This window comes from Cupressus sempervirens, chromosome 11 (assembly GCF_028749045.1).
Source record: "Cupressus sempervirens isolate cs-2001-9-10 chromosome 11, ASM2874904v1, whole genome shotgun sequence".
Classification (NCBI taxonomy): Eukaryota; Viridiplantae; Streptophyta; class Pinopsida; order Cupressales; family Cupressaceae; genus Cupressus; species Cupressus sempervirens.
The window spans coordinates 833540907-833612995 of NC_143128.1; the positions used below are offsets into that span (position 1 = coordinate 833540907).

General features: G+C 36.5%; 1 protein-coding gene across 1 annotated transcript; it reads left to right on the top strand.

Moving 5' to 3' along the window:
* The first annotated feature begins 3732 nt into the window (after positions 1–3732).
* Positions 3733–60175, top strand: LOC149532145 (PH, RCC1 and FYVE domains-containing protein 1-like). Its single transcript, XM_089811782.1, has 5 exons — positions 3733–4272; positions 25194–27283; positions 27482–27628; positions 58358–58821; positions 59049–60175. The coding sequence occupies exons 2-5, from the start codon at positions 25373–25375 to the stop codon at positions 59203–59205; spliced, it is 2679 nt and encodes an 892-aa protein (XP_089667908.1). The 5' UTR covers positions 3733–4272; positions 25194–25372; the 3' UTR covers positions 59206–60175.
* The last annotated feature ends 11914 nt before the right edge of the window (positions 60176–72089 follow it).

Sequence of the window (72089 nt, forward strand, 5' to 3'; positions counted from 1 at the left end):
TTTCAAGAATTGATATTCGAAGTTTTTGCAAGATTTTAAGTTCATCATTTTTACCAGAATCTGTTGGCAGAAGAGTAAGGAGATTTCGTCAGCATTCTAACCAATCCAAGCAAGATCTATAAACACTCACCAATTACTGAACACGTGGGTCAGAAGGTTTGAATTTTTAAAGGAGATTGCAAGCAGCGATTTATCTCCAGCAAGCAGGATTTGGATACCTAGGTCGGGCGTCTTTCCTCAAGAGATTTTCATCATTAGAGGCCTAGCAGTTATCGCAGGATTGGAGATTTGTGGGGTTTGTTTCCCGAATTCTGACTCAGTATTTCTACACACAGAGGACATGAATAATATAAATGGCAGGTAACAGCGATAAGGCGTTTTCTTTCATTGTTTGAGGATCCGTGAAATTCGCAGGAAAAGGGAAGTCGTGGGTGTAGGTATTGAAGGGGAAATAACCTCCGCTGCAGCTCTAAAGACCTGTGCAACTTCAAGCCCCCGCTCCAGTATTAGTAAATCCATCAGTAATCAACCACTGTCTCAGCGATATAAATTGCATTGTCTTTGACCGCGAGGCAAATCCGAATCTGACTCCATTTGTTAGCTCTCACAAGCCGAAGGCATAATAATCTGCATACGGGTTAATCACTCCCACCACAGGAGGAACCCATTCGCATCAAACCGAGGTTGAAGACTGTTAAGCAAGCGAGGCCGACGGTATTATGAATGGATGAGGGAGTTTAAGGAGTCTACAGCAGTACTCCGTATGGAGTTAGCAGGCCCAAATTATCCCCATTGGAAGTGGTGTGCCAGCGGGAACAAAACCTCAGACATGCAGAGATTGTAAAGGATCTGGAACGATTAGAAGGCAACGGGATACATTTCGGTTGGAATCTACGTCCTCAACATGCAGGAGAAGTGGTTTGATTGTGAAGGAATTTTGCAAGACTTGCCGTGGAGATAGAGTTGTAAAAGCACGGAAGAAGATTACTTTGAATGTAATGGAAGGGATCGATAATGGAGAGATGTTGTGAGGAACAGATTTCGAAAGTGGTCAGTCAGGGGATCTTCTTATTCGTGATGATCCTATATTTCGTAGAGAAGATGTTGACATTCATGTGGATGAAAACATAAGCTTCACCCAGGCCAACTCAGGTTTTCTTTCTTTTACAAGTTCAGGTTTTTAAACAATGACACATATTATTGTAATAAGAAGTTCTCCCTGAACATTGAAGGTATGAATATATATATATATATTGCATTTGATACGTCTATTGGTGAATTATGTATTCATGATTAATTACATAGGGTACAACTCTGACTACCAGAATAGAATTTGACATCAGTTCATCTCTGGTTCGTAACAACCTTGATTGCTAACTGTTTGACGAAATGTCAAACTCTTGAAGTTTAAGTTTTGGGTGTTAAAAGGAAGCAATCATCCTGATGGGGTTATTACAGATCCTCATGAGAGTCATTGACAAGCTTCCAAATGTATCTTAAAGTATATTAGAGGTACAACATGTTATTGCATTCACTACACATTAGGGGATCCTCACATTGTTGGTTACATAGATTTAGATTGGGCTGGTGATATTGATGATCACAAGTCTACTTCTAGTTTTGTATTCTATCTTGGTTATGGTCCTATCACATGGTCTTACAAGAAGCAACATGCTCATGCATTATCATCTATAGAGGCAGAATACAGAGTAGCTGTATTGGCTAGTCAAGAGGTTTTGTGGCTTCAACAGTTGATGACAGAGTTAGGATTTTCTCCTAATAGTCCCACCTATCTATGGTGTGACAATTAGAGTGCTATACACATTTCATGCAACTCGGTTGAGCATCAATGAACCAAGCACATTGAGCTTCACATGCACTTCATCAAGCATCTCATTGAAGATGGCACCTTGACCTTGGAGTACATTCCTACTGCTTAGCAGGTTGCAGACATCTTCACTAAACCTTTTGCATCCTTGCGGTATCTTCAACTAGGCTCTATGCTTGGGGTGACGGAAGTTGTCCTTGGAGGGTCTTAGTGATGAGTTCTTCCTTCTTTTTCATGCTATCTCTTTTTGGAGTAGAGTTTTTTCCACTAGGTTTTCTCTATTTCTTCATTTTATAGAGATTTAGTTGTGATTGGGTACCTCATTAGGCCTTGTTGCTAGAACCCAAGTTTGCTTTCAGCATTGCATTGTAGTTTCCTTGCTCTTTTTGCATTGTTTGTAGCTGCATTGTTGCTCATCTTAAGGGGGGTGTTAGAGTAAAGCGTTAATTTAATTTAATTTATTAAATTCGCTTTATTCCCTTCTTAAGGTTTCACTGTATGCACCTTTTGCATGCACATTTAATAATTATTTAGTAATTATTAAATAACATTTACCTTTTAGGTTACCCTTTTCGGATTTCAATCTCCTACTATAAGGATATATCATTTGTAATAATCTTACATATTATTCATTTTTGAGAATGCAATTTGCATATTTTCAGACCAAAACCCTTGCCTCCTCGTCTTTTTCTTCTGTGACAGGTTTTTCTTACATGTAGGTATTCGAGGGCTTTGTGGATTTGTATTGATCAAATCTTTCAAAAATTACTCCAACCTTCGCTTAGTTTTGAGAGGGATTTGGTTTTAGTGCATAGGGGCTCACCAAGATAATAAGCTCGTGACAAAGCTAATGTTGGTGCCTCTACTTCCGCCTACAACGTCCGCTAGTTCCGCTCTGCTACGACAACTTCCAAAATGCACCCATGTTTGTTGCTTCTAGAAATGAATAGAAAGTTCCCTTATTTTTTAAAAATATTTTTTTGAGTTAGCAATTTTTTTAACCCCAAGGAAAATTGTCATTATCCATTTAGAAAAATTGAATTTATAATTAAAAAAACCACCCTATACCTTAATCTTATATTTTTGAGTTCCAAAAAAATTAAATGCACATAAGAAATTGGGAACATTAGTTCCTTTCCTTATAAATAAAGTAGGAACTAAAAATAACATATAAGTAAAAAAAAATTATTTAAAGAAACAAAGTTATCACATAAAACATATTGCATTAATAATAACACACTTCTTTTTAAACATAAAAAGATGCATGATTTTATATACACACACACACATATGTATGTATATATGCATATACACACACACATATGTATGTATATATGTATGTTATATGTGTGTGTGTGTGTGTGTGTGTACATACATATATATACATATACACATATACACACATACATATACACATACATATATACATATATACATATATATATACATACGTATATACATACATACATATACAAATATATATATATATATGTGTGTGTGTGTGTGTGTGTGTGTGTGTGTGTGTGTGTGTGTGTACATAGATACATATATATAAACACATATACATACATACATATATATGCACACATACATATATATACAGATGAATCTATATATATATGTATGTATATATGTACGTGTATGTATGTGTATATGTATATATATACATACATACATACACACACGTCTTTAGATGCCTTCTCCATAACAATCTCTCGCCATCCAATGATCTCAAAATCTTTATATAATACAATTTCCTTGTGTATTTAATTTATATGTATTAAAAATATGCATCTATACTAGAATATTTTGCAAGATGCATGTTAATATCCCTCGGCCCGAAATAAAGGGAAAAAATAGGGAGAGAGGACATGAAAAGATGGAGCATCCAAAGGATGAACTTTGTGTGTGTCAAAGTGAGGCCCACATTGTGCCCTCGTAGAGAGTCAAAATCAGGAGGGACAAACTGCAATCTACGGATAATCCCCACCTTTGTGCAATATTCTCTCGTCAATACATCTTCATTCAACATCAAATGCAAAATTTAATGGCCGCAAGGTTGTACACGAGATTTACAGAGTTATAGGAATAATAGAACATATGCGCCATAAAACCTTTGGTCATAGATAATTTCAACCAACCCAACGTTCTGACCCAAGAATGCGTCTCCTCTTGCGTTTTATTTGACTTCTTTTGCTTGCGGACGTGAAAAACGAATGAAACCGCGTTAAGTTTATTTATAACATTTGTTTTACATGTCGTTTCCCTGCCCTTCGCAATATTTGTCTCCCCCTTCCGTCAAGCCATTGCACTTCTATTCAATTCATGTACAGATTCTAACGTTTTTGAGTCGAAACGTCTTTACGAACTCTCAGTCGTCAGGACCTGATCGCGAGCATCTTAACGCATCCAAAAACGGCCCAATTTGGTGTAAATTGAAAGCGGTGAGCTCGTTTTCGTTTTCTCATGCCGAATTGTATTTACTCACTAAATCTTTTACAGAGGACAATTTTTTTGTGTTATTGCTGATTCTTTTTCGATTATGCGCCTAGAACTTTCATTTTTATTTTGGAAAAAGAAGAGCAGTAAATTATGATTCAAAATCGCAGAAATAAAAGGGTTTGCAAATTCAATTCTACTACACAATTTGAAAAATATATACATTTTCATTACTGAACAATGTTTACAATTTATTTCAAAGCAACTGGGATCTCGTCCGCGATTTGAAGAATTGTTGCTTTGCACTGGTCCAAACGAGGGCAGCCGCAGGGGTCCTGAAATTACACGAACTGTACTTATTTGGTTTTTTTAATATCAGCTTTTGGACCGGTAGAATCGATCAATATGCTTTTGTTAGAGTATATAGGGTTTGGTGTCATTTTTAAGGTATTCAAAATCGTGTCTTTTGGAAATTATTGACGAATTTTTGTGAAAATTGTTTGTGTTATTGTACGGAAACCGGTGTCTGATTTGACATTGTTGATACTCGGGATGGATGCTTTATATGGGGTACATAGCCTGTTTCTTCCCGTAGAGATCCCGCTGCTTTGTGGGTCCAGAATTATTGCGACATTATTAAAATTTATCTCAAATTGCGCGAGTTATGCTGCCTATTTATAACTTTTTAACGATTGAATCTGAATGGTATGTATTGGTTGATCTATTGGGCGATATTGTAGCTATTTCATGTTGACGCATTTCTATTTTAATCCTTTGACATTTTGAAATTACGTAAATTGTGGATTTTAATTTTTTTTAATAGAATTGATTTAGTTACTATAGAGATTGAACGAACTTGATGGTATGGCTAGTGTAGCAGGTTCTATAATCTGTAAGGATTCAAATGTCTTTGGCAGATGTTTGATGCATCCTTAGTAAGGCAAAACCCACTTCTTCAATTGTCAGCAAAACTTGTGTGCATTGTTAACAAATTCTGGTAACGGAGGAATGAAGAATGTACGATTGAATAAGAACTGTTTTAATATCTTGTATTCATCTCCTTCGTTTTCTTCTATAATGTAAAACTACGTTTGACATAACCAATTTGTAAGCGACTTTACATTCAAAATCCAAAAAGTTGTGAATCATATATTCTTATTTGCCCTTTCATTATTGTGCTTATGCTGTTTTTATTTATGATTTAATCAATTATTTTTACTACCATTACTGCATTGCCATGTGCACTCATTACAGAGTGCTTAAATACAAGCCATCATTCTTGGTAAAGCTTTTAATTTAATAGAATCTTGTTTAATTTCTGATAGCTGCCATAAAACTTGGCATTTTCTAGAGTTTCAATTAATATTCTCATGTTGTGGATGGGATTAAATAGAATGCTGCTCTAGCATGTACGTGTATGCACACACATGTGGACAAGGTCACACACAGATGCATCTATATTCATCTTTCTTTATCTCTGGACTATCACACACACATATGATCGAGATTGTATTAGTGACTCATACAATACTAAGCTATTGAAATCAAACTTTGGTTTGTCATTGACATCAATAGAACTAAAGGTTCTGCATTGGATTCATTATGAGATTTCTTTGCATCTGTTGGACAATCATCTTCCTCACTTTTGAGGTTCACAAACAGTGAAGTGGGTTACATAGAAATCAAGTTTTAGATTTTTGCATGATCATTGATTTGGATGTCTGGTTTCAGTAGTTGTTTTTTGAGTCTCTAAGATATCATGCTTCACATTTTTGAAAAAAGAATGTTTGTTGTTCATGGTCAATATGCACTTCATCTTGTGATTCATTTAACTAATTCTTCCCAAATACTTTAAGAGCCTTTGATTTGAAGATATACAATAATGTTGGACCTAATGCATAGATTATAATTTAATCTTACAAGAAGATAATAATTCTATCTTTAGTTCTTCTCTGTGCTTTGCCCAATTATGGGAATGAAATAATGCTGTTATAGGGATGTTTAAGGATGGCTGGAGAGGAATGCTAAGTTTCTAGAACTATATGAGGGGTGTGGGACTCGAGAAAATAATGATTAAGCAGTGGGTTTGCCATAGAGCTTGCAATTGCAGAACTTGAATTGCATAAGGGTTATTTACTCCACTTATGGGTTGAGTTCTCTTTACTAAATAAAAAATAATAATGGCATATAATGGTTCACTCTGACTTAGAGTTCAAATGAGCTATATATTTTTAAAAGTTACATCTCTAGTGTACCCAAAAACATCGAAATGTGAATGAGTATCCAGTTCGATTTTGCAAAACTAATTTAAAAAATATGTTCGAGAATTGGTTAGGATTAAAGCTTCATTATTTGCAAGCTAGACAAGTTAGGTAAGGGCCTTAGAAAAAAATCGTTTCATGTCCTTGTGTCTGGAACTTAAGTCCCACCCTGTTGTGAAGAACTAAAGCATTTTGTATGTGAGTCTTCTGAGATGAACGTTTCTATTTTAACTATTTTGAGGCTTACGTGTTTTCCCTTAGATCAAACTTGTTTGGTATCATTCTGTAGAAATTTTCTTTCAGCTAATTGTTTGGTAACATCAAACTTGTATCAATGTGGAACTCATCAGATTTGAGTAGTGTTGTTCTTTTGGAAACCACAGTCAATAATACAGGCCTTTTTTTTGTCGCTCATATAATTCTAAGTGGAGTATGTTTCACTTGCATTGCATCTATTTTTATCCCTGATTAAAAATTGTTAATGTTGATGCGGATGTGGATGGCAAGTGCGATATTTAGAAAAGGCTATCTGCATGAATATGAGTTTCAAATTGCTTTAGCATGCCTGGCTGTTTTTGGTTGTAACAAGATGTCTCAGTCTGCCTTCACAGGGACTTCTTGGAACAAACCAAACAGTGTTACAAGACTTTTGGTTCTCGTGAATAATAACAGGCATACAGAAAACTCTATATTTCTAATAGGGGTTCATTGATAACAAAATAAGAATCTTTAAATGCACCAATTATCTTTTAGTGAAAAAATTGGCAAACCAAAAGTATAAGATTATTTTGAGAAAATAAGGGAAAAAAAATGGATTTTTGAAAATTGTACGAAAAGTGATAAAAACTTTTTTTTGAATTTAAGGTCATTCCATAGCATAGAGATATAGAGAGCAAATAAAATAGAGTTCAACCCATGCATTCTAGGAAATGTATTCTTCTTGTTCTATATTCATATTGCCCGTTACATAGGCAACTGTTCAGTTAATGTTTTAAGAGGGCACTCACCAAATAATTGTCTAAATCTGAGATTAAATATTAACCAAGTCAATGAAGTGACTGAGATCAACATGTATGAGACTTTGTAAGAGGGTATTCACCAAACAGTTTTCTAAGTCTAAGATCAAATGTTAGGTGCCTATGAAGTAACTGAGATCAACATTTATCAGACTTTTTAAGAGGGCAATGACCAGATAGTTGTCTAAGTCTGAGATCAAATATTAGCTAAGTTTATGATCTAAATTTATTTGATAGTGATCTAGCTACTGTCAGGAATTTAGTAAAAGTGGAAGCCATTTTTTTTTTAGTGATCCAAGACTGACATTGTGATTGAGGCAAGGGGTTTTGTAGGGGTAGTTCAATATTTGAGAAATCTTATGTGATTGTATTCCACAATTGCAATGCTCTATATTCCATAATGGCAAGCGTTAAATCAGAAACCTTTATATGGAGTAGAATTCAAAAAAGGCGCTTGTTTAGTTGAAGTAGAAGACTAGCATGCCACTGCTTTTGGCAATGCCTAGCTTGCAACTACTATTTTAGGTGGAGACAAATGTTAGTAATAAAATTAAATATTATAATTATAAATTGAAAGCCTAATATACTAATTATATATATTAAATACTAAATATATACATTGTAAATTATCATATCTCTAATTTATAATCTATTATATAACTACTAATATATATTAATAGTCAACAATAATCTAAAAATTGAAAACTACATAATATTAAATATGAAGTATAGGGGTTTGCTCTGTAAAGTTTCTGCATATTCTTTGGACTGAATATAGATTTATTTCTACCTTCTCTATCTTCTTATAACTTGCTGTGAGTAAGTTTAGATTATTGCCTTTAACTGGATTAGAAATATAAATCAGAATTCTGTCTTTTACTTCTGCAATTTGTATGAGGGCAGTAATGACTAAGGAGCAGACTTGTATTGATCTTGTATGCTCTTAGATTTCATCCTTACCCTCTATAAGTATAGGGATTAAGAGACATGTCCTTATGTCTCTTCCAAAAAAAAACATTTGCTTAACCTCTAGAAGTCAGTGACTTTCTAGGAATAATTAGATATTAATCACAAACTAAACAATGGTGTTAGATTAGTATTAAACTAAACCTCTAAGGATAGACGCTGATCTTGCAAAGGAAATAATGCAAAGACTTAAACCTTTACTTATCATGTTATATCAGATCTGATCGATCTGTTGTCAAATCAGTATGTTTTAACAAGTTACAGATTTAACACTCCCTCTTAACTTGATAATCATACTGAGAGATATCATATCTAGCAACATCAATAAAGATGACCAAGCAAGAATTGATACTCTATATCTATCTGAATCTCCTTAGCATGTGGTATCATAGAACGCATGATACAATGTCATATTACTAAACCTATAGTATGACAAATCACTGCTACAAGTGATAACAGTATTGCAACGAATACAATGTATAAGATAAATCTGAAGAGTAATTTAATTTCTTCATTTATCCAAGTTGTGACTCATAGATAGTGGTATTTCTATATCACAACATGATCCTAAGTTTAAAACCTTCCAGAATACAGGATAATTCGGAGAATACCAAATTCTTCCTTTATCCAAATTGTGACTCGTAGACATAGCAATGTCTACATCACAATATGATCTTGAACTCATCTAGAGCTTACAGTAGAACTCTACTATTTAGCACATTATCTAAGAGATCATCATCTCTCATAATGTCTTTTATACAAGTGTTCATTATCTCAGAGATCGTCACCTCTTAAATAATGAATACAAATGGTGGAGCCCATAACAGTCAATAGCCTAACAAATAAAATTATTTTATTAATAATTTGAAGAGTACAAATGGATTAAAATTCAACCATACGAAGTCTTCTCCTGGAGTGGTCTATCTTTACTCTAGATAGAGGTTTGGTGAGAATGTTTGCTGTCTGATTTGCAATGCAAATGTATTCTAATTTTATAGAATTCCTATCTACCTATCTCTTACATAATGGTAAGGAATTTCAATATGCTTGGACCTGTCATGAAAAACTAGATTCACTGAAAGCTTGATGGAACTCTGATTATCACAATGAATAACCGTAGGATTCATGGCTTGTCCAAATAATTCCATAAGTAACTTCCTTAGCTAGACTGCTTCTCAAGAGGCCATTGCGGCTGCAACGTATTCGGCTTCTGTGGAGCTTTGAGCTACTGAAGACTGCTTTCTGCATATCCAAGATATCATTGTTGATCCTAAACTAAAACAACATCTTGAAGTACTTTTCCTGTCTTTAACACTTCCACTCCAATCTAAGTTAGTGAATCTATTTAAATCTAAGCCAACCTTCTCGTATTTGAGTCCAAAATTAAGAGTGCCTTGTAAGTATCTCATAATGTGTTTAACTGCAACTAGGTGAATCTTCTTTGGCTCACACATAAACTGGCTTATGGCATTAACAACATAGCAAATATCAGGTCTTGTATTTACTAAGTACATAAGGGACCCAGTCATTTGTTTGTAGAGAATAGAATCTATGGAAGGTGATTCTGCAACTGCTTCTTTAAGTTTATGTAAAATAGTCTCCATTGGAGAAGACATAGATTTGCAATTCCACATTCCAAATCTCTTCAAAATGTCTGATGTATACTTCTCTTGATTAAGTATGATATTGTCAGAATTCTGCCGTAGTTCCAACCCTAGGAAGTAATGAAGGAGTCCCAAGTCTTTCATCTTGAATTCTCTAATTAGATCTTTCTTGCATTGATCTATAAGATGATCATCACCTGTTATTAATAAATCATCAGCATGCATTATCATAATTACCATATCATCTTTATCTCTTTTATAATATAAATTTGGATTGGCTTCATTCTTGGAGAATCCTAAGTCGGTGAGATACTTATCAATTCTTTTATACCAAGCCCTTGGAGCCAGTTTAAGCCCATAGAGAGCTTTCTTGAGCCTGCAAATAAAACGTTAGGATCATGAGTTTCAAATCCTTCAGGTTGCTCCAGATCTACTTCCTCTGTAATCTTTCCATTTAGGAATGCTTTTTTTACATCCATCTGATGTACTTTCCATCCTTTCGATGTTGCAATTGCTAAGACTGTTTTTACGGAGGTATATCTGGCAACAGGAGCAAAGGTTTCTTCATAATCAATCCCTTCTTTTTGAAAAAAATACTTTGGCTACAAATCTAGCTTTATACTTCTCAATGCTAATGTCAGTAGTATGCTTTATTTTAAATATCCACTTGGAAGAAACAACAGATTTTCCTTTAGATCTTGGAACAATTTCTCAAACATCATTCTTCCTAATAGATTGATATTCTTCTTTCATAGCTTCTTTCCAAGCTATATGTTTAATAGCATCAGAAGGATTGGTTGGTTTTGTTTTGGATAAATCACTCATGTTTGCTGTATAACTAGAGAATCTTTTAGGTCTTTTGCTTTTTCTGACTGTTCCGAAAGGTGCAACAAAGTATTGAGCTGCTTGGACTGTTTTAATGGCCCAAAGTGGTCTTTTCTTTGAATTTTGAGTTTCGTCAAGATTCAGAGTTTGAATTTCATCTTCAATTTCTTTTAAGTTTTCCCTCTGGGACCCAGACTCACTATTTCTTTCAGAACTAGATAAATGAGAAGGTTCTTTAGAACTTAGGGCTCTTTTGAATGCTAGATCTTCTTCTAAAATTACATCCCTACTAAGTTCAATACTTTTCTGTTCAATACTTTTCTGTCCAGGTATGAAAATCCTATATGCCTTAGATGTTTCGTTATACCCTACAAAAATACCTTTCCTCCTAGAGGGTTTCAACTTGGTTATCTTTTCTTTTGGAACATGGATATATACGGGGCACCCAAAAATCCTAAGAGGACTTATATTGGGTTTAGCATTAGTAAATACTTCTTCAGGAGTATTATCTCTAAGGTAAGAGTGAGGGCTTCTGTTTTGAATATAGACAGCAGTACAAGAGGCTTCTGCTCAAAGATAATATTCTAGATTTTGATCAGAAATCATAGCTCTAGCGGCTTCTATAATTGTTCTATTGTTTCTTTTTGCAACCCCGTTTTGTTCTGGATTATAAGGAACGATGTACTCCCTCTTAATCCTTGATTCTTTACAAAACCTATTAAACAAGTTTGAGGTATATTCCCCTCTGTTATCAATTCTGAGGGTTTTAATTTTATGTCTTGAAAAGTTTTCAGTTAATGTTTTAAATTCTTTAAATCTCTTTAGGATTTCTTCTAATTCTTTGCATTTTAAGAAGTAAATCCATGTTTTCCTAGAGAAATCATCTATAAACAAAATATAATACCAAAATTCTAAGAGAAGAAACAGACACAGGTCAACATAAATCTGAATGAATTAATTCTAAAACATTATCTGTTTTTCTAGTGCTATCATGAAATGGACTTCTGGTGTTCTTACCTAGAGCGCACCCTTTGCATATGCTTGAGCGGTTTTTATTTAGTTCAGGTAACCCAGTAACCATCATCTCCATAGTTGATAAGGTTTTGAAATTTAGATGCCCTAATCTTCTGTGCCATATTTCATTTATGTGTGCAGCTTCATGAATTAAGGCTTGAATAGGTCGACTAGATTCTATATTCAATTCATACAAATATCCTTTTCTCTGACCAGTCCACTTTGCTTTCTTGATTGAGGAGTTCTTTGCCCAAGTTAATACTTTGCCGTCCACGTATGCAACAATATGCCCATCATCTTCAAGTGTTGTAATTGAGATTAGATTTCTTTTAATTCCTGGTACATAGAGTACACCTTTGAGAAGAAGAGAATTTCCTGATTTTAGTTTCAATGTGCAATTTTCAATACCGTCAACGGAATGTGCTGAATTATCACCAATGGTAACTTCACCGTTAACCTTTTTTGATAAAGAGTCTAGTGTTTCTTTGTGTCCCGTTATATCTCTAAAAGATCCACTATCAATTACCCATGCTTTACTTGAAATTTTATTTGATAGTGAAAAGTACAATATTCTTAGGATCATAGGTATCTTCTTCCCTAGTAACATTTGTACAGTTTGCTTGTTGTTTAGAATTTTCAGGACAATTAGATCTGTAGTGTCCAAACTTTTCACATTTGAAACACTTTATTTTCGATAGATCTTTCTTGGGTTTTCCATTCTTTTGATTTCCCCTTTTCTTCTTGCCCTTATAAGAGTTTGTATTAAGAACATGAAGTTCTTCATCTTTTGTTTTCAGTTTCCCTCCTTTTTTCAATTTTCTGGATTCTTTTTGAAGATAATCATTCTTAAGTCTGTTGAAGTCAGGAAGCTTATCTCTGGCACTTATTCTTTGTGAAAAAGTCTCCCATGAATCTGGTAATCCATCTATAGCCATTAGTGTTAATTCTATGTCACTAATAATGGTTCCTATACTTGATAGTTCATCTCTAATGCTTGCAACCCTTAGGAAGTAAGAATTTATTTATTCTCCTTTCTTTATCTGAATATGATATAGTTTCCTTTTCAGTGCGAGAACCCTAGTTGCATTGTTGACCTCATATGCATTTCGTAATGCATTCATCATATCAAATATAGTTTGATGTTTTGTAAGCATGGTTACGATATCATTTTTTACTCCATCTAATATGATTTGAATGACTTTTCTATTTCCTCTGCTCCAGATAGATTTATGAGGTTGAACTGGAGGTTGTTTGGATGCTCTATCAACAAATTGTTTTACAACATTCTCTTCAAAAGTCATCATGATTCTGAATTTCCAGGCATCAAAGTGTTCTTTCCCATCAAACCTGTCCTCGGGTCTGATTGTGTATGCCATTGAAGATAGGAGATAGTTGCTAGATATATATAAAGTCTAATTACTGAATTTTGCAAAGCCTAGGTTCGACTACTAGAGCTCTGATACCATGTAAAGTTTCTGCATATTCTTTGGACTGAATATAGATTTATTTCTACCTTCTCTATCTTCTCATAACTTGCTGTGAGTAACTTTAGGTTATTGCCTTTAACTGGATTAGAAATGTAAATCAGAATTCTGTCTTTTACTTCTGCAATTTGTATGAGGGCAGTAATGACTAAGGAGCAGACTTGTATTGATCTTGTGTGCTCTTAGACTTCATCCTTACCCTCTATAAGTATAGGGATTAAGAGACATGTCCTTACATGTCTCTTCCAAAAAAATCATTTGCTTAACCTCTAGAAGTCAGCGACTTTCTAGGAATAATTAGATATTAATCACAAACGAAACAATGGTGTTAGATTAGTATTAAACTAAACCTCTAAGGATAGACGCCAATCTTGCAAAGGAAATAATGCAAAGACTTAAACCTTTACTTATGCAATATCTGATCTGATCGATCTGTTATCAAATCAGTATGTTTTAACAAGTTATAGATTTAACATGCTCTTTCCCCATCAAAGTGCTGTCTATAATAGTGCAAAATAGTTTTATTTTTAAAATCAGTGTCTAATGCTAATTATATACTTGCTTGCATCAAAATTCAAGAGCTGGGGAATGCAGAGAGCTCGGGTCATATCGAAGCCATGATTTCGGCTGCTTCAACACGATCTCACATGCCCCCTCCTGATTTAGGACAATGAGGCCCTTTCAAATCTGGTTGATGATGGCCATTGCTCCTCTCGCTTCGTTGTTTAGGGTTTTTGAGAGGTTGGAAAGAAAACTAAGTGGTAAAATAACAAATTCTTGCCACACTGGTTCCACACTGACTTTTTTCCATCCTAGAATTGACTCCATGTCTGAGTGATTCTGCAAATTTTGAGTTTTTTTAGGGTTTTGCAACAAAATTTTCACCTTTTTGCTATTTTTATGGGTTTTAACATGATTTTAACTCAATTTAAATACAAAACTATGGAAAAATGGGTCAAAAAGTTTTTCATGCATTAGTTGGGTTTTTTTTCACAGGTTTTTGCTTCTCTGGTTCGAGTATCAAAATAAAACAGAAAAAATGCTAAGTTACCAATTCATCCTGACATATGGTAGATGTGGAAGCTGGTGCGTGCAGATGTTGGATGAGACTGGAAGTCCTGTGGATGCATCCCGGAGGCCATCCGCAGGCTTCAAATTTCTGTGCAAATTTTTTCAAAATGTAATCTGCTGAAGTCAGTAATTCCCAGACAGCAATATGCAGATGAAGTTGCCTGTTTGCCATACATAGGCATAGCCCAGTTTGCTAATCCAAACGCTAATTTGATAGTTATTAAATACAACTTGATGGAGTTCTTGAACCCTTGATGATGTAGTGTCAATCGCAGAAGACCAGGGCATTAGAATGTTGTCCAAACTAGGCGCCAAAACAAGCCCAAGCACTGGGAAGTCAGGTGTCTAAAACTATATCGCTCAATCACATAATACGGGTGTATCAATTGCAGGAGAAGATGGTGTACCAGATAATTATACACTACTTTGTCACAGGAAGATTGATGCCTAGGGCAAGATTCTGGGTGCCCAACTCAGAGCCAAATCACACAATTTGAACAAACAATTCGGTGCCTAAATTTGCAGGTTGAATATTCACAGTATTGCAGATAAAAATGTGTCTAGCTGCAAATAATCTTGGTGCTCACAGACAGGATTCACAACATCAAATGCTGTAATAAGTCGCACACAGTAACAATCAATACCGTTTTCCCTTCACAATCTGAATCTTTCCAGTACCACAGGTTGTATGCCAGCCGGAAGTGTAAATAACATTCCAAATTCAGAGATGGAAGTCAACAATTTCCTTACACACACACACACACACACATGTACACATCGTCCACATTTCCCCCAAAAAAAATCCTGTACCCACTTCCCGCATCCGCATCCAAATCAGGAACTAAGAAAAAAGTGTTAAATTTTCCGTGTAGTATGAAATCATGAATCTTTAAGAAGCTAACAATTTGAGCAACTTATATCCTATGTGCTAGGTAGTAGTTTGTGATATTTGGATACACACACACACACACCCCCAAAAAAATCGCGCACTTGCTTCCTGCATCTGCTTCCGGATCCGCATTCGAATTGCTAACTTAGAAAAAAGTGTAAAATTTCTTGTGTAGTTTGAAAGTATGAATCTTTAAGAAGCTGACAATTTGAGCAATCTATATCCTATTTGCTAGGTAGTAGTTTGTGATATTTGGGTATCAGATGTGAAGGGTACACATGCAAGCACGGGGGAGGGAGCAACTACAAAATATCATTTACGTAGTTTCAATTTTATGGCATGAAACTGTGCATTTAAGAAAAGAAACAAGAGGGTACCCTTCTCTCTTTGCCATCTCTTTTTTTGAAAAGTTCGAAGGCCCACTTTAGATTTGTTTTGCTCTATGGACTTTTCTAATGTTACAACAGATTTTGTTGAAATAGGGAGCTTTCACTTTTATGTGCATGTGCCGCTAAGCCGTCAGATGTCTTTTTTTGTATTCCTACAAGTGTATGTCATAATCTTCTGTAGTGGTTGTTCAACCTACTATTTGGTTGAAATCTTGTTGAAGTTTCATCGCAGTATTATGCCTTGCTTTATTAAAAATATGGGTAGAGACAATCACAAACAACAATAATTAAAAGGACGATGATATGTGCTTCTTATCTCATTCAATATAGGTTACATATTTATAGGATTTCCATATAATATTTTACTAGAAGCAAATCTCTCTCTGTATATTAGTTGTTTTAACAACTTAAAAGTTAAAACAACTCGTAATACTATCCCAACTAATTACTTTTAAATCTAAAATAGCCAAGTAAGTTTTTATTATAACTCACATTAATTTTATCATTCAATTATTCAAATGATGCAATATTCCTAACAACCTCCATATTGCATCATTCTTTAAATGGGGACAAGTAGACCATTAATACTTGAACACATTGAGTAGTTCATGCTAGGGTATGAGTAGGGATATTCACTTTTTAGTCATGATAAATAGTAGTGGAATTAGTCTCATTATGCTCACTATACATTCATCCAAGGATAGGGACAAACACAGATATCCGATGGAATTGAGGATAGGGACTAACACATTGATCCACTTGATATTACATCATGTTTGGATAGGGAGAAACACATCTGTTCAAAATCAAGGTCATGAACATGAACATGAACACACTGCTTACATCAATTATCATTGGGGATATACAATTGTGATCACCAACTCTAGTGATTGAGGACAAACACTTTTAATCTCTTACACCATCTTGTGAATTGGGACATACACATCTAACAACAATTACAAAGTTTGAGAACACCAAGCCCTCGTCGTTGTGTATGCAACCACCATTATAACCATTCCCACTTTTATCATGGATGATATGAAATGGTTGGTGCTGCCACCTGGTCGCTGATCCTGGCTTTAGTCATTTTGGCACAAATTATTTTGTCACTAATGAAATTGCAAGGCCCCATTGCTACTGATTGGCAAGAGGTCGCTAAATGTCCTCTTGCCTCTTGTGCCATTTTGTCCTCTAGTGGATTTGCTACTTATTTAACACATTTGTCTTTTGAAGCATATTCCACGAGTTGTGAGGAATGAATATATCCTCCCCAGTCCCTACTTGATTTTAACTCTTTATAAAGAGTGTACCAACTATGCTCGTTATACAATTGAGACATTTTTCTGACACTATTGATTTTTGTCATACGTAAATAATAATAATTAATAATGACAATCTATATTCTTCAACATCATTATCAATGTAGCCAATAATGGTGATTATACCTTTTCAATTATGAAATTACTAAAAAGCTATATCTTAATCGGAAATCTATATTCTTCAACATCATTATCAATGTAGCCAATAATGGTGATTATACCTTTTCAAATAGGTTGAGTTGGTTCAGTGGCCCTTTTTAAGGACGACCTTAGGTGCTAAAAAGAAGATAGAGTCCCATAGGTAATATGGAGCAAGCCATCCACCAAAACTACTCAAACATTGTGAAGAACTTAAGTTTGTTGGTGTCATCAAGTAGCAAATTCTCAAGCTTGAGATCTTGGTGATAGATGCCACGACTATGAAGCAATCTAGCACACTAATCTATGCCACTCTATTGAAGATGATAAAATTCCTTTCATAGGTCCATTATCTTTGCTTAACTCTTGATCACAAATGTTGCTTGACGATGGCAGTAGAACGAACCCAGGTATGACAAAATAATGTGCAGAAAAAGATATATATTTTTGCCTCCATGCATTATCAACACAGTTATCACGGATCTTCATAAACCTTGAGACTTGACACTCAATGCATGGTCAGAGAATGTGATGATTGAAAGAATGACACAAAGATGCCACCAAATTGTGGCTCATGATTTCAATGCTTAGAAGAGAGAACCATAAAAAACCGATGCTGATTCCTTTGTTCTCATGTCCCTCAATCATAGCAACAAAATAATCTTCAGTGGTGTGCAATCATAGAAGTACAAGTTTCTGCACCAATGCCAATCTCAAAAGTGCGCTTTGACAATCCCATGAGAAGGATGGAGAGTGTGGAGCAGCCAAGCATAAAGAGGTTGTTTGTAAATAAAGAGTATGCTTGAGAGGTGTATCTTGAGATTTTGAGTGTGGAGGAGGTTACAAAATGCATTTGGTAGAGGGCACCAAACTTAGGTTGGTTAAATCATAGAAAGAAAAGAATAGGAATTTTAAATGTTGAAATGAGGAGGGATGCTGACTGGAGTGACATTTGGAGGAGTTTCGATTATAGTGGAATAAATTCGACATTGAGGAAGAGGGTTGTAGACTAGACATTGTGGAGGATGTTGTGTTCTGGTGGGGCTATTATCATAATGCCGACTGAAGCAACATTTAGAGGAGGTCGGGTTACAATAGAACAAGTTCCACATTAAGGAAGAGGGTTGCAAACTAGACATGATGGAGGAGGTTGGGTTATCGTGGAGCTAATATCACATCAAGGAAGACAAGAGAAGTGCAGAGTTGTCGGAGAAGGAGGATGCTTGTTCTTGTTGGGCGTTGAAGGAGGAGAAAGAAGAACTAGTTAGAAGTTCCTAGTTTGTTGAAGATTGTTGGCAATTGGAAAGGGTGGCTCTACTGTCAACCTCCATTTTGTGAGACTACGTACATCATTCTCCTAGCCCAAATGTTTGATGCAGGAGGATCTAGGGGTGTAGGGAAGTTCTGCATCTCCCAAAAACATTGTTAGTTCAATTTGCTATTATGCTTAGGTGGGTAAAAGATAAATGTGAGCATATCTAGGTCTCTATCTATTTGGGAAAGTGCCCCAGAAGACATAGGAGGTTGGAATTTTGCAATAGTTGTGGTCTATGCTGAATTCAAATTGTAATTTTCAAGGAGGGACGTCGTTTTCTATCCTTTATAATGTTAAAATCATAAGACTAGTAATACCCTTCTTTATTTAGGAGCAAGTGGAAGAGTCATGTACTCTTATTTACTTAATGGTTACATAATAAATGGGAAAAGAACACCTTTATAGGCACCCATTTTGGAAAATTAAAAAGAGACCTTTGTGGAGCCCTCTTGGGGAAGTTGAAAGGTTGTCTATTGGCTATGCATTGCTTTTCTTTATGACTATGCATTGTTTATCAAGAGAGGGAGTGAGATTCCGAAGAGGCACAATAATGCTATAATAAGGAGGCTTGGGCTAGTTGTTTCGTCATTTAGAGTTGAGTGGATAATTGAGAGTTGATCCAAGGTTGATTGGATCATCATTTAGAGTTGAGTGGATAATTGAGAGTTGATCCAAGGTTGATTGGATCGTCTAGATTGGTGTGGATATTTTAAAGTGGAGTGATAGTTTGAAGTCTAGGAGAGTTGTCATTCATTTGAGAGTTGAGTTATAGTTTTGCTTGCAAGATTAGTGAAGCCCATGAGGCTAAGCATTGCAATTTCTGAAAATTAGTGTTTCTTTATATTGAAGTAATTAGAAATTAGTTATTTCTATTATTGCAATTTCTATGAATTTTTGTTATGCTATGCATGAATCATGGGTGGAGTAACCCTCATAAAATGTAATAAATCATGTGTTTTGGGTGTGTTAGCGAGGTCCCTTGCATCGCAGTCATAATGTTTGCACTCATTTATCATCACCAAGCATGAAGAATGTGAAAACATTAACTAATAGTGAGGCATAGACTAATATAAATTATGATTGGTTAAACACTTAACAGGGGAATTTCCCAGAAGGATACGTACATGCCCCTCATCTCCACTATGTAACATTCAGTTACAGCCAACTACAATAAAGAATGGTCGCTGTGCATCCTACATATTTCCTCAACAAGTAGCAAGAGCTTGAACGAAATTCAATCAATTATTTTATTCTAAAAGCTTTGCTTTAGTTTCACAATGTTGTGGAAATCATTTGCTGCAAGATGTACATAAGGTTGACCCTTGCACAACACTCCAACTTGATGGATATGGCCGCCTTCATATTTCTCGGGAGTTTGGGTACATAAGACCAATTCTTGAAAAGTGAAATGAACAAGAAATACCTTTCAAATTTTAAGAGTCATCTACCCAGTGACTTGTTTACCAATTTTGCAAATGGGTGGACACAAGTTCACTAGGTGTCTGCCATGTTAACGTGATGTTTTTGTAATCCACAGTTTGTTTGCGAAATCTAAAATTTGAGCTTAGAAATATCACTTTCTAGATTCTATTTGACACAAACTTTAGCATGACATATCATTAGTATTGGTGAACAAAGTAATGTTTTAGAATTAAAGAAAAAGTTAAAAGGACGAATACTGATTGATGCCATTTTTGAAAACCTGTGTCTAGTTGAACAACTTTCTAGAAGCACTCTAGACTCCGAATCATAGTCACTTTGAATTATTTCATCTTGGTTCTCATGGTTTGCAAATAGCACCGTGAAATATTTCTAGTCATCCAACATACATCTAGAAATCATGTGCATGGATTTCTAGTCATGCCAAGTTGTAAGCCACTGGACCTTTGTATTAGCTTCTGGAATGTCTTCAACTTTTTGAGTACAAACATTCATCAATTTGCTGAATGTGCTATTATTCACTAAATTTTGCTAGTCTCAGTTCATGAATCTAGCTAGCTGTTATCTTCACCATTCCTCCCCTCATATAAGCATTACTTAGAATTAGGTGTAATTTAGTAAACCGAAAGTGAAATATCCATGAACATTGTGAAAAACACACTGTTTTTGTTACCTAAAGCAAGGTTGCTAGAATATCCACATTGGTATTGATACTGGTGCAGGAGATATATTGGTTCAAGTACCAGTATGGTTATGTTGTAAAAAATGGGAGATTGAGGTATGGTATTAGTGAGTTTATGACCCATGATCTCCATTTCCACTATTGCAGGAGTCTTTCCTATCCCAATTGTGAACATTGGATTTGGAGGTGGGGGGTCCGTTTGTGGAGTAAGTCCTCTTCTGGTTTCTCATTCCGTGCCTTTGTCTTTCTTTGTATTGTTATCATTCTCCTCCATGTTGGAGATTGCTACCCTTAATTGTGGTAATGTTCCAGTAAGTCTACTACCCTTACTAATAGAGTGGCTTGCAACATGTGTTTTATGATGTTGGTCTTTGGTGCAGATCATACTTGGATTTTTGTTGCATCATGAGTTTGTCGTTGCTCTTCCATTGCCATCTATGTCTCTTTTCTTGCTTCTTTTACTCTCTCCTTTTCTGCCCCGGGGTTCGTGTATGTGGCTTTTGTTGCTTGGAGTCTGGTAATTAGCATCATTCCCCCCTTCAGTTTCGTGACTCCAACATGTTCACACCCTTCTCTTTTGGGCGGTCAACAATTTAATGGTTCCCAGACTCACAACCTTCACCACATACTCCCTCCACTTGGCTCACTTTGACATTCTCATGCGAAGTGACCCCATTAACTGCATCTCTTGCACTACATCATCAGGTGCACTTTCACATCATACTAGATGCGGCTCTGTGGCTTGTTGTGTTGTTATTATTGCTTCCACATCTATCATTTCGATAGCCTCTTGGGGAGGCATTGGTAGTCATGGTTCTTGGCAGTGTGGTGGTCCGAGTTGCATGTTTGGTTGTTAGGAGTACTTCTTACCTCTAGATTGTAGAGACATCTTTCAAAAAGTGACAGATGTTGCATAATGTTTTCAATGGACAATTAGCTCTTGTATGTCTTTTGTTTTTTCGTTTGTGCACCATAGTTCTTTGTTTTCCTTTAGTTCTTTCTCCCCTTCATTTCCTTATCATTCGCATCATGTCTTTGCGCAATTCTTGGACTGTAGGGATTCTACATTGCTGTCCTCATTGCTATTGTCATCACTATCTTTTTATTTCTTGACATTTTCCTCACTTTCAATATCCATTACCCTATCACAGGCCTCCATTTACGTAGAGGGAGACACCACCTTCATTTTCTTTCCAATGAAAGTGGTGAGGCCTTCTATGAACCACATTTTTTAATCTATCAGTTGGTTTATTCTCCAGTATGAGCTCCTTTAGCCTGCAATGGGAGGCTCGAATAGTCTCACTCTTCCCTTGGCTTGTGTTGTATATTTCGGCTACTACCTCGTCCTCACCTGGTAACAACCTAAACCCTACTTCAAAAGCTTTCTTTAGATTGTTCCAAGGTGTCTTCTGGGTGGCTAGAAGGTTAGTGTACCAGTTAATGGCTATACCTCGCAGGGTGGCCGAAAAGGCCTTCACCTAATAATATTCATCCTCTTGTCCGGTTGTTTCCCAAATGGTCCCACATGTCTTGCAATGTTGTGCTTGATCTTTTGAACCACCACCATTAAACTAGGGGAGTTTTTGTTTGTCTAGAGTGTTTGAAATTTTTCTCCCTTGAATGGTGTCCCTTGTGTTTCGAAAATTAGGTGGGTTAGTTGTTCCTTCGTGCCTCCTTGTGACTTCTCCCATACCGTCAGGCTATGAGTTTTCCCTTCTCCCATTCTCTCCATATATACCTTGGTGGTACTGACACTCCTCCTTGGGATCTTCAACTCTGTTTACCCTATTCTTTGTCGGAGATGGCCAACTCTTTTCTTCGGCATACTGTACTCTCGAATAAGTCATTTGAGTCTCCTTCCAATCCTCTTTCTTTGTCATTGGCTTCTGTCGAGTGCACATATGACTCTATTCCACTTGACTCACTTCCCCAACTATCTGTGTCTACCTCGTTTGGGGCAGTACCAAGTAGCAACTCCCCGTTGGTAGTATTAACAAGTGGCGACCCCTTTGAATGGTTCTTACTGGTTTTGTGAGGGTCGAGGGATCCTTTTGACAAGGCATTGCAACCTTCATTGTCTCTTAGATCGTGTCACTCTAGCTTTGTTTTCCTTAGTTTGTGTCTTTTTATGGCTCCTCTTGTCCTTATGCAACATTTTGGGCATTAATTGTTGGGATTCTTGGATGTATGAGACCTGTTTGTGTCACAAGGTTCCTCCTCCTTGTTCCTTTCTTGGTACTATTGTGGTATTTGTTGTCTTCATTGTTCTCTTTTGATAGCCTCTCGTTCTCGTACTTCCTCCAACCTAAGTGTCAGTAACCTCAGAAGGCTCCCTAGGAGATCATACACCACTCCGTTCATCATAAGTTCGGCTTGTACCGTACCAGTGGGAAGAGCCCTCTCCTCTGCCTCCTGTTGTACGTACTGGTCTACTGCTTTATCCCATGCTTGAATGAGGTCCTATCAGTTGATTCTACTAGTCACTTCCTCCTCCTTGATGTCACTGTCTGTTATTAATATTTAAAATAACGACCCATTAGATCTCCATCTTTTCACTTGTCACCTTGAGACCTCTTGGTTTGTACTAGGCAACGATGCCAGAAATATTATATGGAAGTGATGTTGTTACATTTCAAATATGGAAGCAGTATGATCACCGTGACCATGTATTAATGTCATACAACAAGTTCTATGATTAATAGAGGAACAGTATAAATAACAATACCATAGAAAACACACAACAATGGCAGAATATTACTTTTATTGATTGTACAAAAGTATTACATTACCAACAATACCAACATGTCTTCATTGTTCTGAACAATCCTTACATATAGCACTAGGGTTGGTTAGAATTTTCAACTGTTGCGACTCTTTGCTACATCTTATTTCTTAACAAGTCTACTGATTATTTACTAATTACTTATTAGTTATTACTACCCTGCAAATACAATAAGAACAATAAAACTAGAAAGTAAAAAAAACTCAGGATATAGAATAAGAGAGTAGCAAGGGTAAAACAAATAAGAGTATGAAGGCCATTAGAACTTTAAAATGTAAAATAGAATCCACACAAAAGAAGACTGGGACTGCTGGTGATGATAAGTGAGAGCCAGCAATAACTGCTGTCTATGTCTCAGAAAATTATGATTGTCATAACTGCCCAACTACTCTGAAGCTGGTCTCTGGCTTGGCTTTTAATTGATTTTCTCTGGAGAGGAAGATCATATAGTTGCCTGCAATATTTTCACTTTTCCACATAACATCTAAAGATGAATTACTATAAAAAAGAAAGAATAAAAAGATGAATTACTATAGAATAAACATCATGTATTATCTCCATAGGCAGTGAAGTCTTTGTGAGGGTAACATCATCTGAGGCTGTTCAACTTTGTAAATTATATTTATGCTTCATTTTCTAAGCAGTATTGTTGGATGGTTAGCAGTATGACATTGTCAAACAATAATTGTGTAGCCCACTGTCTATGTTCTTTGTCTAGTTCTAATATATTTAGGGGAAGCCAATTGAATTATCTCTTTGTGTGACAAGTGCATTTTACTAAAGTAAACTCAAATGTGTAAGATTTTGTTCAGTAAATTTCTGCATATTATAATTTTTATGCTCAGCATCTTTACCTAATAATGAATCACTTCCAATTTTTATATTTTCTCAGTCAGCATATATCACCTATCAGTCTTATCTTGTGAGTCTTGGACCAGGAGACATAATTATGCATCAAAGTTCAAACTGTAGTTGAGCTGTGATAAATATATCAAAGTTAATTATGAAAGTCTTATTTCTTTGGCATCATCAGTTGTGAAAGCACTTATGAATTTTATATACCTTATGTTATTTTTAGATGGTCTTAATTTTGGCACCATGCCTTTTGCAACTTCTGTTTTTTGTGCTCCTTATAATCTAATCTATTAATATGGTTTTGTGCAAACACTTTTGAATTTTATATAGCTTATGTTATTTTTGTACGGTCTTAATGGTTACACTCTTGCAGCTTCTTTTTTTTTGAGCTGTGATAAATATATCAAAAATAATTATGAAAATCTTATTTCTTTGGCATCATCAGTTGTGAAAACACTTATGAATTTTATATACCTTATGTTATTTTTAGACGGTCTTAATTTTGGCACTATGCCTTTCACAACTTCTGTTTTTTGTGCTCCTTATAATCTAATCTATTAATATGGTTTTGTCCAAACACTTCTGAATTTTATATAGCTTATGTTATTTTTATACGGTCTTAGTGGTTACACTCTTGCAGCTTTTTTTTTTTTGTGCTTCTTATGATCTAATCTTTTATTTTCTTATTCTTTTTAAATTATATTGTCTTTTGTTTGTTTGGCTCTTCAGTTTGGAGCAAAACTTAAGTCACATTATTTTAAAATGCATGACATAGATTCCTTTTCAAGTCTGATTTTGAATATTTTCATCAAATACTATGATATTATATATTCACTTTTGCAACTAATACTGATGCCCTTTATGTTAAACATCCAGGAAAAAGGAAATTATAAGAATTGGAAATTGGGTGGGAGTTCTTGAGTCTTTGTTACTTACCAGAGAAAGATTCTAATATAAATACGTCAGAGAGTTTGCATCTGAGGAATGCATCTCTCATCTCTTTTTAAAGAATTTTTGATCTGATGAGCTCAGATGCAGGTTCAGACTGTTAAAATATGCAACCGAAAGGATTTTCTTCAGAAGCTTTTAGAGTGAGCGTTTCAAGTGCCCCTAGTTCTTCAAGTCAAGGTTCTGCCCAAGATGATGCTGATGCCTTAGGGGATCTTTATGTGTGGGGAGAAGGTATTTGGGATGGGTTCCTAGGAGGTGGAACTGAAAAAGGTGTGAGTGCTCCAGGTGCAAACACTGACGCACTTCTACCAAAACCTTTAGAGTCAGCTTTTGTTTTAGATGTTCACCATATTGCTTGTGGCATTAGACATGCTGCTCTTGTTACAAGACATGGAGAAGTATTTACTTGGGGGGAGGAGTCTGGAGGCCGTCTTGGTCATGGAGTGGCTTCAGATGTTTGGCAACCACGGCTTGTTGAAGCTTTGGCCAATAATTGTGTTGATTTTGTTGCTTGTGGTGAATATCACACATGTGCAGTTACAATGACAGGTGAGTTGTTTACATGGGGTGATGGTAGCCACAATGTTGGTCTTCTAGGACATGGTAATGATGTGAGTCATTGGATACCAAAGAAGATATTTGGTACTCTAGATGGAATCCATGTCTCTTCTGTTTCTTGTGGTCCTTGGCATACAGCATTGGTAACCTCTACAGGGCAGCTCTTTACATTTGGTGATGGAACATTTGGAATCTTGGGTCACGGGGATTGCAAGAGTGTGTCATATCCAAGAGAAGTGGAATCTCTAAAGGATTTAAGAACTGTCGGAGTTGCTTGTGGTGTGTGGCACACTGCTGCAGTGGTAGAGGTCATTGTTGGACATTCCAGTGCAAGCTCCTCAGGAAAATTGTTCACATGGGGTGATGGAGATAAAGGTCGACTTGGTCATGGGGATAAAGAGACAAAGCTTGTACCGACATGTGTGCCGGCACTTATAGATTATAACTTTCGACAACTTGCATGTGGTCATAGTCTTACTGTAGGCTTGACAACTTCTGGTCAAGTTTTTACAATGGGAAGTACTGTTTATGGTCAGCTTGGGAATCCCCAATCGGATGGCAAGTTGCCTTGTTCTGTAGAAGGGAAACTGGCAGATGAGACAGTTGAGGAGATATCTTGTGGAGCATACCATGTTGCAGCTTTGACATCAAAAAATGAGGTTTTTACTTGGGGGAAAGGAGCTAATGGAAGATTGGGCCATGGGGATGTAGAAGATCGCAAAATACCCACACTAGTTGAGGCTTTAAAAGATAAACATGTCAAGAACATTGCTTGTGGCTCCAATTTCACTGCAGCAATATGCCTTCACAAGTGGGTTTCAGGGGCAGATCAACCAGTATGTTCAGGATGCAGGCAATCTTTTGGATTTACAAGAAAGCGTCACCATTGCTATAATTGTGGTTTAGTTCACTGTCATTCATGTAGTTCTAGAAAGGCCATGAAGGCTGCTCTGGCACCAAATCCAAATAAACCACACCGTGTATGTGATTCTTGTTTTGTCAAATTGAAGAAAGCATCAGAACTGGCAATAGTATCTTATAATAACAAACGAAACATGCTCCCTAGGCATTTGAATGATATAAGAGATAAACCAGAAAAATCAGAAAGAAAAGGTTCAAAGACACAATTTCCCACTCTGGAAGTAAAGACCCAAGGTAACAGGCGTGGTAAGAAGCTGGAATCATCATCCCAAGTATCTGCTTTGCTACAGCTAAAGGATATTACTATCTCAAACTTACTTGATTCACAACAACCACTATCAAAAGCAGTTATTTCAATTCCACAGTCAAAAAACAACTCACGATCAATATCACCCTTCACAAGGAGATCTAGTCCACCTCGTTCTGCAACACCGACTCCAACAATGGGAGGCCTTGCTTCTTCCAGAGGTCTGGTTGAAGACCTTAAGAAGACAAATCAAGTCTTGAGTGAAGAAGTCTTGAAATTGCGAGAGCAGGTATTTCAATAAATCTTGCTTTTTCATTATATAAAAAGAAGTCTCTGTTCCACAACATTCTGTAATTGAAAATGGGGCCTCAAACATTGGCTTCATTTTGTTATTAGTGCCTAGTAAAGCCATGCAGCTTCAAGATCTTAAAAATTGGCATGCTTTTCCACTGGTGAGATTTCTTATTGTTGTATCTTTCTTGTTAAGGTTGAGATCTTGAGACAGAGATGCAAACAACAAGAATCAGATCTGGAACAGGCAGCAAAGAATGCACAAGAAGCCATATCTTTTGCTGCAGCAGAATCTCGTAAATGCAAAGCTGCAAAGGAAGCAATCAAATCCTTGAGTGCACAGGTAGCTTCATCTAAAATTCAAGCTTTCATACATTCTGTAAAGCTGGTTTTCGCACTGATTTGTTTTAAGAAAATGGGTATGCCTGTTGTTTTAGTTGAATGATTCATGCTAAGATATTTTGTTATTTATCACTTGAACTCATTATACCCCTTTCTTAGAAGAAGCCACAACGGAGAAAATAAATTTTCTGATAGCATGCTTTTTATTACAATAGTTTCTAGATGTTGGACTTGGGATGTTAAGTGGCAAGCCCCTAGTTGCAATATGAACATTCTTCATGATTAAAACTACGAGTTCTATGCCAAACTATCATTTGTGCACTCTAGCGATTCTATTTATACCAGGTGGCATAGATGTTACTTTGTTGCTATTGTGTCATAATAGTTGAAATATTTGAAGATTTGAATTTTTGGTATACTTGAAGGGGGAGAGCAAATTTAGTGATTATTCCATTGTATGATTCAACACCACAGATTTCTTTAAGACTTATGTGAGCATTGATTAAGCTTCTTATGGCTTTTGTGAACAAGTGCTATTCTTGTAATCAGCTGTATGTATCATTCTTATGCTTTCTTAAGTCCTTGTGGTGATGGAGAAGTGGCATGGCGTGGAAGCAAGCAAGCAAATGAATCAGAGTACACATAGGAGAGATACAATAGGGATTATCCTAGAGAAACAAAAATTAGGGAAAACTATGGAGAGGAGTGAAGGTATGCTTTCTTATCGCCACTATAATCTTTCAAGTTTCTACATGCACTGTAATCTTTGCTTACACTCTACAGTGTTCTATCACATTTCTCATTATGGGTTATTTGTTAGTTCAACTTGCTTGACAGCTGTTCTCTGCTGTTGCAATCGTGTTCCAACTCAAAAACTCCTTGGATCACTCTTGGCTATGCTTCAATCACTTCTTTTCCTTGGAGCTCTCTTCGAGTTCATTTCCATTAATTTCTGAGGGTTTATTTATGATAACTGAATAGCAACGTGCTTTCAGTTTGACATGGGTGAAGCTGCCACTTAGGGCGAGACCATCATGACACATGCAACCACTATGACACCGCAAAAACTGCTATGTTATGTGCATTATTGCCATTTCATGTGCAACCACCTTGAATACAAATAAAACTGCTATGCCAATAATGCAATTGCCACTCTGCTTCATCTGGCACTTTTGTTCTGTGAAAATATTCTTTGATCTTGGTAATAAAAACAAAGTATATTGTAACTCATTGTCTTGGTTTTTCTGCCTTTTTATCTTTTCTTGCATATGGTTACGTCTGCTTGTAGCACATTTCCATCTTGATGAAGTCAAAAGCATGTCTTGAGTTATTCTTTAGTCTTCATGAATTTTCAAGTGAATATGACTAATTCAATTGACCGACTTATAATGATTTTTAAGCAATAGTTAGATCACAAATAAATTTGGATAGTGCAAAGATAATCATCACATTAGAATTTTATGCAGAATGATAATGAAATAAAAATATTTAAGCAAGATATTATCTGATCATGCTTTTGATTTCATAAAGATGAAATTGTCCTAGGTGAAGATGCAGCCATATGCAAGAACAGAATAGAGGCAGAAATTCGGAACTGATTAATAACATTATCATTTCTTCTTTAGTCTCCATGAGTTAAGAGTACAAATGATCAATTCAATCAACTTGCTCTTAAAGGTTTTTATTCTACAACTCAGAGTACATGGAAATTTGCATAGCACAAAGAGTAATCGTGGCATTAGAATTTTTGCAGCAAGATAGTGAAATAAAAATATTTAAGTGAGAGATATTATCTATTACTTTACATAGCTGTATCTGCTTAATTTTGTTTGTTTTCTGCTTTCTCACTATACTGTAACAGTGGTAGCCTGGTTTACTGCCCCAATATTCATTTCATATGTTTTTATGTTGAAAATGACGGATTGAAATTGCTCATTGAGATATGATTTGTTGCGAATTGGTTCAGCCAAGATTTGCAGCTATGCTAATTATTTTGCAATAAATGGATATTTTAAAAACTATTGAATTTCATCAACGAAAACCACATTTTTTGTTACATGAAGCCTTCAGTGCTGTGACAATTTAAATAGCATGATTGTTCACTTCTTTTAGTGTTGAGTGGACCTACACGTGCTCATGCTACATCCCAAGGACAGGAGGAAGATCTGATCATAAGACTTTATCTTTCACCTGCTTTGCCTGATTCTTATTTTGTGGTTGAACCCTAATATTAGGATGGCTTGCTCTTCTTTTGTATATGACAGGTGTCAGTACAAACCATTGACATTTTTAGACTATTACATTTTTATCATTAAAGAATTTCAAAAGATAACAATATTTGTTAGAGTGCTGACAGTAGAAAACAAGCTCACTGGGGTAGCACAGATTATGAAAACAAGCTCACTGGGGTAGCACAGATTATTAACAGGGAAAGATAGATGCCAGAAGAGGTCTTCTAGGTGTTGGTGGTGAAGACTTTAGTGGAATCTGGAAGTGCACTTAGTATCCATGTCATTAAATTTGAATCTAAGTGTGGATATACTCAAGTGTAGTGGCAATTACATTGGACAGGGAGTACGTGCTCATGCAAAGTACAGGTGAAGCCTTACTCACTGAAGGAGGGTATTAACAGGGAAAGATAGATGCCAGAAGAGGTCTTCTAGGTGTTGTGTACAATCAAATTAGTGTTCATGGCAATATGTGGTGAAGACTTTAGTGGAATCTGGAAGTGCACTTAGTATCCATGTCATTAAATTTGAATTTAATTGTGGATATACTTTTAAGTGTAGTGGCAGTTACATTGGACAGGGATTACACGCTCATGCCAAGTACAGGTGAAGCATTGCTCACTGAAGAAGGGTAATCTACTAAGAAGAGATAATTGCTAAATTGTGTAGTGCTGAAACATGCATATCATCAATAAGTGAGAAGCAATTTTCTAATCTCCAGGATTTAAAAAGTTAAAAGTGCTCATAGAGAGCATTGAATGGATGAAAGTATGATATTATTTCCTTATTATTCAATTATAGATAACTGTCACAGCTTCGTTTGTCTGCACCTCTTGCGTTGTCAAGTTTATGCATTCATAATGAACGCTTGGTGCCATTAGTTAATGATTGAAGTTTACTGGCTACATTTATTATTCCGGCATAACATTTACAAGGCTTTAAATATTGATGAAAAGTACCTCTTGAGAATGCTTATAGTTATTTTCAAAGATAATATTATGAATCTTTGCTGCTTGTGGTAAATATATGGACGCTGTTCTGTGCCATTTTGTGGTTTCTCATTTTGGATCTAACAATAACAAAGGAGGGACAGCTGTAAAGTTGGTAAAAGAGTGGTTAGGTCGCATGCAAAAATTGAATAGAGGCTTGAAATGTAACCTTAAAAGAGAGTCCTATGTTAGGATGTAAACAAGTATAATGAACTATCAAGAATACCTCTGGAAATGATTGCATAAATTTTTTTTACCATCAACATTTTGAACCATACTGATTCATACATCTTCAGGAATTCATTTTCATCCTTGTATTCTTCTATCCTGATGATGGATCATTGAGTATGATCTGAAATGTTGATGGTAAGATCCTAATAAACAATCATTTCAAGAAGCATTCTTGATAGATTAACATGGATTGTATAAATCTTCTATCATTAATCTATACCCTTCTCTTGGGGGGAGCTTTTGAAAAATGTAAACAGTTTGGTCATGAATTAGAGCATACATAAAACAACAGACGTGCTTGGTATTTAAAATACCAAATACATGGTTATAGTTTGTTCTATTACTATTTAGTTGATGTTGAGGCCATCCAAAGTAGGATCAAATAAAGTAGTAAAAGAGTTACAAAACCTTGAGCATGAAATAATATTCAATGATAAATGGAAGCTTTTTTTTTTCAACAAAATAGAAAATACAATGCCTTCTAATTTCTCCATTCTTCATCATGTGCACCTCAAAAAAATTAAGATGGGTTTTTTTGTCTAGTTTTGATCCTATCAAGTCTTGGATTGACACATTCTGCCTTCTTTGCCTTTCTTTCATGCCTTATCACATTGTAATTTGCTTTATATTCCCTACCCAAGCTAGCTTGCATTGATCTATGGGATCATTGCTTTCTCTTCCCTCTAGTTTAACAAAATTAGCCACTAAGCATGTGAAGTGCATGAGTGGAGGAACTTAAATGTATGTTCTGCCAGGTTTTCAGGATGGAGATGTCAGGGCATGTGGGGACATGATTTTGCGATGAATTCTTTTGAGGCCATTTCAGGGATGACAAGGGATGGCAAAGGGATAGCTATATAAATAATATGGAAAATATTAAAATTACAAGGAAATTGAAAGTATTCATATGATAATGTTGATAAGACATTCATGATATACATTATGGATCCTTGTTCCACAACATTGGAGTAGAATTGAGAATCTAAACAAGAGTTGAACAAATTCGATCAAGATTCATTCACCCCCCTTCTCTCTTTTATATCTTTTATATCTTCAATTTGAGTAAGGTACAAGCATTTTGAAATTGATTTGATTATATTGCACGATATGCAGCCAATGCCTGACATTGTAGAATATGAGTCTTGTTCTGAACCTCCACTTACACAGATAGTTCTTAAGCTATTTCTTTGGAAAATTGTTTTGTTACTTCAGGCTTTGTCCAGGCATTTTTCATGTCCTTTGCGCTGGCAAGGTCCAAAATCAATGAATCATTACCAGAAGAACCAAATACCAGAGCCTGAGCATCCCATTCAAAATGCAGTTTAGTTGAAATCAAAAGCCACAGATGAATTTCATGTTGACCAGATTTCATCCTCAGGTACTAATGTGATCCTGCAGCCCTGCTTCAGGGACAGCAGTAAAGTGACTGTTAGATTGAGATGAATTTCTCAAAAGGACCTCAATTGGTATCTGTCAAGTCAAAAACAGTTGACAAAAAATTAAAGAGTTGTGTAGTTTATATTTAATCACATTTCTATACTAAGAGCTTGTTAACCATCGTTCCTCCAGTGTTAAATTTCTTACTCTTTTTTTTTTCAGCAACAGAGATATGAAGTTTTAAGTCCAGCAGCACCCCTAAATTGCAAGCTAGAAGCCGTACGAGATTTAAAGGGATGCCATAAATTTTGCTTTAAAGTTATACTGAATTTGCTACAACAGTAACCGTTACCAGTAAAGTCTTGAAATGGTAACTGTATATTGATATTGAAAATGAAGATTGCATGTATAGGAAATTACACTACGTTGTTTCCAAATGAAACAAATGTAACTAAAGACTCAAATAGAAACTAATTTAATAAGCAAAATATTTGTAAATGACAATTAATTAACAAAATATTACTTTAATGCTCCCTTAATGGTCATTCTATCAACTACTCCAAGTCGCCCCCTAAATTTTACAAATTTGTCCGGGCTCAGAAACTTGACTTGGGGAGGATGTTTGTAGTCTGATCTTCAGTTGGAACATACCGCAACTGTACAGATCCATCTTATACAAGCGTGTAGATTAAATGGCAGTAGAGTTCAGCATGTTTGGTATGTGTGTGGAAGACTAGATTCTCGACAAGTTTTAGCACCCCTTGATTGTCACAGTACAAGGGTGAAGGAATTGCTTGAGACATTTGTATGTTGGAAAGCATCGTTTGAAGCCAAATTGTCTCACATGCTGCTTTTATAGTTCTCCAATATTTCTCTTCTGTTAAGGAATAAGCAACTGTCTACTGCTTCTTTCTGGCCCATATGACTGCACTTGCCGAGACTGGAGACATATGCCCCAAAGTAGACTTCCTGGCATCGATTGTGTTAAATTTGAACCAGAAAATATGCAAGACAAATTTTTTATCTTGGGAAGAACCCTCTCACCAGAGGGAAACAACCCAGCCCACACAAATGAACACTTTATTCATATAAATAAGAATTACAATCCTCTGATCCTGAAGTTTATCATGTAATCAGATATAAATTTAATAAATGGATGACTAATGATATCTTTCTTCAGGATTTCAGAGTACATGAAACTGATGGCACTGGAGCATAACCAAAAACTTCTAAGTTACACACTACATGAAAATATATAGCAAGAGAGATTTATCTTTTAAGCTATGCAACACAGATAGCGAATACAACTTCAACGATATGCAGACAAATAAAACTATTGAAGGAACCTGATATCAGATGCATATGTCTTTTAAATACAAGGCATTTGAAACTACATGAGAATAAAATGCTCTTTTCATGAGATTTATTATATTAAAAGAGCCGGTTTAATCAGTGATGCTGGAAAATTCGCTTTAAAGTTGTACCGAATTTGCTATAACAGTAACCAATACCACTTAAGTCTTAAAATGGTAACTGTATATTGATAATGACAATGAAGATTGCATGTATAGGCAATTACACTACAATGTTTCCAAATGAAACGAATGTAACTTAAGTGTAAGTTTTCTGCAAATTCTGAAGATATAATACTGATGGAGAATTAATACCTTGCTGCAAATCAATCTACTAAAATTCTGGACTGAATGTTATTGTTCTGGAAGTCTGCAATAAATTCTGGAAATTATATTTTATTTCTGTACTAAATCGCTAAGGAGCAGATTGCTAGAAGAGCAGACTTAAGATTGTATTGTATGTTTTCTATCCAAGGGTCTTGTCTTTTCATAAGACACAACCCCTTCTGGGTCGGCCCTCCATGAAACAACTTACTCCTCTACAAATCGGCGCCCTTGCCCATTAACTAATAGATAATTATCAATTAACTACAATAGTCATATACAAGGCATATAAATATGCCTACCAAATCGTCGATCTGTTCTAGGGAGATGTATTTATCATGAGGCCATATATAAAGGAATTTACATGCGTTTTAGATCTGTCTAATCTGAAAAATCAGAACATTAATATGATCAAGTTATCAGGATTTATCATAAAGACTAAAATAGAAACTAACTTAATAAATTTTTTTTTTATAAATGACAATTAACTAAAAAATATTACTTCAATGCTCCCTTTATGGTCATTCTATCAACTACTCCAAGTTGCCCCTAAATTTTACAAACTTGTCTGGGATCAGAGACTTCACTTGGGGAGGATGTCTCTAGTCTGATCTTCAGTTGGAACATACTAAAACTGTATGGATCCATCTTCTACAAGCGTGTAGATTAAATGACAGTAGAGTTCAACATGTTTGGTACGCTTGTGGAAGACTGGATTCTTGACAAGTTTTAGCACCCCTTGATTGTCACAGTACAAGGGCGAAGGACTTGCTTGATACATTTGTATGTTGGAAAGTATCTTTTGAAGTCAAACTGCCTCACATGCTGCATTTATAGTTCTCCAATATTTTGCTTCTGTCAAGGAAAGAGCGACCGTCTACTCCTTTCTGGCCCATGTGAGTGCACTTGTGCCAAGACTGAAAACATGCCCTAAAGTGGATTTCCTGTCATCAATTGTGTTAAATTTGAACCAGAAAATATGAAAGACAAAAATTTTGTCCTGGGGAAAACCCTCTCATCAGAGGGGAACAACCCAGTCCACACAATTTATTCATATAAATAAGAATTACAATCATCTGATACTGAAGTTTATCATGTTATCAGATGTCAATACAATAAATGGATGACTAATATATCTTTCTTTAGGATTTCAGAGTACATGAAACTGATGGCACTGAGCATGACCAAGAATTCCTAAGTTACACACTACATGAAAATATACGGCAAGAGAGAATTATCTTTTAAGCTATACAACACAGGTAGCGAATACAACTTCAACGACTTCATTGATATGCCAGACAAATAAAACTTTTGAATGAACCTGATATCAGACGCATATGTCTTTTAAATACAAGGCATCAAAACTAATAAGAACAAAACATTCTTTTCAGATTTATCATAATAAAAGAACTGTCTTTTTCTTTTGCCCAAAAAAGACAAAAGTGAAGGATTAAGAAACAACATATTGTGCTGCTGTTTCTAACTGATGATATTCCTAAGCGACCAATTGAGCCGGTTGGCATTTCCCATCCTCAGAATTAATGTGCCAATAAGAGTTGCAGTGGAGCAGTTACCATACTGACTGTCTTTGTAGTTAATAACGATACAGATGGATGTACCTGTGATGTGGATACAAGGAGTGCCATATGGAATTCTTATTCCAATGACGGTCAAATGAAATGTACTTCCAGCCGATGTGGCATAAGAGAAGACATGTTATCATAAAACTTCCTGTTGCGTATGACATAATCATACAGCACAAAAAAAAAAATGTATAAGTGCATATATAATAAAACTTAGCTCGATGACCTGGAGATTTTAACCAGAGAGCATATAAAAAATTAATTTATGCACACGATTTAATTTCATATGAAGCTATAGCTTTAACAAATTGAACCTGCCCAAACTGAGTCTATAAAACCAATCAGCTGAGGATCTTTGCTTCTATACACCATGCCAAAGTCTGGTGTCCTTTTCACAAATCTTAGCACATGCTTTGTTTCAACTCAATGTTTTGACTTGGAGGATGTCAAATAGATTAGGCTGCCCACTGTTGCTTGAATGTGGATTCATTAACCATAGGTGAATGTGATTTGGCTGATAGTTTCAACCCTCCCTCCATAGGTGTAGAAGAAGGCTTGCAATTAGTCCTCGTGAAAATATCTAGCAAATTCCTGTCATACTTCGATTGAGAGATAAAAATAATGCCAACAGTCTGCCACTGAGACAATAATGCAGAAGTCCCAAATTTGTCATATCAAATGATTGACATAAATTCTGTTTGAACTGTTCAATCAAATGTGTTGCACTATTGGTAACGATTAGATCATTAAAATTGATGACAAGAAGAAGGATTTCATTACTGGTGTTGTTGATGGTCAGATTAGGATTGGGACTCTTCTAGAAGTCTTGTTCAACTAAGTATTTGTCAAATTTGATATGCCATGCTTGAGGAACCTGTTTGAGGCCATAGAGAGCCTTCACTAGTTTGCATACCTGGTGTTCTTTAGCAACAACCTTGAAACCTTGAGATTGCATCATATAAACCTCTTCCTTCAAATCACCATTGAGGAAGGCACTCTTGACGTCCATTTGATGGACTGTCCAACCAAATGTGTTGCAATGGCTAGAAGCAACCAGATGGTCCTCATCTTTGCTGTATCAGCAAAGCTTTCATCATAATTGATGCTCTCTTTCTGCGAGAATCTTTTACCCACCAATCAAGCCTTGTAACTATCAAGAGTTTCTTCAGTCTTATACTTCATAGACCCATTTGTAGCCAGTGGGTTTCTTCCTTGGTGGAAGATTTGATAGAACCCAAGTTTTTTTCTTCTGAAGGCTATGATACTCAACTTCTATGACCTTCTCCCATTCATTTATTCCTTTGGCGTCTGAATAAGTTTGAGGCTCATGGACACACTAAATGTTTGCCGTAAGACCAAAATCTACTCTGTTCTTTTTGCTCTTGCCTATAGAACATTGTTAGGAACTAATCTTTACTTTGGTTAATTTACTCTCTTTGTCTCTTGTAGGAATATTCTAAGGTATTCCCACAAGATGTTTGTCCTTTTATGAGTTCTCACAACTCAGTTTATTTATTTCCACATATATTTGGAAAATTGGATTTGGATATCCTCCTTATGAGGTGACACATTAGGATACTAGATGACATGCTTAAACTTGGGAGTTATAATTCCTCTATATATATTGAGAATCCTGTTTTTTCTTCAATGGAAGCATTTTTGTGCTAGGCTCAATCGATCTGATTTATTTAGGCTTTATGCCATCCACATAATCATAGTTTTTTTTTTTGTTTTTTGTTTTCCCTCACAAATCTTGTATCTCCTCCATGGATCTTGGTATACATGTTCTTGGTTTTAGTTTTTCATCTTTTATCGTAAATTGGTAATACTCTACCTTCAAACAGTTGCCCTTTGATAGGCTCTTTTCTGGTACTTTATGCTATTTTTCATTTCAAATATCTACCCTCAATTGGTTCATCATCTTGAACATCACCAATGGTCTTTTCCCACCACCTAGGGTAGAGAGTAGAAGCACCTGTGTCCAGATTAGGACGATCAACATGACTATGATTGCCTTCAATAAAGTCATCAGGATGCTGGTCCAGGTTATCGTGAAGAAATTTTGATGGAGCAAGGTCATGCTGAGGAGATAAATTCCTCCCTTCAGGTGGAGAGAAGAGTTGAACACCCAAGTCATTAGCCTTCAAAGGCTGAACTTTAGGACTCAAAACAAGAGAAGTAGGTTGACAAGGCCCACCTTAATCACATATAACATTCTGATTGAAAATGAGACGATCAGTGTCCACATCCTAAGGAAAAAAGGTATGAATTTGAATTGAAATTTAGATTTGGCAACAAAAATATTTGGTGAAGTTTGGCAAGCTCAATGAAGTGCTCATAGGATTGTGGCAAACTCTTCAACGTAATGAATACCATGTCCTCTTCTTCTATGTTGTGACCAATATTCTTTAGTTGGTTGTGAATATCCTCCGTCTTCATCTTATGCTCCTCTACGGACATTTTTTTCATCCATTATGATTGAAAATAGCACGCTCTTGAGGAAGAACATTCTGCTTTTATCTAAGGTTTCATGGAGATCCTTAAAGTGTTTCCAAATCTTTGTAGTTATTTTGCTAGACGACACTTGTGGCTACTGATCATGTTGACCATAAGTTGATGAGCATCACCGCTTCATGATTGCGCTTATCATTTTTGTTCTGGTCTTTTCTTGCCATCGCGCGCCAAGATATAGTACCTAGAACATCCTGATGACACTAATACTTAAATATCATAAGTATTTTCCGTTTTCATGTGTTGTAACTACAGTCATTGAACTTGTGACTGCTCTCTAGCATGATGTTCGTCAAAGACACCTTCCCTCAAGCTTTTCGATGCACAAAATACGTGGTAAGGATTGATGAAAGGCTGATATTGTGACTTTTACTAAAAAATCAACGTGCTGCTGTCAAAATTTTTGCACAGATCTGAAAGCTCAGACCAGAAAATAATACCCAGGCTGTGCAGTTCAGCTAGAAAAGGAATGAACTTAGGGTGTAGAAACCACAATAACCAAACACAAAGAGCTGTACGAACTGCGGAAACCCTAATTGTGGGTAGCCAAATTGCAGGAAAAAAAGAACAGAAAGCTAGAATAAAAAATTTCACAAACCACAAACCCTAGCCGCTGGATTGCAACACCTCAAGTTGCATGCGCAGATTTTCACAGCCAAAGACCTACACAGAAATTTCAGTAGCCATTGCATTGGATTGAAGAAACTATGTGTGCAGGTTTTGGGTGCCGCTGTGCACAAGAAACAGTGGTAGCAGGTCGTGTGGGAAGGAAAAATGCTGATGTGATTTCGCAATTAAGAAAAAAGGGAAAAAACTGTAGGTGTGGGCACATGATAATAAACCCTTCCATCGGTGAAAATGACTCTGTAGAAAACTATACAGGTTGCAAGCTGAAAGGAATGTGAAAGAAAAAGGTTGTGGAGCTTTGAAAAGGTGCAGAAACCTAAAATGTGCAGCAGCTGACATATTAATCGCAACCAGAGATATTGCTGAGCTGATTTTTTTTTTTTTCAGGTAGTGTGTTTTAAAAAAAACCTTCAAATTTTGTTTTAAAAAAATTGATAAAAAAATCCAAATTGTCAAAAAAAATGAAGATTACATTTATAGGTAGTAACACTGATGTTTCTAAACGAAACAAATGCAAAGTTAGAACTAAAGACTGAATCATAAACTAAATATTTTTAGAAGACCATTAAGTAATTTATTTTATCTCACCAAAGCTATCCCAGCCCAACACCCAACCCACCTTGCCTTGGTCTTATTTGCTGCTAGGTTGGGGTTGGGAGAGATGAGCTGGGGTGAGACTAGTCCTCTAGGGATGTACCAAGCTGCTTGCAAGCCAGGTGCATCGGGTGAGTCTAGGCTTTGGAGAAAGCTTGAGACCTCTGCGGGTCGGGGGGTGGGCGGGGGACAAACACAACGCTCAAGTTGAGGAGGGGGCAAACCCAAGGCTCAAACCAACTTTGGAGCCCATGCGGTCTGTTAATTAATAAAATATTACTGTAAAAGGTCTATGGTTTGAGAACTTGACATCAACACTTCCATGAAGAAAATCTGTTAGAGGTTTCTCACTTGCAGATAAAACTCAAATTTAAAAACGTGGAGATTAAGCAATTTTAACTCAAATTTAAGGACTACTTATTCATCCTTAAAGCTCTGTTGTCACTAAATTCTATATTGTAGCCGATGGGTAGAATTGTATCCGGAAGGGCGCGTGACGGTTGAGTCACCCCTTCGGGGAAGTATATGTACATCGTCCGAGAGGGACTTTGGATCATCACCATAATCATTGGAATGATCAGAATCATTGTAATGAGCATAATCATATTGTAAGCATTGGAATGCATATTGCGTATATGAATAAAGTATTTGTTTTATGTTATATCTTATTGTATTACATGCGATAAGTATCCTTTTACCTTGTACGGTAAACATTTGGCGTCGTTGCCAGTTGAACCTGGAACGAAGGAAGTGTTATGAAGATTAATGCCGAATTCGCTTAACAAGTATAGGAATAAGATAAAAGATAAGGATGAAATACGCACAACACAGGAAGTTTTAATTTTAGCACAGCAGGCGGAGCGCAGACAAAAGCTTCAGTAGATTACCAACGGACACCAAGGGGGTGAAGGAGCACAGACGGAGGGAGTGCATTCACCTAGCAGATCGAGGAGTGGCAAGGAATTGCTAGAAGAGACTTAACAACGATTGAATTTGGTGGAAGAGACAAGGGAGGAGTTTCTTAACTTGTATACGCCAAGGGTAGAGCGTTCGAATGGAAGGGAAGCAACTCGCACGGCTTGAAGTGCCGAAGGAGCAGGGGCGTGGAATGAACTCTTTGTTCCCGATACACCCTACAAACAGATACAGGTAGAGAACTGAACAACTTCGCTTGAGGAAGATCTTTCACTAGGTAACGTGGTTGTTGGAAGTAGGGCGGTTGTCTGAAGCAGCGCGGTTGTGCAGAACAATGCGGGTGCTCAGAACAACGTGGGTGCTTAGAACAACGCAGGTACTTAGAACAACATAGGTTCTCAAAACAACGTGGGTACACAACAAGTACCACAGAATCAAAAGAAAGTAGCAATGTTAGGACCAAAGGAGAAATTGCCGAAGTTTAATGGTGACAGGACAACAGATCCGATCAAGCATTGCAAGACATGTGAAACAATATGGACAGCTAATTGTGTAACACACGAGGATGATTAGGTTCGGTAGTTTCCAGCGACCCTACGGGGTGTAGCAATTGATTGGTTTGTGGATGTCGATCCTTAGAAATTAACTACATGGGCAGACGTTAGGAAGGAGTTCATAGCAAAGTTCCGATTGCTAAGGGACGATAACAAAATTGTAGCAAAAATATATAGTACAAAGTAGGGAAAGAATGAAGCAATCCGTGGCTATGCAAGAAGGCTTTAAGAGTTTGTGGGGAAGATGGAGAGCCAACCAGTTGACGGATTAAAAAAATGGTGGTTTGTTGAGGGGCTATGATCGGCTTTGAAAAAGAAAATGAAGATTGTACCTCTAGCATCGTACGCAGATGCGTATAATCGAGCGATGGACTTGGAGAGTGAGCAAAAAACAAGCAAGAAGAAGAACAAGCACAAATCGTCAGACTCAGACGATTCATCATCTAAAAGTAGTAGTAGCGATGAAGAATCAAGCAAGAAAATTCGAGCGTTGTAGAAAGATATGCTACGGAGGATGAAAGAATTTAAAAACCTAAAAAAAATGCTGACTCAGTGAAGGGGAAATTGTGGTGTATGGATTGTAAAGAGGAAGGCCACACAAAGGGCTCGTGCCCTAAAAAACAATTTTGTGATGTCTGCCAGATTGCGGGACATTCCATAAAGGAATGCCTGTTTAATATAAAGTCAAAGGGACACCAACAAGTTTTACTGATGCAGGAAGTGTCCACTGGACAAACACGAACAACAATGCAACCTCAGGAGGATATCGCAACAATAACCGATGCGGAAGGGGTGGTAATAATAATAATAACAACAATGGAGGCCGCAGTTGGATACAGTACGACTCGAGTGGACGGCCGATGATACAATGTCGTGCGTGCAACCTTTGGGGGTACTTCGCCAGAGATTGTACCACGAAGGAGATGCCGTTGTTGTTATACAGATGGTGTGCTTCGGGAGACCATGAAGATTTGAAATGCCCGAAGCAGGGGCGAATTTGTTAAGCATCGAAACATGCGATGAGGAAACACTAGCCATTACGCGTGAGCAAGCTAAGAAGGCAAAGTACCTTGATGCAGAAGAAGAGAAGAAGAGGTTGCAGCAAGCATGAACGGAGTTGAAAAAATAGATGGAAATGGGAAAGTTACAAGTAAAAGACACTGTTGACACCTTGAAGAGGAACCTGGTTGAACAAAACATGATAAGGCAGGTAATGCAAATGGAAATTCCTATAAAATTAAATGACCTTCTTACAATGCCTTAGTTGTGGACGGCGATACTGAACATGACACCACTTCCGAAAGCAATGGAGGAAACAGGAAAGGACTGTAGTTGAACGACTGCAGCAAACCCAATGCTACTAGCACTCACGACGGGAAGGCATCCGACAATAGTTGAGATGGGTATACTAGGAACAGTACTTACAGACACAATTGTGGACGGAGGGTCAGGCGTGAACGTGTTACCAGAGGATATATGGAAAAAGTTGGGACAACCAACGTTGTGGCCACCTACATTTTAGTTACTCACGACAGATCAACACAGAATCAAACTGTTGGGAACCCGATGGCACGACTGGTAACTATTGGAATACAACCATTTTTATTAGATTTTGTGGCCATTCCACTAAAAAGAAAAGGTTATAATGCTATCCTTGGACGGAGTTGGTTGGTGCAAGCAAAAGTGAAACATGACTGGAAACGAAATACTCTATCCATGGAACATGGAGACTGAAGATTTATAATTGACCTGCACACACAGATGGTAGGTGAGGAGGCAGCGTTGTCAGATTCCGAAGGTGAAGGTGAAGGTGACAATGAAGGAAAGAAGAGAATGAAACTGAACGAAGGAGGAGTGTTGAGATTAGGAGGGTTGAATAATGATGACCTAGACTTAGTGAACAGCCTACTCCACTGGTAGATGGAGGATTACGAGCTCTTTCCGAGCTCTAATATGTTAAGGGTCGACGAAGATAAGAAAGGAGAGGAAAATGAATGTTCGAAGGAATACAAAGAAGTGAAAGAAGGAAAGGCGGTTACAGCTGAAGCTGAAGGAAAGAACATACTGTATGACCAGTATAAGAGGAAGAACATACTGTATGAACCTAAAAAAGGGAAAGATTCCACTATACAGTACACGATGAATGGACTGTGCGGAAAGGAAAGGTTAGACTGCATCATGGATTTAGTAGAAAGGTGCCAACAACGAGGAAAACACATTGTACGGTTTGCACAGGAAACAAAGAGGAAGGGCTTAATAAAAATTGTAGCAGTACGAAGTGAAGGTTCTAGAATCAAGAATATAGTTATTGACGACAAAGAGTGGTAGTTGGCGAAATTCATGGTACCAAGTTTAAGGATCACGATTGAGAACAAACTGGGAGATATGGAAAGCCTGAGGGGAAGATTGTACAATTTAAATAAACTTGACGAGCGACGACCGTAGGCACAATGGGGCATACTGTACGGTTACATGGAAGCATAAAAGAAGAGATATCATCGTACGGCCTGGGAGAACATACCATTTTTGTGATTTTCCTCCAATCCCATACTCTTTCTGCCAACCGCTTATGTTGTCTTCACTACTTGTTTATGTCTTTCCCTTCGGCACCATACGTTATTCATTATGAACTATTTTGATTTGTCGAGTTTTTTTTTTTTTTTTTTTTTGAAAGAACCTCCTATCACCCTTTTTCTGTGTCCATACGGTGGTCTATTCAATCTACTTTCCCTGCTTGCATTTGATTTCTACTAGACCGTACAATGGTGTTTTATAGCCTTCCCACCCTTGCCTTTCTTACCGTATGGTCCTCTCTATTCTCTGTCTGTAATGCTTGATCTGGACTTCTCTGTGGATTTGAGGGTGCCAATTTGGTCTTGGTGATGGGGGCGTTGCCCCTCGACCCCGCCCTGTACTGCGACAAGGAGCACGGCTGAGGCTTTGCCCTAGAACCCTGCGGGGGCAGCTTGTTGCCTAGACCCCTAGTCAGTTCAGTTATCAGTGTTTGGAAGTGTGACTAGTTGATGAGATGTGGAGCTGTTGCAGGCATGGAGTGTCTGTATGCCAGAGGTGGAGAGAGCATTGGAGCAAGCCTTTCAAGAGGGGTGCTATGCTTTGAGGCACTCAGAGTAGGTGTTGGACGTGAGTCTGTCTTGGTGGATGCATAGAGAGTTCGAGAGTAGCTGACCATCTAGTTTGGAGGCAGTAGAGCGACACTTGGCTCAGCGTACCCAGTCGTTAGAAGCAGAGAAGGCGGCACGGGTGGCTATTAAGGTCAGATTGGCTAAGGAGACAGTATTGTGTTAGCAGAGGCTACAGATGCAACATGTTTTGGAGACCAATTTGCTGTAGGCACGGGAGGAATGTGAATGTGATGTGACAGAAAAAGACCTGTTCTATTTTATTAATCTGTCTCAGATATTTTTTGTTGTCTAGAGATGACTTTAGTTTTTTGGGGGGGGGGAGATGATGTTGTCGGTAAATTCTATATTGTAGCCGATGGTATAATTGTATCCGGAACGGTGCGTGACGGTTGAGTCACTCCTTTGGGAAGTATATGTACACTGTTTGAAAGAGACATTGGATCATCACCATAATCATTGGAATGATTAGAGTCTTTGTAATGAGCATAATCATATTGTAAGCATTGGAATGCATATTGTGTATTTGAATAAAGTATTTGTGCTGTGTTATATCTTACTGTACTACATTCCATAAGTATCCTTTTAACCTGTACAGTAAACAAGCTCATCCTCCAATACGAGGAGTCATTTTTCTTTCCAATATCATCAACATATATCATCAATAGTCAGAAACAATTAGACATTTCTTCAGTCATATCCAGAGCCAAATAAAATTCGATAGTGATAGAGGTGGCAATCTTCCACTTGAACTATGTCTTAAGTACCTAAAGCTGCCAGGCACCTTGAAGTTATCAATTAATTAGGTTCCTATGTCCAATTCCAACTCATTATCTATATGAAACATATGGCTGTTCCAACTCTTAGCTGCTGCAATCATAGATTTAAGTACTACATCACCCTTTTCTACAGGTTGTCCTAATTCCACAATTTAATTCCATGGATAGTTTTAGACCTTTTGGTGGCCTTTGCAATTGACCACTTGACAATCAAGGGAAGATATACATAATGGTGCCTTCCATTGCCCGCATGTGCTTAACCAGCAAACTTTTTACTGCGAATTGCAAGTTGTAGAAAAAGTAGTTGAATTGTGTATATCCAGCTGCACAACTTTGTCTTGTTCATAACTAAATTCGAACCATCCAAATTAAAAACCTGACACAACTGTGTCTTGATCATAACTAAATTTGAACCATCCAAATTAAAACCTGCTGAGATTTTCAGACCTTGTCTGTCACTAGCATCATCCGCAGCATCTTCTAAATCCTCCTCTGACATCATTACATTGTTAGGGAGGATGGGTGGAAACTCTGCTCAGAGGGAACAACCTGGGATAGCTTATCACAAAAATTTAAAATACGCAACAATGTTGCACATAAGTGCAGGCAACCATTATCCTCCATACCTCTTTGCTGGAGATACACTATACTAGATCGAGCAGAATAAGTTTGGAAAACAAAACTTTAAAGCATACCCTGTTGCTATTGTCCAGCTTGCAATGAACCTTAAGACCTAAAGAAAGAATAACATAACAAGCAAAACAGACACATGAAAATCAAAATCCCACACAAGCACGATTCAAAAGCCAAAACTGAAACCTGATCAAACCATCTATTTTGGTAAAAGCAATGATATGCCATATATAACAAGCATAACTTATGTCAAACTAAACATGCATTAAATCATTATCCATGCCCAACTTGGGACACAAGCCAAATAAACTGATACTCACCTTTGAGAAAGCCAACCAAAAGGGATCGCAAATGGTGATAATAAACTGATTACTAAAAGTGACTTCTGTCATTTACTGATTTTTTCAAGTCATCCTACTACTCTTAGAACTAGCAAGGGAGGTAAAAGGCAATAAGTCAGTTTTTTTATTAACAAGCCTATCTGCACCTCATTACATTTGTGGAATAGTAAGCAAAGGAAATGTATTCGAAAATCTTATTAAGAATAATTTCTGCTCCTAAAAGACTGCAGAGTTTCCAATTTAGGCAACACGCTACTTTTAGGATTTTAATCACATTTTTGAATTCATATCAACTATCGATCTCTTACATCCTTCCATGACTGAGAAGGCACATCCTGTTGTTGCCTCCTATTTTCCTTCACACTGAATTTTTTGCCCCCGAAACACCTGCCTCCACAAGGCTAGTTTGCTGCAAGAATCCCCATAAAAACTCTAATCCAAACTCTATCAAGAGGAGGGCTCAAAATTTTCGTAGTTTTAAATTCTCTTAGAAAGTCCTATCTAGGTGAAAAAATTAACATTTGTTGTCGGTAAAATCCATATTGTAGCCGATGGGTAGAATTGTATCTGAAAAGGCGCATGACGGTTTAGTCACCCCTTTGGGAAAGTATATGTACATCGTCCGAATGGACTATTGGATCATCATTATCATTGTAATCGTTGTAATTGAAATTGCATACTACTTATATGAATAAAATATCCTGTTGTGGGTTACATTTTAATACCTTAATGCGATAAGTATCCGTTTAACTTGTACGATAAACATTTGGCGCCGCTATCGGGGTTGGTAAAGTTGTCGAGCATCATCACATACCGTATGGCTGGGAACAACATATTAGGCAACGATTGCATGCCATATGGACTCAGCTTGCAGAGCCATACGACTTGTAGCAGAAACACTTGTGCACAAGGATGAGCAAACATAGAAGAAGCACTCAAAACATACCGTACAATAAGAGATAGCAAAACAAAAATAGAGTAGATCATCACCGTATATAGTACATCAATTTAAGACAGTACATCAATGAGTAGAAGACGTAGGGAGTAGTTATTGTACGACAAGTCCTAGTTAGAAGATCACAACAAGGAGGTGAAGCCGTACAGCCGTACCAGCCAAGCACTCGGGAAAAGTTGTTCGGGGGATTCCAACAGCTGACCTAATTGTTTTTGTCTTTTTCAAACAAAAAGACAAGGAAGTGACAATTATGTAGTCAGCTGTAAAGAGGGCTTGGAAAAAGAAGTTGGAGGAAGATACAACAAGCGTAACTATGAATAGAAACGTGAACCTTTGTGTTAGAAGTACGTGTTGCTAGAGGCACAAGCACAGGAGCAAGTAAAAAGAAAGGCAAGCAAACAACACAGCTAGCTGCAACCGATCATCTCACAGCACAAAATGTCTCGTTTGAAGGTTTGAAGGGAGCAGAATGTAGGAAATGGTGGCAGAGACCTGATAACCATCTGGTGAAAACCAACATTTGGAAGGCATAGGTTGAATGGGCAGTATAAATGCTTGTATTTTGCATTCAAGACTACAAAGGGTTCTTATGCACAATGATAGAGACATATGATAGGTTCTCTTGAACCAGTTTGTTTGCCTATTTTGGACGTGACCTTGTAATATCATTCAGAGCACCACACTTCACACGGGTATTCGGAATACCCGGTCATGCATAGGGTGGAAGGAAAATCGACAATAAATTGAGAAAATTGTGTCGAGAGGTGAAGACACAATTGGTACAGTTGGTATGCGAGGATTTGACACAAACGGAGAAGCCCTCATGGACACGTTGAAGGGTAGAAGACTGAAGAAGTCCAATGTTCAGGAAGGACACTGGCATTGTCTTATGGACTTAGTAAAAAGTCGCCTCACAGGATCCAACTATGCTTTAGACATTTCATTCCCACAGGTTGTGATGATGAATGGGATCATATAGGGAAAAATATGATTGGGCTGCACCGTTAGCAGAAAGGATGTATGGATTTATGACATTGCAACATAAGACATTCTACATGCCACACTATGCAGCTGGAGTATTCTTGGAGGCAACGATGCTGATGATTCCCCACGACAAGCTAGAGGCCAAGCTTGGACCACTTGTGCCAGGCGAAGCCCCTATCATGCCGTGGAGACACCTCGATACACTTGGCAACATAACCACAGTTGGATAGAAACGATCGAGACCAGATGGAGGAGATACTGATAGTGGTCGGCAGGAGACTTCTTTCGATGAGAGCGAGACAGATGGGGAGGACGAAGAAGATGATGAGGAGGTGGAAGTGATTACAGCGACACGATTACTATTTTCGCGATCGACACTCTCGGTGATGACACACTTGGTTCCAGTGGGTACATATGGCACACATATTCTAGGGTTTGGCCACTTTAGACAGTCAGTGATGATGACTTTGGCTACCATTGCGGTTCAACCGGCTACAAAGACGCTACCCATTTCGGAGGCCATAGCCGTAGGGGGGATAGAGTCACATCTATCATCGACGGCGACAGCTGTTCCTGAGGTAATGTTGAGCTTGTTCGAGAGGTTTTGCTAGCCATACTAGAGGCAGGGGCTGAGGTACTTGTACCTGATGATGATATAGACACTCAGGAAGGAATGATGGAGATAGAAATGAGTGAGGCTTTGACGACACTTGGTGTTCACTTGGATCTGGTAGGTTTAGACGCAGTGGTTATGGTGGATGCAATGTCGTTAGCAACACTAGTGGAGGATCCAAACTGTTGGTGTAAATACGTATTTACTATTTACAAGTAAGTTTACTTAGGTTAATGCATTATTTTATTATTTTATTTTGTAGACATTTAGGAGTGTGTACCTTTTTGAGTTGTCATGTTGACAACACAGAAGTACGCAACTCTATTTTAGCACATGTTGTCTACAACACTGATTTGCGTGTTACACCCTTGTAGGCTTATCCTCTCATCATCGCACTTCCGTGCTTAATGGAGGATAACCCATATCTAGTGGACATGTGCCTGGTTGTATGACTTATCATGTAGCTGATTCCGAGGCATTCTAGATGTATCTCAGAGGCCTTTATATACAGGCACTCCTAGTGTACTTTTAATGCATATTGAATGAATATATCGTCATTCTGATCATATTCTCTCTTTCTGGTCTACAATTGTGCTTGTGTTTGAGTTATTAGTTCTTGGGTGAATTTTGCCCTAAGGAAAATTCTTACACAAACAGAGAAAGTAAATCTTAGAGGTTGAGCATGTCCTTGAGTATGAGGTTTAACTGCACACCAGCACCACGGGCGACATGCATTCTCACACCTACGTAGGAAGTAGCCCTAGAAGGAGATCTTGTAGGCATGCAGGTGGAGAGTCACCCGACTCAGATCGATGGGATACCACACTTCTCTATGGAGAGCACTGCTAAGCGGATGGTAGAGGCAGTGAAGACGGCTATGGGCATCAAGCAACCTATAGTAGGGCCAAATGCATTGATGGGAGAGGGTGTGGAGGCATTTATTGTTAATATGGCGACTCGAGCTTGCTGAGCGGTGGCCCTTTGCACAGACACATGCCTTAGATTTAGTGGTAAAGGAGTTAGAGCACGTCATATACCTCATGAGAGTAGGGTGCCCAATTGCCTTTTTAGTCTGCTTTGAGGAGTGCGGGTGGCTTAAAGTTGAGATTTTAGAGATGCGTGAGGATTGGGCCACCATGAGAGAGTCGATTGGGGAGAGCTTCATAGAGGCTCTGACTCAGGAGATAGTCTGGATATATAGGGAAGCTTATTATGCCCTTCGGAGGAGCCAGGTAGACCAGGAAGTGACAGAGAGGGCTCGGGAGGAGTCAACTACTAGGTTAGCAGCGATGAAGGTAGAACTAGTTGCAAAAAAGGCAGCTTGGGAGTCGGAGAGAGCGTCTTGGCAATCCGAGAGGACAACATTTTTGGCCCGATAGAGTTGGCTACAATGGGTGGCAGTGGAGAAGACAAAACTTGGAGAGATTGCTCGGATGATGCAAACAACCTTGGAGATTCAGATGGAGGTTGAAGCAGATTTGAAGGTATAGACTGAGCAACCATGTGAGCTATGAGCAGAGCTGAATGAGCTTAGAGCACGAACGCCTACCACACCAGGGACGCATCACTCTTCCTAGTTGTCTAAATCTTGATGTAATGGGTTTTTGAGTTGTTTTGAGTTTTTTATTTTGTCGTCCGGAGATGACTTTACTTTTTTGGGGAATGATGTCGGTAAGATCCATAGTGTAGCCGACAAGTAGAATTGTATCCAAAAGGGTGCGTGACGGTTGAGTCACCCCTTCGGGAAAGTATATGTACATCGTTTGAATGGACTATTGGATTATCATTGTCATTATAATCGATGTAATTGGAATTGAATATTGCTTAATTTAAAATTTATAAGGATACTTATTGCATGTAGTACAACAAGATATAACACAACAAATACTTTATTCATATATGCAATATGCACTCCAATGCTTGCAATATGATTATGATGATGTTCCAAAGTCCCTTCCGGACGGTGTACATATACTTTTCCAAAGGGGTGAGTCAACTGTCACGTGCCCTTTCGGATACAATTCTACCCGTTGGCAACAATATAGAATTTACCAACATCATCCCCCCAAAAAGAAAAGTCGTCTCCGGATGACAATTACAAAATTACCGAGACAGATTAACAAAATGAAATATATTAACTGTGACTAACTATAACAGGATAGATCTTTTTCCTTTATATCACATTCACATTCCTCCCGTGCCTACACCAAACTAGTCTCCAAAAACATGTTGCATTTGTAGCCTCTGCTAACACAATACTGTCTCCCTAGCCAAGTTGACCTTGGTAGCCACCCGTGTCGCCTTCTTTGCTTTCAACTCCTGGGTATACTGAGCCAAGTGTCACTCTACTGCCTCCAACTGGATGTTCAACTCCTCCCGAGCTCTCTATGCATCCAACAAGACAACCTCAAGTCCAACTAACACCTATTCCGAGTGCCTCAAAGCATAGCATCCCTCTTGAAAGGCTTGCTCCAGTGCTCTCTCCACCTTTGGCAGACAGGCACTTTATGCCTGCAGCACTTCTAGGTCTCATCAACTTGTCACACTTCCCACGATTGATAACTGAACTGATCGGGGGTCTAGGGGGCAACGTCCCTACTGGGGTCGAGGGGCAAGGACCCTGCGGGGTCTTGGGGTAGTGGGGGTGAGGGGTAGGGCCCCTGCAGGGTCTTGGGGTAGAGCCCCAGGCCCGCTTCCTGTTTTGGTACAGGGCGGGGTTGAGGGGCAACGCCCCTGTCGCCAAGACCAAATTGGAACCCTTAAATCCACACAGAAGTCCATGGAACATACCATTTTTGTGATTTTCTTCTAATCCCATACTCTTTTTGCCAACCGCTTTTGTCTTCACTACCTGTTTATGTCTTTCCCTTTGGCACCATATGTTATTCATTATGAACTATTTTGATTTGTTGAGTTTTTTTTTTGGAAAGAATCTCCTATCACCCTTCTTCTGTGTCTGTACGGTGGTCTATACGATCTACTTTCCTTGCTTGCATTCGATTTCTCCCAGATCGTATGGTGCTTTTCTTTGTGAGCTTCTTGGTGTTGTCTATACGACCGTACGGTGGTGTCTGTAGGATCTCTTCTTCCGTCAGTCCGTATGACTTTGTCCTTTAGATACTACTGTACGGTGTCCTTTCAAAATGTAAGTTTCCTTGTTATAGAAGGTCATACGGTATCGCCTATTGTGTTCTTAGTCATATGTCATATGGTGTTCCCTTATGTCCATACGAAATGCCCATACACATTCATAGTTGTACGACTGTATGACACTAGCCTTCTCACTACAGTTTTTGTGGTTGCTTTCTCTCTAATCGTACGGGGTTGCTCCCTGTGCTGTCTTCCACCCTAGTTTATGTCGTATGGTCTTCCACACCACATATGTCGTCCATACAGTCTTCCATGGTTCATTGACTACCATATGGAATCCTTCTTTTGTCTTATAGATGGCGTACTCTTGAATTGTGCTTTAGTCCTTTTATTTACAGCCGTACGATGTTGTCACTATAATTTTGTCATTGCTCTATTTATAATTCTCCTTTTATACTTATATTTACTTATCTTACATATATACATATATACATTACTATTTTTTATTCTATCTCTAGTTGTTCGTCCGCGGAGGCACGTTATATCTTTCATGATAGATTTTCAACTTCGACTTGTTCATTGCATCAAGCACTTCCTTCCCATCCAACATCCATAATTTGATTGCTCCATTATCGCCAACTTCGCGTATCTTATATGGTCCTACCCACTCACTATGAACTTTCCTTGTTTGATCTTGTTATGGCCATTATAGTTTAAAACTAACTGGCTTGGTTGAAATTTGTTCAATTTTAAATACTTGTCATGCCATGCCTTACCCCTATTTTGTGTAACCTTCGTGCCCCATTGTGCCTGTAGTCGTCGCTCATCAAGTTATTTAAATTTTACAAGTTACTTCCCTTTCGTTCGGATTCTCTACCCTCGGTGTATACAAGTTAAGGATCTCTTCCCTTGCGTTTTCCACCAAATTCAATCGCTATCGAGTCTCTTCTAGCAATTCCTCAGCACTCTTCGGTCTGCTAGGTGAATGCACTCCCTCCGTTTGTGCTCCACCCCCTCGGTGTCTGTCGATAATCTACTGAAGCTTTTGTTTGCGCTTCGCCTGTTGTGCTAAAATTAGAACTTCTTGTGCTGTTCGTATTTCATCCTTATCTTTTATCTTATTCTTATCTTTGTTAAGTAGATTCAACATTAATCTTCATAACACTTCCTTCATTCCAGGTTCGACTGACAATGACACCAAATGTTTACTGTACAGGGTAAAAGGATACTTATCGCATGTAGTACAATAAGATATAACACATAACGGATTCTTTATTCATATGCGCAATATGCACTCCAATGCTTACAATATGATTATGATGATTCTGATGATGTTCGAAAGTCCCTTTCGGACGATGTAGATATACTTTCTCGAAGGGTTGACTCAATCATCATGCGCCCTTTTGGATACAATTCTACCTGTCGGCTACAATATAGAATTGCCGACAATAATTAGTTGAGTTCGGATTCAAGGAAAAAACTAAATTAACTTCATACAATTGAAATAGATCCCTCTACAGTTTTATATTAAAATGCTTAAAATTTGGTAATGGAAGTTGAATATTTTGCATTGTTTGGAATCTGGATCAAAGAGAATTCCTATCATTAGTTGAATTTTGAATCAATTTGTAAGATTCAATGAGAATCCAAGCACAGGAAACTAGATCTAGATGAATGAAGATAAGTCACACAAACTACAAGCAAACCCAATTAATGTAGAATGCAAATATCAGCTATTTCAATATCGAGGATATGAAAAGATACAAAAGAGTCTTGCAAATATATAGCTGTTTTTAGATGCATGAATCAGGGAGATGACATGTTCAAGAGGTCATGATTTCTAACTCAATCATTTTCCAATGAGGAGGCGAGTTAATTAACCCAACTAATAGGTCAAGAATTCAGCTATCAATCTGTGGATCAGTCCTACTCAATCTGACTAACACTGAGACCTTGACTGAATAGAGGTGCCACCTGACTCCTTTAAATTAAGGAGTGATGAGGCCGTATTGACATTTGTGTACCTCAACTTAAGGTGAACATGTCATTATTAGTTATCTAGATGAGAATATTAAATATTCTTAATATCTTAAGGGAACTTATTAACAGGTGCAATTCTACACCAACTCAATTAAATGACTAAATTAGGTATAATCTCTTATAGAAGAAATAGATCTTTCTCTGTAATATTGAAATACATTAAGTATATGATTATGAAACCTTAGTGCTTTGACTACTTCATAAATTACAGTTTATTTCTACGCGATAGGAAAATGCAGTGAATTGAAGTGTGTTCTTTGGTGATTGATCCACTTTTATGGACTGGTTGTACCATGTGAGCATAAAATCTTGTGCAGGTTAATGCATAGCTCGTAAAATAGGTTTTAGCTGTTTTCTAGAATTATCTATTATAATTTTGTATATGAACATATACTAATAAAGGCCACGTTTCAAAGCTCAGGTTTTTCCCCTTGCTAATGTCAATCACTGGACATCTATATTTTAATCTGAGCAAGCTGGGTCATTGTAGTCAGTATACACCTCTTATTGTTATATTTGATAGTATTGGTTGTTTGTCAATGTACTAATTGTCTGTTGGTTGTCACTCTTGGAGATGTTGTGTCGGTTGGTTGACGCTTGTGTTTCTCTTGGCAACTGTTGGTTCCTTTAAATATGTTGTGTCGTAATGTCCCCCTCTGTCCCCAAAATCAACAATTTTTTTTTGCTGTCCCAACTCGTCCTGCTGTCCCTTGCCATCCCCATCTCGGGAACTCGGGGGAACATAGAGTTATATACTTTCCTTATTCAATTCCGTTTCAATTAATAAACATTGCTTTTTTTTTGTGTTGGATTGTCACCTTGATATATACACCGCCACTATGAACCCTATTATTGTTCTATGCAATTCAGGCATCGCTTAAAGATAAGGGAACAGTAGATATTATAATATCACCGGTTCAATCTGAATATTTAACATGTTGCAGGCCCACACTCTCAATCAGCAATAAAGCATCAAAAATAAATTTAACATTCCTTATATTTGCAATCAGTGCTCAAGATGCACATATATCCTTTAGAATGGTGATATCATTTTATTTGTGTTGGGTGCATTCCTTTATTTGAATATAACATCTGGCTTTGCTTCCCAGTCAACATAATAATCTGATATACTATCAAATGTTGCATGTGTTATTAGTTTCTGATTGGTCAATGTTTAGTATTGATTGCTATTTAATTGTATTCACATCAGGTCTATAGTAGCTGACTTGTATCACCTATATTTGATTTTGTCATAGAGATATAGTCTCAATTTCCTTGTAAGTCAGATAAATTCACTATTAAGAGCTTTATGATTTATATAGTTGGATGATGCGCTATTTTACATTTCAGAATTATTGTAGATCATGTATTTTCCTCCTGCCAAGTCTTATGAACCTAGCATGGTTCATTTAACTTAGATTTCATGATTTTTGTCTGGATATTTTATATCGTTACACTATTTTTGTTTGATTTTTATAGTTAGTTGTATACTACTATTATCTGCGTAGATATGAATTATTATGTCTATGAATATTGTTGTTTTTGGATGTTGTTACTTCATGGATTGTAATGTATCTTATATCTGATTGGGGCTTCCAAAATGCGATCTTTGTTGTTGAAATGGTTTACAGATCTGAATCAGGGATCTTTAGTCTAAGCTTTTTATTTGTGTTCCAGTGAGAGCACTATTTAGATGGTATTTCGTGATGTTCCTTTCTCTACCTCCAATATTTTTTCTTCCCTCTATCTGGTTCTCTGTGCAATCTCCTCTATTTACTGACTTGGTTAGAAATTGTGTTCTACTTACGAGTTAATTTTGATGTCAATCTTGTCACTTTCTGTTCGATTTGTATATTGAGTTTGTCACTTTTCTTTGATGACTGGGTTGTCACATCTCTTTTTAGTTACATTTTTTTTTGCCGAGTTCCATAATTCTTTAATTCATGTTGTCCTTTCCCTGTAGGATGGCAAGATCATAGCTCTGATACCATTTGTAGTGTCCCTCGTCGGGACCTTGCATAATTTACTTCTATTCCTCAAACTGAACACTTTTCGCAGACCAAATTCTATATATCTTATTTTTTCTTCTGTATCTTTTTGGGTGATTGAATATTCTTTATATACCTTGATATGAGAAAACAAGTGTCTTTTCATTATATTATTTGTTATTATTAGTAATATTATTATGTTATTATTTATTATTGATAATTCTATTAATATTAATACAACTCACTTTATATATTATTAATGTTTTATTCTTTTATATAGGAATATTTGATCTCATATTTTAATATGAATATATTATGTAATATTATAATATGATTATAATAAATTATAACTCTACCATTATATTATTATTTTATTTTATTTATTTATTTTTTATCTATTCATTTATATTTTAATTATATAGATCTTATTTTGAAGGGGATACTACGTGTACCTCCAAGGGAGTGGTGTATAGTTGGATGAATTTGTAATCCTCGGCTGACCATTATTGATCGTCAATGTAATGAATTCATTAATGAATAAAGATATGTTTTACTTTTATATATGGTATGTACTGCCATTTGTGTGGTTATTTCATTCATGTAATTTACTAGGTCTAGCAGTAGACATTTGGCATTGTTTGCCAAAAGAAACCGAGTCAGCATTTTGTGATTCATGCTCTTGGATTCCAATTCCCAACAAAGGTGAGAAGAGGCCAAGAGGTGGTTAAGACCAAGTGATCAATTGATCTTTGAGGTTCGTAGAACAAAGAGAATGAAGAAGAAAGTTGAGAGAAATATTTGAGAACAAACAATTGGACAATTCTTGAGTTGTAGCACTTACATACAGTCAATGTTGGACAATGAGTGTGAAGAAGGAAATCTTGAATTGGCGGACATATTGCATGGCATTGAGAATCTGTCCATCTCAGGAGAACCCATCATTAGATGATCTGAACCAAATATGCTCGGATAGAGGGAGAATAAGTATGAGTTAGAGCCTAGAAGTACGTGAGGTGTTGGGATGTTGTTGGTAGACGCATTTGTAGCCGAAAGTGCAGGGAAAGCACTGTATGACATAAAAGCTTGTTCAAAGTCATTAGCGTATGACATAAACTATCTTTTAAAGTCATTCCCTTATGACATAAAAGCTCTTTCATTGTCATTACTGCACAATGTAATGTCTGTTTCAAAGTCACTACTGTACAATGCACAAGCTCTTCAAACTTGCATACTGAGGTGTCATCACTGCCGTATGGCTGTATCAGACGGTGTACTAGATTGCTCAGTTGTAGGCCCATCAGTGTCTCTCTACAGGGATGAGAGGACAACTTTGGTTTTGTTGTATGGTGTTCGGTAATTTCACATTGAGATTTCTGTGCAAGTAAGGATTCTAGTACATTGGGTGAGTTACTTGGCAACAACATGAGAGTACCTTGGCATAAGTGTGATAGCATCGTGGCAGTACATGAAATCTCTATTTTCTAGCTTCTTCAACATTTTAAATCTTAAAAAGTCACGAAAATGATGTGTGCTATGGAGTTCGAAGGTGTGAAATTGGCCTTGCCGGTGAGGGTGCCACCCCTTGACTCTACCCTTTTTTGTGATGAGGAGCGTGTCCTATGGCCTAGATCAGTTTGACACCGAACATCGACACAACATTTTACTTGAATCATTTGGGACTGTACAGTTACAAGTTCCCTTGTAGAAGTACTTTACCAATTCATAGAGAATGTATGAGCACAATATTATGGCGTCCACCATGATTCTGTCTTGTTGCATAAACTTCCGTACAAAAAAAAGTGTTTTGGCTCCACCTATGGGGTGCCCATCAGCTCATACTTTATGACTCTTCACAACAATCCTTTTGGTGGCTGTCTGGCATATGGAAATCACACAACGTAGGGTGTCTTCCAAAATTACTAATTTTAGAATGACATAAATGCTCATTCACTGTATGATGTAAAAGCTCTTTCAAAGTCATTACTGTATGGTGTAAAATCTCTTTCAAAGATATTCTCGTATGACGTAAAAGCTCTTTATAAGGTATTACTGTACAGTGTAAAAGTTCTTTCAAAGTCATTGCGGTACCATGAACAAGCTCTTCAAACTTGCACATTGAGATGTCATCACTGCTGTATGGTGTACAACTTAGACCACCTCCACAACATCCTCCAACCCTATCATACGCTGTACAAGATTGCTTAGCTGTAAGTCCATCATTGTTTCCCTATGGGGTTGAGAGGACAAATTTGGTTTTGTTGTATGGTGTTTAGCAGCTTCACACATTGAGAGGTGTGTAAAAGTAAGGGTTCTAGTACACATTGGCTGAATCACTTGGCAACAACGTGAGAGTACCTTGGCAGAAGTGTGGTAGCATTGTGGCAGTACATGAAATCTCTATATTCTAGCTTCAACTTTTTTCTTGGCATCTTAAATCACATAAATGATGTGCGTGATTGGAGTTTGAAGGTGTTAAATTGTTGGTGGTGAGGGCGCTGCCCTTTGACTCTGCCCTGTATTTTGATAAGGAGGGTGCCCCAGTCAATGCCTCGAGACAGGGCGCTACCCCTCAACCCTGGCTAGAGGTGTTGCCCCTTGACCCCCAACAATAGGTTGGGGTTTTCAAAATACAAGTCATTGTCTACACTCTTACCAACAGTCTTCCCACATATTACTTGATGTATACTTGTTGTCTGGAAGATGACTTTTTTGTTTTTTGTATACTGCTAGTTCTGGTAGTCTAACAATTTTATTATCTGGTGTTTATTGCTCTGTTTGCTTTTTGTGGATAGAAAATTTCCAATGTTTTTTATTTTATGATTCGGTAAATGACCCATTCATTAGGCTATCTGATTGATCATGCTTTTGTACTTATTTTTCAGCTAAATTATATGGCAGAGAAGATGCCAGTTGGTGTCTCTGAGAATGAAAGGCCAAGGCCTGCTTATTTTAATGCCCCAACCTTGAATGGTATACACCATCTGAACACAAATCAGACAGTTGACGCAGAATTTCAAGATAGAGTTCTTCCAGAATATGAACATGTTACTGCTTCTACAACTGATCATTTCAATGGGGCTGGTATCATTTCTCAACGCTCTTTTCACAGTGGTCCTTTAACTGCAGCTCGAGATCACATGGAACTACAAAGTACCAGGTCTCTTAATGATGATGAAAGGCAGATTACAGCTCATCAAAGCATAGATAATTCAATGAATAGACTTTCTGCAGGAGAGAATGGACCTGAAGTTGAGAGAGAGTGGGTTGAACAAGATGAGCCTGGTGTTTACTTGACCCTCATGTTACTAAAAAATGGCACTAAAGGCCTCAGACGAGTGAGGTTCAGGTATTGTAAAAATTTCTAATTCCAATTCCAGTGTTTCTACTTGCCTTGATAAAGTTAGAATTGTTTCAGTTTATAAGAAACCATTTCTAGTAGATTTAGGGTATGTGTCGGGAACATTCTAGCTTTGATTACTGTATGGCATTAAAAATAAGTGATGTAACATTTGTCTTTGTTTTATTAATTACGCTGTTTTATTCACCATGGTTAAAATGTCCATACTCATGCAGTCGCAAAAGATTTAGTGAGCGGCAAGCTGAAGTGTGGTGGTCAGAGAATCGTGCAAGGGTAATTGAAAAGTATGATGTTCGGGGCGTTGACAAGTCAGTGAATGGGGGCTCATCACAGTCAATGCCTTTCAAGGAAGATAGTGTTCCATCATCATAGCAAGTGTAACTCAGTAAACATGAAATCAAGTTTTGATTTTAAGCCTGCTCATCTCCTCATCTTTAATTCAATTATCAGGTGACAACAAATTTTGATCGAGAGAGTAATTGTTTTTAATGGACCATGCCATCTCTGTTGCTTGACAAATAGTGTGACAATTATGTAGCATATTGGCTCTGGAATAATTAAGGCACATCAGCAGATGGGAAAAATGCTATCAATTTTACAAGTGGCATTCCATGAGTTTAATGCTACACCTTTTAACAGTATGTAGCGAAGCAACATGAACAGGTCTTATTGATATTGGCTCCATGAATAGGCGTATGCTGGGCTTCATCTTTCTTGCAACTTGCAAGTTCAATTTTTAGGGAAGCATTTCACCCTGATTTTTCAGAGACATTGAAAAAGAAGAGCACAGCATCTGTCGCATTCTACATTTGTATCAGAAGCAGATTCAATTCAGGCCTGCTATACCTGTAGTCAGCACTTACATATATTGCGATCATATGGTAGAGTCCAGACAAAGTTGCCCATTGCTCTTGTGCTTTTGAAGAGAGCTCAGGTTGTAGTGGAATGCATTCTTGTATGATATTTATTTATTTAATCCACAGAACAAATTTATATTCAATGATCTTGACCACCATTTGTGGTGATTGTAAATTGTAATATAGGGCTATGTAGGTTTGCTACACAGTCCTATTGTACACACTATGCAATCAAATGCTGCTCTTGTGCAGGTTTTGTTAGCAATTTGGTGTGCAGCCAAAAGCTATTCCATGCTTTTGCACATCCTTTTCATGAGAGCATAGAGTGGAATTTATCTTTGAAAAGATAGCAATCCTATTATTTTTTCTCTCAGAAGACTAACAAGAAAATAAGGAGAATATGATTCTTTCCTTCCAAAGACAGATTTTTGTCTTTTAAAACTTGTGAAGTGGTTGATTGATCAAGGAAACTTTCATATTAATTATGAATGTATTAAGCTATTTGATCTGAAGGATTTCAGGGTGTTGCTGGGTTGCCAAAATATAAATGATATTTTTGAATTTGAAAAGACATTAAAATGAAATTGGTGTAGGGTGAGGATATAGTAATTTTCCATGAAAATGGAAATAATGCAAAGGTGGCCAAGATCGATTTATTTCACTTGGAGATATAAGTTGGATCCTCTGGGAATATATTTTTGAAGTTGCTTTCAGTGTCTCCCATGGCAAGTACCAAACAGGTGCAGGGTCTGGATATAGGTCTTCCCACAAAAGTGGAAAAAACAAACAAAGAAGATGGCTAGTGTGGACTTACTTTTCTTTCAGGTACAAGTTCTTTGGGAATATATTTGAACTTGCTTTCAGTAACTGTCAAAGCAAGTGCTGAACATGTAAGGTTCAATTTCTTACTCCTGAAAGCTTATCAATTTTTTTAGATCAATAAAATAGACTATAGTTTCTTGTATGTTAAGACTGGTATGTAGCCTTGCAAGACTGGAGGTTTTCTTCTCTGTTCTTCCCATAATATAATCAAAAAGGCTTCGGCCGTTTACTGAAAAAAAAAAAAGACTGGTATGTAGCCTAGTTAATGAGTTTCAACTTGTACATATGAGAATAAATAGTAACATTTATGGGTTGACTTGCCCAGGCAGAGAAATCATTCTGTATTTCTAAGATGTTATAACCTTATTTCTCAACATTTTATGTTGTTTTATGTCGGATTATTATTTTCAATTGATTTGATGGTATCATGTCTTAATAAATGTTAAATCGGTGTTATTAGTTATTCAATCAACTCACAGCTTCATATGTATATTGCATTGTATAATCATAAGATGACAGGCTTCACTTTCAACGTTATGACCCATTTAATTGAAGCGGAACATTTCCTCCTTTCTTAAGAGTAATCAATGGACTTCCCAAATTCTCTTTTTGACATGTGGTTTTATTTCCTGAAATGAGGATAATAGTAGCACATTATTGATATGCTCACACCATGCATGTTGCCAAAAACATAAGCAAGTAAATTAATTTGGTATCAGTCATCTGTCTAAAATCTAAAGAAACCAATGCAATATTTTGCCTGTTTTTAACTCCTCACCTTTTTAACCAGTGGCTGGAAACAAAGTAAGTCATGCACAGAAACTATCCTTGCTGAGATCATAGTTAGCTGCTTTCCTATTGATCCATATTGGTTCCAGGAAAAGCTCATCCTCAAAGGAAATCATTTCAGCAAGTTTTAGCCAAGGAGATCATCCACTGAACTCCGGTTTATGCAAGCAACATGTGTGTATTGGGGCCATTTTCAGAACTTTTGGTTTCCCTTAGGGCATGCTTGAAATTGCTCCAGTTTTTTTGCAATTACCCCTTGGTGAAAAGGGGCACCTTCTTCCCAATGAAAAAAATGAACAAAATTGAAATGAAAAGCCAAATTTCTACTTTCTGCCCGGGGAAATTCTAAACTGTTGGCTTCCCATAGGTGAGTTTCAAATCACTGTAATGGGTTTTTAACTAATTCTTGAAATCGACTTTTGTTAAAAAACAGCTGACTTTTCCACTCAATTATTCGGATTTTAATTCCATTTGGATAATACTTGAGCATGAAGAAGGAGTTCTAACAGCTATACAGAGAGAGATGGAGAGCATCGTTTCTCTCACTAGAGAAGAATTGACTTTTGAGAAGTTGAAAGCTTAAGGTAGATAGGTTCGATTGAGTTTGTAATACGCTCGTCTCTTTCCAACAATACTTTTTGGAAGAGGCAATTTTCTCTATCAATTGTTTTTTCCCCCTCTCATGGAGCTTTTCAAGGATAGACCCTTGTATTTGTGTTGTTTAATGATATTTTAATACGTTATTTTTCGATAGCAGCTATTCAGTTCCATTTGTCAGTCATTTTTTAAGGGTCACAGGGTTTTGTGCCCTCATTTTCTTGTCGCACATTTTTTTTATGAGTTATATATGTGCAGTTTTCGTGATTGCTATGGATGTTGAATAGATTTGTACTCCAGAAATATCTTATTTACTATGTTTGAATTGTTGTGTTTCACTTAGTTCCACAGTTGTATTAATTATTATGTTATGTATGTTGATTAATTTCAGTGGTTCAGAGGTAGTGACTTGATTACATATTTATATTAACCTTGTTATGCTTATTCATAAGATATACTTGAGGTAGGATTTGTATGTTCTTTGTCTGATCTCATTTATTAATTCGTTATCATTGGTTTGTTTTGGGTCCCCGCTGAATGGAAGCTTTTGAGTATGTCTTCCAATGTGCATCTTCTTGATGACCAAGAGCTATTGTGGTGGTATTTACCATAAACGTATCGACCCAAAGCTCTGGGGTAGTCTTCTAATGTGTTTCTACTTGATGGCCGAGAGCTGTATGTTTGATACCTGGTATTGTGCATAAATCATGATCTCACCTTCGTATGAAAGTTCTCTTTGATCAGATTGATTTGCGAGTAGCTCTATGTATAGACCATTATTATTATTGTAAGGCTATGCTTGATCTGCTAGTATATAGAAAAAATAAAACCAAAGATGGTTAATATCGAAGTTGTTTGCGTAGGAATTCTTGTGAAACCCGTCTTGATCTATCAGGGTTAAGAAGAGATTTATCATTGTAAACAAATGAACCATCTAGATGACGAACCCTAGGGTGGTAGACCTATAAATAGTTTTTTATTTTTTTGGCTGCTTTTTAAACCAATTTTTTATTCGTATCTTGTTTGTTAGTGTGTAAATCGATAAGTAGGAGATAATTTCTACAGCAAGTCAAATTGTGATATTGCTATTAGGATTTAACTGTGTGATTTTGAGTCAAACTCATTGATCCATGTTTCATGAGTAGTGATTCAACATGAATCCATCTCTCATGAGAATAAATGAAACACTTAAAACACTCATTGGATCTAGGTGATGTTCACAAGGGTGAAGCACCGAGACTTCCTAGGAGGATGTTTGCGCTCAGGGTGGAGTAGTACTGGGATGGGTGACCTCTCGAGAAGTCTTGATGCTTCACCCTTGTGAACATCACCTAGATCCAATGAGTGCTAAGTGTTCCATTTATTCTCATGAGAGATGGATTCATGTCATGAAACATGGGTCAATGAGTTTGACTCAAAATCACAGTTAAATCTTGATAGCAATATCACAATTTGACTTGCCGTGGAAATTATCTCCTACTTATCAATTGATGAGCTTAAGGGGCTTTCCAATGAATGGTTCATAAGGCACAACACTTGGTGAAGGTTTTGCAAATGGGGTTGCAAGCTTTGGGTTTAACCATGGAGGAAACTCCGTAGTTAAGTACGCTCAGGCTAGAGTAGTGCTGGGATGGGTGACCTCTCGGGAAGTCTCGGTGCTTCACCCTTGTGAGCATCACCTAGATCCAACGAGTGCTAAGTGTTCCATTTATTCTCATGAGAGATGGATTCATGTTGAAACACTACTCATGAAACATGGGTCAATGAGTTTCACTCAAAATCACACAGTTAAATCCTGATAGCAATATCACAAGTGTGTAAATCATTTAATAAACGTGAAATGGTAAAATGCACTCACGAATATGAGGGGTTTGTTTGGATTTTAGCTAGTAATATTTTATCTATCAACACAATTTATTCACTTCATTTGCAAAATAAAGCAGGCCCCATAACTAAAAAAGAGAAATAAATAATTTGACTAGTTAGGTGGTCATTTACATATTTTGGTTAAATAGAAATTAGCTCTAGGTGAGTTGCAAATTGTGAAGAGGAAGAGTTGTTATGTGCCAAAAGAGGCATTTTCATTCTATCATTTTGCATCATATGATTTTGGAAAAGAAAAAGTTTGATTTTAGATGCCTTATAGGAATAACTGGCATTAATTTTCCACAGTTCATTAGATAAAGATTCAAGAGCTTCTGGGTTGCGTATGATGTTCCTCTTCATGACAATGGACCTTTGAGTGTGATCTAAAAGGGTAAAAAACTAAAAGTTCATACATCTTTTACTTTTAGGAATGTTTGAGATATTGGAGAAGCTTTTGTTGGAGCGTGCTCTTGTGTGATATCCCCATCCTAAAAAGATAAATAATATAATAAACTAGCAATTCCAACCAATAGATGTTTACTAATGTTTTTTAAAATTATAATTTAATGTGCATAAATTAAATTAAAATTAATTTTCAATTTAAGTAAAATAAAATTTAATTATTTTAATAAACTAAATGAATATTATTTATTTATTTAATTTATCATATATTAATAAATTATTATCTATAAAAACATGTTTAAAGTGAATACTAAAATAATTATAAAAACTAAAACCTAGACTAATTTAAAGTGTGTCGGCTTAAATATATAAATTAATAATCATATAAAAAATCTTCGTCAAAAAATTAATTATGAAAAATTAATATGAAAAATATAAAAAGATATTAAAAAATAGCAACTCCTCCCACAAATATCTTATTCGCTAAACTAATTTAAAAAATAAAATAAAATAATTTAAAAACTAAAACTTCAATCAATTCTGAAAATCAAAAGTTAAATAAAAGAAAGAAAAACATGAGATAAAAGTGGAGATAACAAGCAAATAAGTTTCTAAATAAATAGGAAAACAAGAGCTTTTTTAATAAATTTTTTGATCGGTAAACGGCCAAGGCCATGATAAATTTTATTAATAACAAAAAGTAACAACAGCTTTCTCCGTTCAAACAGGGATTGGTAGGAAAGAATGGAAAAGAAAACCTCTAGTCTAGCTCGGGACCGAAGTCCTATATCATTACATCTTATGAAAGGGGCATACTCTAGTGACCTATATACTAGATAATTTTATTTACAATAAGGTCAATGCATGAATACATATTGATAGTTTATTCCATCCAATCTTCATGTAGTGCCTGCTCCTAGTTCACATTTTGTTTTAATTGCCAAACTCTTTTAGGCCAGTTTTATACTTGATGTTTAGTAGCATTACTTTCAGATTATCAGATGTTGTTTTACACTCAATTTATTATATGATGAGATGACTTGGTACTCTATATTTCATGCATGTATGATGATTATTCAATGTTTTCAATTATCGATGATGATTAGTTAGATGGTTTATTATCACACGTGCTTTCTTATGGATACTTACCCCATACTGCATGTGTATGGTGTGCGTGTTTGTTTTCTTTATGTATGGTGTTTCTGATGTGGTTAAGGAAGGGAGTCGTAGTCACCTGCTAGTCGGGATCTACATGATGCACCACTTCCTGCCATTGTTTGTTTAGCTTAGAATATTGTGTCTGTACATACGTGGATTTTATGCAGGTTGCAGATACCGGGTATCGACTTCCCTGAATTGCCAGGATGAGCGTACCCTATCGCATTATCTCAATGGTAAGAGAGGGGAGATAAACTCTTAAGTCCAATTCCTAAACCCTTTAGCCAATTGTCCTAATTGATAATTAGGGCAAGTATCTGAGTTAAGTACCCTCCGAATACATCAAATGATGTTATTTCGTGATTATAACCCTTTTGTTTGATTTAGTATGTATTTTTCTATGATGGGTTTTCGTATGTTGCTTTATGAGTCCTTGATGTATTTTCTATTAATTAAGTTTAATTAAAAAGATTAATTAATGATTTAATTTAATAGAAAATTATTATGATATTTTAATATTTAATTATATTTAATTAATTGAGAAATTAATTAAATAAAAAGAATTAAATTTGGAAATAAAAATTTTAAGTATAATTTTAGAATGTGATAATATTTATTTAATTTAATAATAATATATATTTAGAGTTCATTTTTAAATAAATGCTAAATATTATTATTAATTGAATTAATAAATATTTTATCAATTAAAGTTTCTTAAATAAATTAAAAGTGGAAAAGATACTAAATTAATAAAGGTTTCTAGATCGCATGATCTAAGCATGAGTTTAAATATAAAAGAAATTAATTAAAACGATTAATTAATGATTTAATAGAAGATTATTATGATATTTTAATATTTGATTATATTTAATTAATTGAGAAATTAATTAAATAAAAAGAATTAGATTTGGAGATAAAAGTTTAAGGATAATTTAGAACATTATAATATTTATTTAGTTTAATAATAATATATTTAGAGTTCATTTTTAAATAAATGCTAAATATTATTGTTAATAATAATAATATATTTAGAGTTCATTTTTAAATAAATGCTAAATATTATTATTAATTGAATTAATAAATATTTTATCAATTAAAGTTTCTTAAATAAATTAAAAGTGGAAAAGATACTAAATTAATAAAGGTTTCTAGATCGCATGATCTAAGCATGAGCTTAAATATAAAAGAAATTAATTAAAACGATTAATTAATGATTTAATAGAAGATTATTATGATATTTTAATATTTGATTATATTCACCGTGGCTGGAGATTTCGTGATTGGCATTTACCTTCACTATGTTCTTGGATTATTATGATGGATGGTTAGATTTTATGATAGATGTTTTATCATTATGGATGTATCATGTATGGTGAATAGTTTCATATATTTTACTTTACTTTGTATCATGGATTTGAGGATGTTGTATATTGATCTTTACATATGTATATTCTTTTAAGCCTTTCATACTCTGTGACTTGTACAGTGAATGATAGAGCATTCCGAATTAATTTGCCAAGAGGCATTCAGAACAAATGTATAATATGGACATGAGACTTTTGATTATTCTTTCATATTTATGTGGTATTTGTTAGACTTAGAATTAATTAAATTTAAACGTGACTCAACGTCTTGGGATCTTTAAGAAATGTATTAATATTTAAATTATAATTATTAGCAAAGTTTTAATATTGTTTAATTAATTTAAATAATAATGTATTTAAAATAAGTTTATTTTATTTAATAAAATTATTAGTAATTATATTATTATTAATAATTGATAATTCTAGAGTTGGTAATATAAGAACTTAGTTGATTATCATTAGTTAATTTAATTAAAATTAACCATTGATGAATATAGTTAAATGAAAATTGTAAATTTATAAATTACTTATTTATTTTGATAAGTATCTTGTCTTTAGATCATTTTAGAAAATTGTTTTAAAACCAAATTAGGGTTTTAGCTTGATCCTAATTAAATATAAGAATAGGTTAAGGGATATATTGTAAATCATAAGTACCTAGATTATACTCTGGAAACGAGAATAGAAACCCGTACATTTGAATTAACATTATATTATTAAGATTAAATCAAATTGTGAGACTATTCTATATTTCTATGTGTTATCTGTATTATGGGGTGTTTAGGTTTTGTTCTAGTATTGACCAGTTTAGGTTGTTACCAGAGGCTCGGGGTTGTGAATGTGATGTTATGATGATTTGGTCTCGATCTTTCTTAACCCGACCATGGTAATGTGATGGAGTGCTCTATGACATGTTTGCAATTACTGTTTGTTATTGCTTTCTAAGTTTCCTAGCATGAAGCTGAAGTGTATGTATATAAGATACTTGACTTAACCATTTTTGAGTCTCGATCAGTTATATTTGATAACCATTTTTGAGTCTCGATCAGTTATATTTGATAACTATTTTTGAGTCTCAATCAATTATACTTGGATTGCTTTTCAGTCGCTTGAGAGGACTGAAGTGTTTGTTATGTTCTTGATGATGTCATGTGTTGACTTGACCATTTTGGAGTCTTTGATTAGTATTGTGATTTATCATTGATGCCTTCAGTTGCTGATAGAGAATTGTTGTGATCATATGATTATTATTTGATGCTTACCTGTTGCTCATGAGGAACTGATGTAATTTTTGTGGCTTATCTTTTATGATGTTTTTCAGTTGCTTGTATAGGACTGAGGTGATTTTATTATGATTCTTTGATTTGTGATTTCATGAGCCTAGGGTAGGTTATCTATGTGTAGTGTCGGGAAGTGGCTTGCAATGGGGATCGGGGCCCTAAGAGGCTGCTTGGAGTAACCCATTGTAAGTTGTTTTAACAAGTGAAAACATCTCACCTAAATACTGACTTAAATGAACCTAATAAGATAATTGTATGTTCTCTCCCATGCCTTGAGTGCTAGTACAGGCTAGGATGGGGTAGAGAGAACGCTTGGTTACGACCTTGCATTCCGCAGTATGCCTCGTCAGTATGAGAGGATACTAGTGGCCGCAGGAATCACTAGGGACCCAGGATTCCTAAGGGATTGCTCGGGTAACTTCTACGTGACTTTTGTGATGACACTTTCCCGCTTGCATAACAGGTTTCCTACGTGTCTTTGTGGTGCCTCTGGGTCTAGATGTCTATCTATGTTGGAACCCTTGAGTTAGTATACTTTTAGGATTTCCTAGACTTAGAGAGTACTTGTATTTTGTCTTTTGATACCTTGTTTGGGACTTGAGACTATCTCCTCAGCGCGGTGGGAGTGGACCATTTAGGTTCCACGCGGTCGGGTGGTAGTGCTTTTTACTCTTACCATTGAGATCCGTCCGTGGTCACCGTGGCTAGAGCTTTCTGGGTTGGCATTTACCTTCACTATGTTCTTGGATTATTATGATGGATGGTTAGATTTTTTGATAGATGTTTTATCATTATGGATGTATGGATGTATCAGGTATGTTATTAGTTTCATTTATTTTAGGGTACTTGGTATCATGGATTTGAGGATGATATATCTTTATCTTTACATATGTATATCTTTTAAGCCTTTCATACCCTGTGATATGTACAGTGGATGATTGAGCATTCCGAATTAAATTTCCAAGAGGCATTCGGAACAAATGTATATTATGGACATTGGACTTTCTTATTATTCTTTCATGTGGATGTGGTAGTTGTTAGACTTAGAATTAATTAAATTTAAATGTGACTCAACGTCTTGGGATCCTTAAGGAATGTAACTTGTGATGTATGTTTGTTGATGATTACATGTTATTACTTCCGCTACTATGTGTTTGATGTGTATGATATACATTCTTACTTTAAAAAAAAATAAAAAAAATGTTTAGCAAACTTAGTGAAACTCTAGGTTAATTCTTTTGGATCCCTTGGCAGGGCGTTACACTTCATGAAATAGCTACTATAAGAAAGAGGACTAGATTGTTACATCCGATTTCCATAGATATACTGCTATCCTCAGGATGATCATCCTTGACTGCACCCTGCAACATTACATTTCTACCAAAGGAAATTGTCCAGCTAGCTAAACATCAAATGAGGTTAGAGAATTTTTTTTTAAAAACATAATCCTATCAAAATTGTTGAATTGGATCCCAAATTGACAAAACTAGAATTACATGATTTTGCAATGAGATTTGAGAAACTACATACTATTCTATCCATATTCCATCCATCAAAGCTAAAGTACAGACCAAAATTCGGACTAAATCACAAACTGAGAAAGAAACTAATAAACATAGCATATTACTATCATACTGGAAGATGACATAACATAGCCCTATTCTCATATACCCCCTAAATTAAGCTCATAGTAATTCTTCAAACCAGAAGGAAATGATCCAACTAACTTATCAATACGCTTCTTACTACAATTACCAATTCAAAATTACAGAGCTACTACTAAAGGAACCACTTTACATAACTCCCAGTCATCCAAGATAATAAAATTGATAGAAGCCTGTTCAGAATTCAGGGCTCCTATACCCAGGTTATGATTTCGGAGACTACCATCTAAATCTGGCCTGAAATCATAAAGCGATAGACCTGGCATCAATTAAATGTCCATCTCTGTACTACTTCAAAAGGCATTCCTTCTAAAAAAATTTGAAACAGAGTATTTCCAAAGCTTACATATCCTAAACCTGACTAATGAAATCCATACTTAAATAGATCTTGGAACTGATATCCTGAATAAAAATCTGAATAAAATTCGAGTCGAGCATGTCAATTAAACAAACTGTTGATGATCGGCACAAAAGAGCAGAAACATAACCATAACCATGACCAAGACAACGACAATAATCCTTACACCCAAGAAATATCAGATAGTGACATACATCTATATTGCCTTTGTGAGGATACATCCCATTCTGTAGTATGGATCCTAGAATAGAAATAAATACATACTTGAAGCAAACATTCCCCACTCCATGCTATAGGAATTCAACTATCAGACCCACTAACTCTCAAATAAACATAATACCTACACCCACAAACCAGACATAATATATTCTAGGCTTCGAAATTAAAACCGCAGGTCCCAAAACAATCTTTGTCAAATAAAAGAAGTTACAGGGGGTCATCCATAAAAGCATTTAAATATACGACAAAGACCCATCATTCTATATATATAAACAACAAGTTATGTAAGTATTAATTACATTAGCATACTCTAAATACATCTGATACTGCTAACCAGACAACCCCTAGTAGGTAGAAGCATTCGAAACTTTAATTAATTCGTCATGTATCTATACGGGATTAGACTTTCAGAGTACTATATACCTTCCCTATCTAATATAGCAAAATTGGGCGTAGAGCACCACCTAAAGGTCTACATACCATATTCTAGCGAAAAATAAAGTTCAAACCCTAATTCAACATTCAATTCTCTTCCTCCCTGCACCTTTCTTGTTTCTTCCATGAAACCATGATCACTTCTGGAACATCATCAGATTCGTCCACGTCCATGTAGGGAGGTAGTTTGAATGAGACCTTGTTTCTGCTTGTCTTTTCCGTGTTAACGGTACAGAATTCTAGCTCACTGAGGTCATCAAATATCACTCCCGGCTGTACATAAACCTTGAATAATTTGAGGTAATCTATGACCCACTTGTTGTTTTCTTCTACAAATATCCTTCTCCATCGTAAAAGAAAATTAACACTAGCCTCCATTCGTGGCCATTCCCTATAGAATGCCAGGTTTTCCCTGACTATGAGGGATTGCCAATGAGGGGCCGTCTCCAAATCTGCAGAGCCTAGAGGTACCCCCATATACCTTTCACGTAATGGAATTCTGAATTTATCATCAATGCTATATACCGCCTTCTCCATTCCTTTCCTCCACATCGGGTCAAAAAATTCGAAGCAGAGCCTCACTATATCTTCTTTCCGAGTTTTTGCCCTTATCATTACCCTTATGAAGGAGCCAATTATGGAGCTGTTGGTTCTCTAGGTTGCATTGTAGTCAAAAACATCTTCTCCTATAGCTCTGATTATGGGGAAGTGAGTCATATCGTCTACCACTCTTAGAAAACGATTCCATCTCTCTGGTTTGACCTTCCCCAGAAAGGCCATTGTCCTATTTTCAGTTGAGTGAAAAACATGAATATTAGTCTCCATCCAAGCTGAGATTAGGGTGTTCGAGGATATCAATTGAAAGGCTTCTGTTGAAACGACTCCACCAACAACTACCTTAATTAAAATCCTACTTCGCTTCTACATCTAAAATCCTTATAATCTGTCCTCTAACAAAACAATCGATGATTACTGCCGTCATTATGGCTTTGACACATATCACTTCTTAATGAAGCCTCACATGTAAAACCCGTTACCTCATCATACTCAAATAACATGACATCGATAAGTTTTGGATACCGTTACCAGTAGTGGGATCCTACAAGTTCCTTCTAATGATGCACTTTGTACAAAAGCTGCAGTGGGAGAATATCATACTAAAAACAGATCCATTGGGATAAGACTGAAGAGGGATGCACATGAGAGACCTAATTAATTCAATACCTTATGAGCATAAGATACCAAATTAATTAAACTATTAATATTTCTATTTATTGTAACTTTTTTAATGATAATTAAACCTAGAGAATTTTCAGCTACTTAGATGGCTAAGAATAGGGGAAAGATCTAATCTATAAATTACAAATTGTATGTTAAAATTGGAATTCCATCCGCACCCTTATTAGCTAACCTGTTAGCTTTAGTATTCCCTTCTCTAAAAATAT

Coding starts and splice junctions, on each gene's coding strand:
- LOC149532145 (XM_089811782.1), top strand. CDS start 25,373: ATGCAACCGAAAGGATTTTCTTCAGAAGCTTTTAGAGTGAGCGTTTCA. Junction 27,284..27,481: donor TCTTGAAATTGCGAGAGCAG/GTATTTCAATAA, acceptor TTTCTTGTTAAG/GTTGAGATCTTGAGACAGAG. Junction 58,822..59,048: donor CTCAGACGAGTGAGGTTCAG/GTATTGTAAAAA, acceptor ATACTCATGCAG/TCGCAAAAGATTTAGTGAGC.